Below are 68,651 nucleotides of genomic sequence, written 5' to 3'. Positions count from 1 at the left end.
CGCTCTCTTGCACTTGCGCTCCTGCCTTCTTGGTGCTCCGAAGCCCTCAGGAAAATCCCAGGCGACCGGAGCATTCTCCCTTCTCCCTCTTCTCCACCAAAAAAACACCTTCCACCCTGTTGAGATGACGAGGGTTGGAGGAGGACGCCGGGACAGGACTTCGGACAGCATCTTGCCGGAGTCTCGTCTGAGGAATGAGGAGGCGGCGGATAAGATTAGGAAGCTGTTGGTACCGGAGGGTCAGGAAGGTGCCGTGGTGGTGAGGCCGGCGACTCTGACGCCGGCGACGACCGTCCCTGGGCGGACCGTTCTCTTCACCTCTTTCGTGGCGGCGGGGCTAGTGCCGCCGTTCTCCGCCTTCTTTCTGCAAGTTTTGGAGACGTACGGCATACAAATGGCGCACCTAAGCCCCAATTCCGTCGTGGCGTTGGCGGTCTTCGCGCATCTCTGCGAAATGTTCATGGGGGTGATGCCGTCGGCGACGCTGCTTCGCCATTTCTTCGTTCTCCGGCCGGTGGGGAAGAAGAGGGGGCACTCCACGGCGGACGTCGCGGGGTGCTGCAACCTTCGGCTCCGGGAAGGCCTGGGGGATCATTATATTCCCCAGGTTCTGCGCAGCAAGTGGGAGGAGTGGCGGCGGGACTGGTTCTTCGTCGACATCGACCCCCACGAGCGCCTCGAATTGCCAGAGAGGGCGGCGGAACCTCGGCGGTCGACGTGGGAGGCGCCGCCGCCAGAAGATGCGAGACTGAAGCCAGTGCTAGAGCGCATCTTGGAACTGCGCGAGGGCGGGCTGACCTCAGTCATGGTGGTTGTGGACTTTCTGCGTCGTCGGTTGGCGCCCTTGCGAGAGCGGGCCCAACCAAGCTGGTTCTACACCGGGCCGGAGGACATCACCAGGACCCAGATTGGCGCGAGCTGGGATCTGGGGCAGGCGGAGCTGCGAGGGATGACCCGAGTGATCACCGGGACGGAGGACATGAGCCGGGCGGAGCTCCCGTGGCCGGAGATGGCGCTCTGCGCCAATCCCAACCGGGTGGCCATCATGGCGGGGCTGCCGGAGTTCGATGCCCAGGGGCCCGTGGACCGGCCACGAAGCCGGAGTCCCGAGGCCTCCGACCTCCCCGGGCTGGAGGAACTTCTTGGCGAGGAGGTCGCAGGTAGTTCGGCGCGGGCTGGCGACGGGGCCGCCGCAAGCAGCAGCCGCCGTGCCGGAGAGGAGGGCGCCACTGAAGTTGTTGAAGAGTTGGCGCCGGGAGACCGGGGAAAGCGACCCCGGGCCTTGATCCTAGTGCCGGATTCTCCGCCGTCGCCGACGGCAGCGGCGGCATTTCCGGTGCTGGAGCCGCGCCTGGTGCGGATGGGGCCTGCATCGACGCCTGCGACCTGCACGGCGGAGACCGAGACCCGTCCGGCGGCACCCGAGGTTCGCACGACGGCGCCCGTGGCCTGCGTAGTGGCTCAGCCGAGCCCCCAGCGGAAGAGGCGGCGGGAGGAGTCCGGACCGACGGCACCGGACCCGGACATCAGACTCCCAGCGGCCAAATGGCGGTATCGGTGAGTCTTCTTTCTTGCTTTTCCATGGGCATTTTCGGCCCGAACTAAGTTTTGACAACTTTCACTTGTCTTCCGCAGGCCAGCTGCAGGCGCTGTTGTGACGGAGAGAGAGCAGGCGCCGGAGCCAGAGCCGAGCCTGCCCGCTGCGACGGCGGAGGCCGGCATAGGATCGGCGGAGGTGCCAATCGACGTGGCGGCCCCTGGGAGAGAGGCGGAGGTGGCAGCCGAAAGAAGGGTGCCGGCGGAACCTACCCCGGGCGCGGAGAGCCCGGGGCGGATAACGGTGGAGGCGGATGTTCTGCCGGGGCCGGTGGACAGGGCGGCCGATGCGGGAACGCGGCCGCCGTCCGAGACCTTGGCTCCGGCGGAGCCTACCCCGGGCAGGCAGAGCCCGGGGCGGATGGCGGCGCAAGGCCCGGCGGAGAGCTCGGCCCCCCTGGAGGCATCGCGCGGAGAAGCCTGGGCGCCCGCAGTGCCCGGCCGGCCTGCCGATCCCTTCCTGGCCGCCATTAAAGGCGTCCAAGCAGCAGTCGGGCAACTGGGCGCAGTGGTGAAGGCCAAGGAGGGGGAGCTCGAAGCCGAGTGCGCCCGCCTGGCACTGGAGAAGGCGCAGCTGGCGGGCGCCCAGGAGGAGGCCCGTGCGGCAGCCGCGCGGGAGTAGAAACTCCTAGAAGACATCCGCGCGGAAGCCGCGCGGGAACGAGAAACTTTGAAGACCGTGCGGGCAGAGGCCGCGCGGGAACGAGAAGACGCCGCCCGCTTGGCCGAGGCGTCGAGGCAGCAAGCTGCCGAGGCCCTTGCCAGGATGGGGCAGGCGCAGGAGAGGGAGGTGGCAGTCGAAGCCCGGGAGCAGGCTGCGGAGGAGCGGCAAGCCGAGCTGACCCGCCGGGAGGGCGCGGCCGAGAAGACGCACGCCGACCTCCGGCGCTGGGAAGACGACCTCCGGAAGATCAGAGAAGAAATCAAGCGCTGGGAAGAGGAAGTTTCCATCCGGGAAGTAGACAACGAGCTATCGGCGTCTGAACTCGGTGCCCGGGAGGATTCGGTGGTCCAGCAGGAGGATGTGCTGGCCCGGCGGGAGAATGAGCTGAGTCACCGAGAAGGCGAACTGAGTCGCCGAGAGGGCGAAGCTGCTGCTGCGGTGGCCGCCGCGGCTACCAGGGCGGAAGAGAATGCGAAGCACGAGGCGGAACTGGCCGCCCGTGAGCGCGCCTTGTCCGAGATGGTGGCCAAGGTGAAGCAGGCTGCCGTCCCCGCCGCAGCTGGCGGTTCTTCTGGTCCGACCAGGGACCAGGGACTCGAGGCACAGCTGCGGGCCGCCAAGGAGAAGCTCGAGACCGCCTTTGTCTCGCGGGTCAACCTTGAGCATATGCTGGAGGACATCCTCCGGCGGATGCGACGGGCCGTGGAGAAGGGTGGTCTCGGACGGCTTGTCGACGACAAGAAGGGCGACGGCCCCGCACGACAAGTGTTGGGGCTGCAGCAGGTCTGCGAGCGCCTCGAGACCCTGCCCTGGGTAGTTCAGGAACTTGCCGCCCGGGAGGGACGTGGCTTGGCACGTGCCGTGGCCGAGCACGTCCTGGCCTGCTACCGAAGCAGGGACCCGAACTTCCCGTTGGAGCCAGCGCGGGAGGGAGTAGTCGAGGCTGAGGAGGAGGCCGCCCGGGCAGCGGTTAGGAGTACCGCCTCCGTGGTGGCGGCCGGCTTCAGGCGAGAGGTGCCGCCGCCGCCAGCCCCCGGGGACGACTCGGAGGATTCAGCCGACGCCTCTGCCGCCGACTAGGCCTTCTGTGCCCTCTCTTCTTTTGTTGTAGATGTAGGAGTGAATATTAGGAGTGAACCCTTAGAAAACGCCTTGTATATGTCTTGTGAATATAATGGCAGCTTTTCCTTGGGCTCGCAACTCCAATTTCTCTGTGTGTTTGATGTTTCTTCTGGTGCTCTGCCTGGAAGTCCCGGGGAGTACTCAGTCGGGCCGTTCCCGACCTTCCCATCCCCGAGAAATGAAGTTGTTCCGGTCGCTGGCGTTGGCGCAGCCAGCCCTCAAGCTCTCGCGAGTCCGCACTGCCTAGGTTAAGAAACGAAGACACAGACTCCCTTGCCCGGGAGATAGATCGATCCTGCTCGGAACACGCCGTGCCTAATGAACACTTTTTCACTTTGCGACCACTCAGTTAGTAGAAGGGAGACGCGTGCGGGCGAGAATGTGACCAAAAGTCCTCGCGGTCCGGTGGTGCCCGGGCTCAAAACGGGCCGGACCGAGCACTGACAGCCCGCCCCCAAGGCCGGAGCTCCGGACTACTCGAGCAGCTCGAGCGATAGGATTACCCAGGGCACCTGAGGACTCGGTAGTGCTCGGGGTCCATAAAAGCAGACCAAACACCACGACGACCACGAAGGGCTTCGGTCAGACATTATCGTAAGCACGGTACTCCTTTCTACAAACCGCTATGTCGTTCTGGGAAAAAGTAGACACGCGGCAGGGTTTTTGCGTGCAAGGAGACCACCTCGCCGAACAGATTAAAGCGCGAGAGCCCCCGAGAATGACTCGGGAACATAAATTTACTGAAAGCAAACTTGTCTGAATATAACCACTCACCGGACAGCTGTCGGCCTTTCGGCCAACCGATCCAGGAGGGGTGTGCTTCCGAGCTCGGGGGCCCGGGGACTTGATTCTTTCAACGGAGCGCCCGAGGGCCCAGAGGCATACGAGGCTCCTAGGGTCGGGTGGCCTCGACCACCCAAGCCTAAGTGGTAGGACCACCTGAAGACCCTTGGGGCCGACCAGAGACCGGGACATTGAAGCCCTCGCGGCCGAACTGCTTGTGATTGCCAGCCTGTGACTTGAGAGAGAATATAGAATTTCTTTGTCTGGTGCGCTCTGTTAGTGCGGTACTTGCTATAGACTGCTCTCGTTTTTGACCCGAGACCTCTCGAATACCCAAACCGGCGAACAAGAGCGGACAGAGGCATAACCTAGAGGTCCTATGGTTCGGTGGCGTCCGGGTATGACAGACCAGACCGAGCACCGACAGCCCGCTCCGAGGGCCCGAGCTCCGGACTACTCGAGCAGCTCGAGCGATTGGATTACCCAGAGCACCCCGAAACTTGGTAGTGCCCGGGAGCCTGCCATGACACCGAACACCACAGCCTACCATGCCGGACGTGGGTCAGCGGCGACTGCTCGCATGCATACCGATCGGGATTCTTTTGTCAACGGGAAAAAAGAGAGAGCGAACTTTTTCTCGCACAACCGAGCTCCTCACCAGACATATTAAACATACGGAATCCAGAAAAAGTATTTTGATATAGCGATTGCTTATTGAAAAACTTAATGTGCAATATTTACAAGGTTGGGTGACATCGACTTACCCCACGGGGCGAAGCCTTCAGACTGCTCGGGCGGGGAGAAGCCCCCGGCCTTACTAACCTGAACCGCGAGCACGGCCATCTACGGGTAGAAGCGTCGAAGATGCTCGATGTTCCACGGATTCGGGAGTGGCTGTCCTTCCTCCGTCGCCAACCTGAAAGAACCTGCCCGGGGGACCGCGATCACGGTGAAGGGACCTTCCCACACAGGGGACAACTTATTCATTCCTTCGCGCGACTGGATGCGTCGGAGAACTAGGTTCCCCACCTCGAGAGACCGGGCCCGGACATGGTGCAGATGATAACGCCGCAGACTCTGCTGGTACCGAGCCGCCCGGACAGCAGCACGCCGCCGGCGCTCCTCCAGGTAGTCTACGTCGTCGCGCCTTTGATGCTCCTGCTCACCCTCAGAGTATGCATGCACTCGAGGGGAGCCCAGAGTGAGCTCGGAGGGGAGGACTGCTTCGGCGCCGTAGACGAGGAAGAAAGGAGTCTCCCCAGTAGCGCGGCTTGGCGTAGTCCGATTGGCCCATAGCACGGCTGGCAGCTCGTCCACCCATCCCTTCCCGTGCTTAGCGAGCACGTTATAGGTCCGGGTTTTGAGGCCTTTTAGTATCTCCGCGTTGGCGCGCTCGACCTGCCCGTTACTCCGAGGATGAGCGACGGAAGCGAAGCAGAGCTTGATGCCGAGATCTTCGCAATAGTCCCCGAACAAGGCACTTGTGAACTGGGTGCCGTTGTCGGTGATGATCCGATTGGGGACACCAAAGCGGCTAGTGATGCCGCGGATAAACTGGAGCGCCGTGTTTTTGGTCACCTTGATGACTGGGACCGCCTCCGGCCACTTGGTGAATTTGTCGATAGCGACATATAGGTATGCATAGCCCCCGACTGCTCGGGGGAATGGACCCAGAATGTCTAAACCCCAGACCGCGAAAGGCCATGACAGGGGAATGGTATGGAGAGCCTGAGCTGGCTGGTGAATCTGCTTTGCATGGAACTGGCATGCCCTGCAGCGCCGAACCAGCTCGGAAGCATCCTGGAGAGCTGTAGGCCAGTAGAAACCTTGCCGGAAGGCTTTCCCGACCAGCGTGCGGAACGATGAATGGCCACCGCACTCGCCCTCGTGGACCTTAGCGAGAAGATCGCCGCCTTCTGCCCGAGAGATGCATTTCAGGAGGATACCTCCTGCGCTACGTCGGTAGAGATCCCCATCTACAATGGCATAGCGTTTGGACTGCCGAGCAACCCTTTCGGCAGACGCCTCATCCTCGGGTAGGAACTTTTCTTTCAAGTACCCTCGGATGTCAGACATCCACGAGGCATCTTGAGAACATTCGGCGAGCACAGCGCACTCGTCGGACGGCGGCGCCCTGACGGGGCTTCCCACTGAGGGCACCGCCGGGGTTTCCTGAATTGAGTTCGAGGTTTCCCCTTCATCCTGTTCGGCAGGCAGGACGGAAGGCCGTGCGAGTCTTTCTTCAAAGGCTCCGGCAGGGACGCGCGCACGTGATGAGGCCAGGCGAGAGAGCTCGTCGGCCGGAGCATTGTCGCGGCGAGAGATATGCCGCAATTCGAGGCCGTCGAAGCGTCTCTCGAGCTTTCTGATTGCAGCCACGTACGCCGCCATTTGAGGATCCGTGCACTGGTACTCCTTGGACACCTGGTTGACGACCAGTTGGGAGTCCCCTTTGACCAGGAGGCGACGAATCCCGAGCCCCACCGCAGCTCGGAGGCCGGCGATGAGACCTTCATACTCCGCCATGTTGTTGGATGCGCGGAATTGCAATTGTACGACGTACCGGAGCTCTTCACCCGTTGGGGAGGTGAGAACCACTCCGGCCCCTGCGCCTTTTAGCGAGAGGGAGCCGTCGAAGTGCATGACCCAGTACCCGGGCGCGTCGTGCCCGGGATAGGCAGAAACCTCTTCTGGGACGACGCAGGGGACGGGCGTCCACTCTGCCAAGAAGTCGGAGAGTGCCTGGCTTTTAATTGCCTGGCGACTGACGAAGTGTAGGTCGAACTCCGCCAGCTCTACTGCCCATTTGACAACGCGCCCGGTGCCTTCCCGGTTCCGGAGAATGGGTCCCAGTGGATAAGTGGTAATCACCGAGACTTTGTGCGCCTGGAAGTAGTGGCGCAGCTTCCGGGAGGCGATGAGCACGGCATAGAGTAGCTTCTGAGCTTGGGGATATCTTGTCTTGGCCTCCCGGAGGACCTCGCTGACGAAGTACACCGGTCGCTGTACCCGGCGGGCCCGGATGGTGGCCCCACCCGGGGGGCTGCCACAGCCCCCAGGGTCGGCGGTATGGTCGGGGTTGGCCGAGCATTCGAGCTCGATTCCTTGGCTGGGAAGAGCAGTGTGCTCGGGCTCGACCCCTCGCTCCGGGGGAGCCACGAGGACAGGTGAGTGGTCGGGGGCCTCTGGGAGCTGGGACCCAGCACCCGGCCCTGAACACTCGTCTCGCTCCACTACCAATACTACGCTCACAACCTGAGGAGTGGCTGAAACGTAAAGCAGCAGGGGCTCACCTTGAGGAGGGGCCACCAACACGGGTGGCGAAGTAAGGTACTTCTTTAAGTCGCGGAAGGCCTGCTCGGCCTCCGGCGTCCAGTCAAAATGACCGGATTTTTTCAGAAGCTTGAAGAGGGGGAGCCCTCGTTCCCCGAGCTTGGAGATGAAGCGCCCGAGGGCGGCCATGCAGCCGGCGAGGCGCTGGACTTCCTTGAGTCGAACCGGGGGTCGCATCTGCTCGATGGCCCGGATCTTCTCCGGATTGACCTCGATTCCTCGGCCAGAGACCAAGAAACCAAGGAGCTTGCCCGCCGGGACCCCGAAGACACATTTCTCCGGGTTGAGCTTGAGGCGGGTAGAGCGGAGACTGTTGAAAGTCTCGGCAAGGTCCTCGAGCAGGGTGGCGCGGTCTCGGGTTTTGACCACGAGATCGTCGATGTAGGCTTCGACGTTGCGGCCAACCTGCGAGTTAAGAGTGATACGAATGGCGCGCTGGAAGGATGATCCAGCGTTGCGCAGGCCGAAAGGCATTGACATGTAGCAATAAGTCCCCACCGGGGTAGTAAAAGCAGTTTTTTCCTCGTCCCCTACGGCCATGCGAATCTGGTGATACCCAGAGTTTGCATCTAGGAAGCACAAAAGATCACATCCCGCAGTTGAATCTACGATTTGATCAATGCGAGGTAAGGGGAAGGGATCTTTAGGACAAGCCTTGTTAAGGTCGGTGTAGTCCACGCACATGCGAAGCTTGCCGTTGGCCTTCGGGACGATGACTGGATTTGCTAGCCAGTCGGGGTGGAGGACTTCTCGGATGAATCCGGCGTCGAGGAGCTTGCGGACCTGCTCGCGGATAAACTCCTGGCGCTCTGGCGCCTGCCGCCGGACCTTCTGCTTCACCGGGCGGGCGTCCGGACGCACGGCCAAGTGATGCTCGATCACCTCCCTAGGGATCCCGGGCATGTCGGACGGTTGCCAGGCAAACACGTCCACGTTAGCCCGGAGGAAGGCGACGAGCACGCTTTCCTATTTGCTGCCCAGGTCGCTGCCGATTCGGACAACCTGGGTAGCGCCTTCGCCCACCTCGACCTCCTTCGTTGGAACAGAGGTGTCGGCGGCGAGTCGGGGTCTGGATGAAGAGGGTCCCGGGCCCCCTGAAGAGCCATCAACCTCGGCCTGTGCTGAGACCAGAGCCATGTATGATTGTTCGGCGCAGGAGACGGCGCCGCGGGAGTCGGCGACCACGGAGATAGAGCCTGCGGGGCCGGGCATCTTAACCGTAAGGTATGCATAATGCACGGCCATCATGAACTTGGCAAGCGCCGGACGCCCGAGGATGGCGTTGTAGGGGAGAGGGAGCTCCGCAACATCGAAGAGGACGCACTCCGTGCGGAAGTTGTCCCGGCTCCCAAATGTGACAGGCAACTCAACCTGCCCGAGGGGCAGGGAGTGCCCGGGAGTTACTCCACAGAAAGGGAGTGACGGCTTTAGGCGTCGGGAAGATACTTGCAGCTTCTCAAAAGCCTCCTTGGAAAGGAGGTTGAGGCCGGCACCACCGTCGATCAGCACTCTGCCGACCTTAACATTGCAGATAGTGGGAGACACAACCAGAGGTAGCCGTCCCACGGCTGCAGTGCTGACGGGGTGATCTGCCATGCTGAACGTGATCGGAGCATCCGACCACCTCAGGGGTCTTGTGGCCTTCTCGCTCGGGGTTGCCGAGCACACTTCGCGCCGCATGACCTTGATGCCACGGCGCGAGCAGGGTGTGTAAGCGCCCCCGTCGATGAAGGCAACCGCATGCTCGGGCTCCTGGAAGCCGAGCTCGGTGTTGTTGGGGACGACCTCGGCATTGCCTCCTCCGTGGGACTCGTCGCGCTCCCTCTGGCGCTGCTCCACGAGTCCTTTGACCGTACGACACTCCGTGAGGTCGTGCCATCTGGTCAGGTGTATGGGACACCATTTACCTGGCTCGGGCCCCGCGGGAGCGGGGACCCTCGCTGGAATAGGAGCTCGGCCAGGGGCCGGGGCTCTTGCTGGAGCTGACGCCCTAGCCGGTGCCGGGGCCCTCGCGGGCACAGAGGCCCGAGGAGGAGCCCGAGCAGGGGCCCTGACGGGGCGCCGATCGGCACCCGGCTGACGCTCTTGCCGGCGATCGGGCTCTTGCGGCTCCCTGTGAGCGGGGACTTGGGCTGGCTCAACGGGAGCGGCCTCGCGCTTCCTTCTCTTTTTCTTTTCCCGCTTATCAGAGCGGGAAGAACTTGGCTGGTCGGAAACGGGGCGAGGAGCATGCCATGCCCTGGCCTCCGCAGCCTTGGCGCACTTATCGGCCAGTGCGAAAAGCTCCGTAGGGGTCTCGATCTCGTGCGTACCTAGCTTCTCGAGCATCCGCTCATCACGGACGCCCTGCCGAAAAGCAACAATAACAGCATGGGGGGCCACTCGCGGAATAGTGTTGCGAACCTGGCTGAAACGCTGTATAAATCGCCATAGCGTCTCCCCTTCCTGCTGTTGGACGGCGTGGAGGTCGCACTCCAGACCGGGACGTGCGAACGTGCCCTGAAAGTTGGCCACGAATTGGTGGCACAGGTCATCCCAGGAGCTGATAGATCCTGGGGGTAAGTTCATAAGCCAAGAGCGGGCGGAACCCCTCAAGGCAACATGAAAATAGTTTACCATCACCTTTTCGCTGCCTCCGGCCGCTTGGACGGCCGTCGTGTAGATCTGGAGGAACTCGACGGGGTCGATGGACCCGTCATACTTCTCCGGCAGCTCGGGGCGGAACTTGGAAGGCCACCTCACCCGGCGGAGCTCGGTGGTGAAGGCACGGCAACCGGTGCCGTACCCCGCAGCACGAGCGGGGGTTCTTGGTGGCGAGAAGCGGCGAGCCGGGGATCCCCGGTGGTCATGGGCCGGGAGAGAGGAAGCCTGGTCCTCTGCCCCAACCCCCTGCCGGGTCTCCCGCTGATGTTCGAGAGTGACTCGAGCATCTTCGTGGCCCCTCCGCTCGTCAAGGTGCAAACGAAGGTCCCGGGCTCCGGACATGGCCAGGGGGACGGCACTCCGCCTGGAGACCCCTCGGCCCGTGCGGGTGTTGCCCGCTGAGGAGCCGGCTCTGGCGGCACCGTGCTGAGAAGTGGCGCGAGGACTCCCGGCCTGCACCTGGCGACGAGCAGTGCCGACCAAAGCGACGACGTCTTGCATCCACCGGCCTTCCGGAGTGTTTGGCGTGGCCTGAATGGGCGGGTGTCTGAGGAGAGCTTGTGCTGCAAGCAACGCGCTCCCTGGGCTGGCCTCACTGAAAGCGAGCCTGCACCGAGGCGGCACCCGACGTGGTCCAGAGGCAGACCTGGCGGCCGGGGTCCCGACCACCTGCTGGGGGTCGGAAAGTACGTTGGCAGCGGCGGCGGCGCTGATGGGCCCAGCGCCTTGATCCCCTTGGGCGGGAAAAGCCGCACGCGTGGATGGCGGCTGCCGCGGGTACGCAGCAGCGACGGGGCTTTCTTCGTGGGGCAGCGTTCCGTTACTGGAAGTGGAGCCGGAACGCTGGAGACGGTGCCCACCTAACATCTTTTCCTGTGGAGAAAAAAGTGAAACAAACAATCCAGGGATATTCCCCCCTACCTGGCGCGCCAGCTGTCGGAGAGTGAACTCCTGTCGCAGGGATCCCGAGAGACCCCTTTTTAGAGATTCGGCCGGGGGGATGATCCTGAAAAAACTTGTTTGGGAAATAAGCGGGAACGGAAATAAATGCGATGGCTGGCGGGAGACGATCACCCTAATGCAAGAAAAAGTGGGTACGCCGGGTTTTAGACAGGTTCGGGCCGCACGGAGGCGTAACACCCTACTCCTGTATGAACACTATATTTATCCTTGAAGGGAATTCTTCAAGGAGGTATCTGGTTCTAAGGGGAGAGCTGTTTACAAAGAGCTTGAGGCTCTTATGTTCTAGCTTAACTTGAGCTGGTTCGAGTGTCTGTCGATCTATCTTTGGCCTGGTTCGTCGGAGATTGTTGGTCGTCTGGTGGTCGAAGGCCTTTTTTTCTCCTTTTTTTAGTGTTCTCCATCCTTTCCTTTTATAGGCGCGCCGACCTCAACATATCCTGAATGGGAAAGAGGGGACACGAATGCCAAGGTGCCACGGAGAAAGGCGTAATCATTTCATTTTGGCGAAGTGACAGGGGCGGTGGAGAAATGCGGCGCGCATTCGACCACCAGCCGCTGCGGAAGCCTCGGGGCACCCTAAAAGGGGCCCACCGGTCAGCCTCAGAGGTGCCCAGTGCGCCCACCCTGTCTTGTTCTTCTGCCAGGGCAGGGTGGCAGGCGGAGTGCTTCGATTCTGGCAATGTTATCCCGAGGCACCTGGATAAAACGGGACGGGACCCGTGCATTTAATGGACCCACGGCCCCCTGCTAGTGCATGGCAGGGTCTGACACTGGGGCGTGGGCAGCTGAGAATGTCAGGATGTCAGGATGTCAGACCGCGCGTGCATATTAAATGCGGCATTGGGCCTTTGACTGGATGACACCCTGACGACGGGACCCTTCGGGTCGTTGAATGATCTTGGGCGAACCTTCGGGGCACCGAGTCCTCGGGGGCTGCCACGTGCAGCCCCGAGCACTCTCTCCCGAGCACTTCGGTGGGACCTTCGGGGCACCGAGTCCTCGGGGGCTGCCACGTGCAGCCCCGAGCACTCTCTCCTGAGCACTTTGGTGGGACCTTCGGGGCACCGAGTCCTCGGGGGCTGCCACGTGCAGCCCCGAGCACTCCTTCCCGAGCACTTTGGTGGGACCTTCGGGGCACCGAGTCCTCGGGGGCTGCCACGTGCAGCCCCGAGCACTCTCTCCCGAGTACTTTGGTGGGGCCTTCGGGGCACCGGGTCCTCGGGGGCTGCCACGTGCAGCCCCGAGCACTCTCTCCCGAGCACTTTGGTGGGGCCTTCGGGGCACCGGGTCCTCGGGGGCTGCCACGTGCAGCCCCGAGCACTCTCTCCCGAGCACTTTGGTGGGGCCTTCGGGGCACCGAGTCCTCGGGGGCTGCCACGTGCAGCCCCGAGCACTCTCTCCCGAGCACTTCGGTGGGACCTTCGGGGCACCGAGTCCTCGGGGGTGCTGCCACGTGCAGCCCCGAGCACTCTCTCCCGAGCACTTTGGTCTTAGTATTTGGACCCTGCAGATCATCGGGGAACTAGGGTGCTCGGGAACCAGAGGCGGCGGCCCCGAGCACCTTCTCCCGGGACTTAGCTTTTTCTTACCTCGCAGGGTGGTGACATGTGGTGGATAGCCGGCCTGGCCTCGGGACTTAGGGACCCCTGGTTCTGAATACACCGACATGGTTGGTGCCCCCGACTCCTCGGAAACGGAAGTCTGCACTCAACGCTCAAAGCAATCACTAACTCAAAATAAATATATTCTGGTGCATTCTATTTTCTAAAGCCCGCGTGGCATTACGTAGCTGCAGTTCTAGTATGTTAGACAAACGGACTTGGATTCTGGAGCTGAACTCCGACTCGGATTCAGGTGTCTTTGCTGGTCCATTGAGCCCACCTTAACTTTGCCTTGATCGCTTCAAAGTCACGTAGGCAGCCACCGTCTTTCTTTCACCTGTCGTCTTCCTCCACAACAAAGCTTCCTCGCAGCCCTAAATCCCTCGCTTCTATCCCGTCGCAGTTTGCCCCTTCTCCCCTCCGCTTCTGCCCTGCCGCCGTAGCTTCTAGGTTAGCGCGCGCAGCCCTTGCCCCTCCATCCCCACCATGGTGGAGACGAAGACGAAGACGCCGCCTCAATTGGAGCTGTTCAACTTGACGACGAAGAAGAAGGAACCCTTCCAACCACGGATGAAGGGCAAGGTCGGCATGTACGTTTGCGGCGTCACGCCCTACGACTTGAGCCACATCGGCAACGCGTGTGCCTACATCACCTTCGACGTCCTCTACAGAGGTAGCAATCCCGATCCCCTCGGATCTGAAGCCCCTTTGGCTTCGTAGATGCACAGTTGGTGGATCGGCTGTTACAATGTGACGCGTTTAATAGGGTAGAACTCTGCTGATTTAGGTGCTATAAGAGTGAGGGATAAGGATTTAGTTCAGCAATTGAATGCACTTTGATTGCTCTCGCTGCTCGCACGTGGAATTGTTCGATTTGGTCTAGCAATTGGGAAATATTCTAGTGGTGGCGGCTCTAGTGTAATGGTGTGTTTATGGGTTGTTGTTCATGCTCGGGTTGGGTGTTCAGTACCTGTTACATGGAGATATGCGATGTTTGAACTGCATTAGGTTATAGTTGCCTCTGAAATCTAGATATATGTTTGATTCTTAATACTACAGATGAAACCTTTGACATCTGATCATGCTGTTATTTGTCATTGGCATAGGTTATTTTCATATATATATATATATATATATATATATATATATATATATATATATTGCAACACACAATCCTCCGTGACTTAGAACTAGGGATGCAAGTTTGTATTTTTTAGTCATTTGGTCGACCCAAAACTAAAAAAAAAATGAAAGATTCACTCCCATCTAATTAAGAAAAAATGAACTAAATAGTGATTCAGAATTACCCATTAGGTACCACTTACATCCCTTCCTAGGACACGTTGAAATAAGCTTACCTTAGCATGGTGGTACTACAGTAATGCTGTGTTGTTTCGATGGTTTGTTTAAATTAAATGTTTCAATACATTTTCCAAAAGAATATTTATTAAAGTTGAGTTAAAGCATAATATTACACTTTCTCTATTGCTACATTTGTTTCTGACATTTTGCTAATATATTTATATAATTCGTCTCACATTCACGTAGGTAACTTAAATTATTGGGTACGAAGTTGAATATGTCCGTAACTTTACGGACATCAATGATAAGGTAATAATTTGTCCACCATCGTTCTAGATGTACACTTTTGTTGAGAAAATGGAAGGAGATTAGGAGAACCTTTTGAGGTCTCCACCCTGTTCGTCTTGCCAGTGCGTTGCATATTTTGGTGTCTGTGTTTTCTTTCTTTCCCAAAGCTGTATTCCTTTCTGAAAACAGATAAGCATATTTCCTTATCTTTTAGTGCTGTAATGATTCCAGAACTTGCTTTGGCTGTGCAGATTATTAAGCGCGCAAATGAATCTGGCCAAACAGTTACAAGTTCGAGTAGCCGATTTATCAACGAATTCTTTCTTGACATGGCTGAGCTCCAGTGGTTACCTCCTACTTGCGAGCCACGTGTAACAGATCACATTGAGCATATTATAGAGTTGATAACAAAGGTATGTTCAAGTATTGCAGCAAGTAATACCAAGGCAGCGTAACTGATAAAAGAATGCTTGTACTTATTCTTTTCATGATACTGTGCAGCTGTTGCAACAAAAGCAACACTGATGATTACATTGTTTGTCACCATACAGATTAAAGCCATACTCGTACACATTATCTTTGGTTTCAGCATTATGAGAAAATCATGCATAACTTACTGTATATAATACTGGTCATATAAAATTGTTCTATGATCACTTTTATGTCTTGTATCAAAACAAATTCTTTACTCAGCAACTGCAGTTCTTTCCCACTTTGTGTATCAGATAATTGAGAATGGGAAAGCCTTTGCTATGGAATGAGATGTTTACTTTTCAGTCGATAGTTTTCCCGAATATCTCAGTTTATCTGGAAGAATGTTAGATCACAATCTTGCTGGTGCATGGGTTGCTTTTGATACGAGAAAGGGTAATCCTGCAGATTTTGCTGGTGCATGGGTTCCAATATTAACTTTTAATTAAGTAATTTTCTTCTCAATATCAGTCTTATTTCTCACGTAATAAATGATATTAAAAGAGGATAAAATGATTATTTTATTGTTTATTTTAATACTTATACTACTATTTTAAAATAGAAGGAATATATGATATGTTGCACATAGTCTAAGTAGCGTATAGCCGTATAGTTTGTGTCTTAGTGACACTTTAGTCGCACAAAGTCATTGCATGTAGCAGTGTTGCACAAACTCATATGTAAAGATGTCTAAATAGACCATGTCTATTAGATCGGTCCGAGGCACGATACTGTAGGCACGGCTCGAGTCGAGACGGGCTGGGTCGACACGGCACGAGACCACAGGCTATGCCTGCGCCGAGCGCGTGGCACGGCACGGCCTGGCTGTGTCAGGCCAGCACGGGCACGGCCCAGCCCAGGTTGGCACGGGCTCGGCACGCATAGGCTCGGCTATTTTCTATTATATATATATATCTTTAATTTTATAGCTATTTTTTTATCTTTTTATATATATTTTTATCTATTATATATATTTTGTAATTTTGTAGCTATTTTTTATATTTTCGGGCTGGTTGTGCCAACGGACTGTCCATGGCACCGTGCCCACCGGACCGAAATCGTGCTCAGATCGGCCCGATACGGCACGACGACCGACGGATCGTGCCGTGGACCTAGAGGAAAACACGCAGACTGGCACGGCACGACCCGTTATAGTAGCTAGGCCGTTCGAATCGTGTCATAATTGGATTGTACCGAACTGGACTCATGCTAGGCCGGCCCAAATAACCTATTTAACCATCTCTGCTCACATGCCATTCGCACTTGGAGCTATCGGCCCAAATGATCAAGCTAGTAGTTAGCCCAAGGCAATTGGCAACACACATGGATCGGAGATGTTGCTGGATGGTATCTGATTTATTTCTCCATGCTCCGATCCCGATTAATACCTCTGTCTCTGTATCCGATCTCATATCCGGGAAGAAGACTACCAGACCGCGACTCCGAAATTCGAGAAAACCCCCAGACATCGGTTTTTCTTCGATTTCCATCTGAGTCCCTTCGATCTGTATGCCCCGTTTGCACTCGTACATCTAAGGTGTGTTTAGCTGTTGGTATAATTTTTTTATTGTATTGTATATTCTAGACGAGTAAAAAGAGTAGTACTATGATTTTGAATTTTTTTATTATCTTATATAGATAGATACAATGATCCTACGCTTGTAGATGTAATGATCATATACAGATATTTAGATACATATATAGACGAATGCAATAATTTTACACTTGAGACTAACGAGTGGGTCTGTTACAAACCTATATTAAATATAATATATCTATCGGGTCAGGCTTTATAGGGAAGATATTACATCTATAAATATAAAGATAATTACATCTATCGATTCAAACGTACTCATCGAGTTAGACTTTAACAATATAATTACATTTACGGCTATAGAAATAAATAATATATACAGATAACCAAACGACTTTCTTAATAAAAATATATGTACAAATAGAATCAAAATACTCTTAATAACCAAACATGTCCATAATAATTCTTCACCGGCATAGCCTTGCTGGCCTCCACCATCATCTCTGACGATTTTGTAGCTATACCTCCCACTGTTTCTTAACTTTCCTTCCTTGTCACCCCACCGTCGACATTGTCAATTGCCTTCTTCCAAACCTAAGGACACGATGAACCTCGAGTCCTAACCGAATCCCCAACCTTAACTCAAGTCCTCGTTCTCTTGCGAGCTTGGCGGAGTAGAGAAGACGATGGAAAATAATTCTATGTTGGACGAGAAAAAAACACATGGTTGTTGTCCTAGTCCGAGAATAGCAACGAGCTAATCAGCTAGAATTAGAACAAGAACACATATGTACGGAGGAGCCTCTCTCAACTTTATTGATCTCTTTAGTGCAAATACAAGATGGCATTTCTACACCCGTATATATGGATGAGGTGGAAAAGGAACCCTACCCAATTCGTACATTGATGTAGACTACTCTTCGTGATTGCTTTCTTTTCTATCACTACTCCGTATAGGACTATATATAGGCAAACAATGGTTACAGTATTGAAAATAAAAAAAATAAATAGTCTTAATTTTAAAACCGATTCCTACCTCTAACAGACACTAATACTATAAATTTCTACGATTCACAATCTGATGATAAAGAGTTTTTTTCACAAAATTCAAATTATGACAACCACAACTAAAATAAACGTGCTTAAATAAAAACAGATGAACTGAACACGATTAGCCCGGATGTCATCATTAATCGACCTGAACTCTCTCTCAAGCTTCTTCTTTTTTTATTAGCTCTCAAGCTTCCTATAAATCCTCCAACCTGTACCTCCTCTCCTTCCTCCCGATTCATCCCACCACCCTCGCGCCCCCAGAAATAAAGCAGCTCCTCCCGGGGGCGTCGTACCAGTCCCCATCGCCAAAACCCTAGCCCCGATCCGATCGAGGAGCGCTGCTTCCTATGGCCGGCACCCCTAGCCAGGCGAGCCTCCTCCTCCAGAAGCAGCTTAAGGGTACGGATCCGAACGGCCTTACGCTCTCCTCTCGCTTCCTCCCCGATTCACCGCGATCGGCTCCTGATCCCGTCTAATTTGTTTGTGGATTGTCGCAGATCTCGCGAAGAACCCCGTAGATGGGTTCTCCGCCGGGCTGGTGGATGATAGCAACGTCTTCGAGTGGCAGGTCACCATCATCGGCCCGCCCGACACCCTATAGTGAGTTCTATTTTCGCCCATACTCTAATTACTGCATGAGTACCCTTACGGTTATGGATTGCATGATTGATGGGTGCGCGTGGTCGCCTTCTGTTCCAATTGTTTAGCTTGCATGGTCTATGCTGTGGAACTTCCATTTTGTAATGTCGATCCACAGCTCGTACCGGTGAATTATGGTGTAAACTGTGGGGATTCCGTGTTTTGATGCCAATTCGTAATTCCGTATCACTGGATTTGCAGTTACCGATGTATGCCGGTATTGATATGTGTATGTACTTAGACGGACGCCTTTCAGGACGCAGGAACTCTGCCTTGCGTAGTTTTTGGTGCTACAATTGATAAATAGTGAGCTCGTGTAAGCTATATCTGTAGGGTTAGGCTTGCCAAGCAACTGATAGCATCCAGATGTCTGCCTTCTCGTACTCCCCCCACCTTTAGCTAATAAGTTGGCTGTAAAGTGCAGGCATGTATTCTATGTCATTTTTGTTTGTTGTTGACTGGGACAAAAGGGGGCTATGTTGGCCACCAAAGCTCCTTAAACATAGGGGGGCGTTTGCTGGAATGGCCGGAAGTAGAAAATTGGCTAAGTACATGCAACAAAGTATCTGGGAGGGAAGCTTCAGCATGTATATGTGTATTCGCCTTCAGAATGCAGCTATTTTTGACACACCAAGTGTAAATATTTCATTTATTTCCCCTGACAAATGCATAGATGTAATTTACTTGGATGAAACAGATTAATTTGGTCGAAAAAAAGATAGAACAGATTTGAAGGTAGTGCACCAATGAGTGATGATATATTGATTTGTTCAGAGTTTGTATGCACATGTGGATAAAATGTATTTTTGGATCAATAATGCATATTACTGATGCATATTTGAGGTAACTGTAAAGGATTACTGATTGGGTGTATGCTTATGACTCTACTAGATCATGCCATGAATTATTGAATAGGGACAAATGATATGTATTACAAAATTTGCAACCTCCCTTTGTAGCGCATTGGATCTTGGAGGCAATGCACGTGCCTTTTCTGATCTTGTCATCAGATACAATGCCTTCTTAGAAAAGGCTGAGGAAGTATATATATATGTTTTTGGAAAGAATGTTAAAGTGCCTAAAATTTTGGAACCTGCTATTTGGGAAAAAAAATTGTGCATCCAGGGCATTGGTCCCAAAAAGAACTGAGCAGCCAACATAGCCTCTTTCTCCCAGTCAACAACAAACACCAATGAAACAGCTAGTGCCTGGCCAATTGGCCCAAAAGAACTGAGCAGGGCATATAACAATGCGTAGTCTTGTACAATTGTTTGGTGCACCAGTATCTGGAGTTATGTCAGATAAAACCAGTGAATTTTGTGAAACCAGTAACCGAAGGACGATCAAACCTAGTTAGTCTTGTTTTCTGACTTCGGATGCAAGATCTGAATAATTTTTTTTCTGTCGGTGTACATTACAGCTCAGAATTTCTATTTTGCTTCAGAGTTGTATCTTGTGATATGCTGTCTGTGCCCACTTTGTTAAAGTTGGGGTCCATGAAATGATTTAACCATTTGCCGTACTGGATAAGACTGCTGTAGCATCTTTGTTTAAGTGATATTATTTTGTAGCTAGTTGTGTTTGTTTGTTATAGTGAACTTGAGAAAGTTCATATGAATCTGCTGAGTGAAATTGATATATAAACTTACTATCTTTTTTTAATATTTTTCCTGCATTTTTGTGAAATTAAAAGTATGTACCTTTTCTTTTGCAGTGATGGAGGCTACTTTAATGCAATAATGACCTTCCCCCAGAATTACCCTAACAGCCCGCCATCAGTAAGATTTACTTCTGAGATGTGGCATCCGAATGGTGAGCTCTTCGTTAGCTGACTGATATTCATATGTCTATGATTTTATCATGTCAATTTTCTCACAATGCTTATAATGTCGGGTTCTCAGTTTATCCTGATGGACGTGTGTGCATTTCTATTCTTCATCCACCTGGTGAAGATCCCAATGGTTATGAGCTTGCAAGCGAGCGGTGGACACCAGTGCACACAGTAGGGCTTCTTATTCAGGGCACATAAATGTTTTGTTCGCTTTTTGTTCTTCTACGGAGCATTTTTTTCCATGGGGGGTCCTTTTATAAACTATTAAACTCTTAATAATCTATTAACCTTGCATAATGACACACCTGTACTGATCTGAAATCTAGATTGTAGACAAAATATTATAGGAGTAATTTTTATGTTGATCTGAATTTTGTTAATGTATATCGGTTACCTTCTATTTACATCAAGATTTTCACCAGAAACTTGCAAATCGAGTCCAAAGCGATCTTTTTTGTTTCAATAATAGCGCTAGTGACATTGTTGTGAATAATGGTTTCTGGCTGATTGCCGGTGGGTGGTAGGAACCTAGTTCCAGTTTTTTTTTCCTCATTGCAATCAACTGAACATGTTAGATCTAATAACAAACCAACTCGTAACAACTGATTGCTGACTAGAAATCAATCAACCTCAGATTGTTAACAGCTGAGCTCATACATGTCCAGTTTTATCTTAATTTCATTGGTTACAATATGTATGATTGTTTTATGGTTTAAAAACGTGATTCTGCCTAAAACAGTAAAACTCTTCCAAAATATCCTCGAAATCACTTGGAACTTACCTGTATCTTACCAAGGCCTGGTTTAAAGATTTTGTGTTGTGGTCAAGTAGATTGAATATGGGTGGAGACGACGAGTCTTTTTCCTCAAGTAACTTTAACACCAGTTCGCTTCTTGCCTTTGCTAATTTATTGTGCTTTCATAACATGCAGGTTGAGAGTATAGTTTTGAGCATCATTTCGATGCTCTCTAGTCCAAATGATGAGTCTCCAGCAAATATTGAAGCGGCTGTAAGTGCACTCGACGTTGTTTTCCTTCTTTATGTGCAATATGCCTATGAATAAAACATCAAAAGTAATTTCTTTCGCCATGCTTCCAGTGCAGCGTTCCAAGTGGTCACTTAACTGATATTCAATTGCGACAGTCAGTTTTGCTGATTGATGAATAAAATTATTGTAATGTGTCATTAAAAAATTAACTGTTTGCAACTTTGCCCATCGAACATTTATTGGGATCCTTTTCTCCTTGAGCTAAGGATTGGCACATAGCACTTCTGCTGTTGTTGTAATTAGCAAACTAATTCTTGTGGTAGCCTTGAGACACTGTGTGCTTCTGAAGGTCTTAATCGTACGCTTGGTCTAATTTGTGCTATATCTTAGAACTTTCTAGTATTAGTTGAACCTCTGTAAAATGTACAATTTGTTCCTATCAGATGAACTTCCTCTGGTTTCTGAAGTCATACATTTGAATGTGTCTCGCAGAAGGATTGGAGAGACAGGAGGGATGATTTCAAGAAAAAGGTTAGGCGCATTGTTCGCAAATCTCAGGAAATGCTCTGAAAGAGGAACATATGGGGAGTTTAACGAGTGCTGCAACTGGTGTGATGCACTTCACCATCAGCCACCCAATGCCCACCTGATGCCAGCATTTTCACTTCTCCCCTGTATATTTTCCATTCAGTGTCATTCGTATCACCTGGTGTTGGCCTTGTCTCTAGAGAAACTTGGGAACGTTGCCTATCCTGAAAATTCGATTGTATTGTGTGGCATGGAGTGTCAATGTCGAAGAATATTTTGAACATGCTGCCACCTATTCATAATTTTCGTGATGGACATCATAAGAAAGAAGTGATGGTCGCCTAATGCATTTTAGACTCTGTTTGGTTGAGCTTTACTTTCCAGGTCTACGTCATATTTTAAAATTGTAGGTTAAAGTAAAGTTATTTAAGTATCAGTTTTTTTTTCTGAAATAGAAACAAGATGAATTAAAATATCTTTAATATACCTATAGCTTTAGCTTTATGAATTTTTGAAACTAGAAATACCCGGTTTCAATAATTTTTAAAGCTAGAGTTTTGCTAAGCAAGGTAGGTCTAGCAACGGGGTGGGTCAGGGTTGATGTAGCAAGAAAGCACCTGACCCGAAACATGAATTGCAAAATCCGACCCGAGCTCGAAATTGCTAACGGATAAAAATTCACCCTCGACCTTGGGTGGCACTTAGGCTGCTGTTATTTGTGGTTGGATGTTATCAGGCACCCACGGGCTAAAACCCCTCTAACCCAAACACTTATCGGGTTCCAACCCACGACCCCTGCGGAGCAAATTTTTCACCCGTTCTTACCTCTGGGTCTAAAACCCATGAGGACACGACCCACCTCGACTCGTTATTAGCGTTAAAGCAAAGGCCTTAATTAGTTTGACATTTCTCTTTGGGTGCGCAGAATCTATTTGCGTGCTGGAGCAGCTCCGAATGTTATTTCATTAAATTTGTCTGATTTGTTTGGTTTAAGCAGCGTAGACCTGGATGTGTTTTATCTATTATCCCCGTCTAATATGGTTTATTGGTAGTATCTCTTCTCTGGGGGGGGGTGGGCACTTTTGATGTACTCCCTGTAAATGATACCCTCGTGCGAAACCGATTGGCAGCTGGCTGACGTACTTTTGTCAATGGAGAACGAACTATCCGTGTGGAACTACATCCTGCGTGTACTGTGTTTACAAAGTCAATGGACGCCAAAGGTGCTCGTGTCGAACAGATGCTCGAGATCAAAGCACGAGAGAAAATGAAGACTCGAAGAGCTTCTCATGTGAAATTGAGATCATTTCGTTTACCCCAAGTAAATTTCGTCGAGCTACAAGTAATTGGTCCTTGTAATCAAGGAACCACAGCCTGGAAGAATCACAGCAGTTGAATGCACAACGCAAAACAGCAACAAATCCTAACATGTCAGAAATCACCAGCAGAAGTAGAGTCGAAAGATAACGGCAAAAAGGTTGGGAACTAATGTAATATAAAATATAATTGGTATTTGGGACTTTCGAAGCAAAAGAGGTTTCGTGGTGTAGTTGGTTATCACGTCAGTCTAACACACTGAAGGTCTCCGGTTCGAGTCCGGGCGAAGCCATTTATTTTACCTCATTTTTGCACCTTTTCTTTTCTCTCGTCTAGATTCCGGAGTAGTTGTTCTCGCTTGCGGGAACCTTTTTCGTCCAGTCTTTTGCATCTTATAACCTTTTCCGTATAAAAAATTTGATCACTGATTTGAACATAGGTTGCCATTTTCAAAGAGAAAAATGGCGTCAGGTAAGCAGATAGAAGTTTCACAAGTACAAGGGCATGCCAAGGCAGTTAGGAAGCCATAGGGTGTGCCTAAGCGAACTTATGCAAGGGAAAATGTCCTATGCAAATGAACTCATTGTGCAATTTACTTATATACTTGCATCCACGACGACGATGATTTTGTGTGTACACTTGAGAGTTTATACTCATCTAATAACCTTTCCTACGTTGTATATTTGCTCAATGAAGCAAATCTAGTTCAAAAATGCAAACAGCTCTATTTACCACGCTAACACTTTCTATGCTCCATGTACACTAGGGAGATAACTAGGAAACACAAAATGCGAGATTGTAGCGTCGTATCAGTTGAGCCCCACTGCAATCTTGACGGCCGCTGCTACCCCCACATAGGGATGAAACCAGTACGGAAAATCCCGTCCCATCATGCGACCATATCCTGTATTTTCCCGACCATTTTTCGTTTTCTCGGTCGTTCCCCGGGAACAGGACGGAGGTATACGACCATTTTGGTTTTTAGGCTTGTTGTTAGGTTTCCAGGAAAGGCTAACTCCACTCCGCTCAGCCCATTAGGCCATAAGGCAGCCTAACTCATCGACCACTCCTACTCCAACCTTAGCCCGTGAGCCATGACTGACCGTCCCCAATCAGCCAATCCATTATTCGTGAATTCGACCTTGCTGATTGCATGCTCGGCTGGTGGCTGATCCTGCGCCGGCGCCATCGTCCGTCCGCCGCTCGCCGACCCTGCCCCTGCTTCAGCCGGCAGATGCCAGATCAAGCCACGTCGCTCTTCCCGCCACCGGCTGCCGCCCTGCACTGCGCTCTTCCCGTGGGCCGTGGCCGCTTCTTCACGCACGCGGGCTTCCACACGCCGTGAGCCTGACAATCCGTGACGCTGAGTCGTTGTGTCGAGCCGCCGACACGCCCACCAGAGAAGGCCATTCCGGCAACGGCTGTAGGCCACCAGAGAGGTATTTGGTCTTGGGACCTTGCTCCTAGCGCCGGCGCCGCCTTCTGTCAACGCCAACGCTTATCTTTTGAGTGAGCGTGTCTATATGGGGACTGTCATGTTTATATATGAATTTATGGAACCATTATTTTTATTTCAATGTTTATTAAGTTATGAACTCATGGTTATGAGGTTAGATATTCCTGATTTTAATCATCAGTTCCCGTTACACATTTTTAAAAGTCAGACTGGATTTTGAAAAGCTAGATAGGAGAACCATAAGTCCAAGCCTAACCCAATAACGGTTTTTTTAGTTAGACTCGGGCTTTTTTCGGGTTTCAAATATATTTTTGAAGTTCGAGTTTAGCCCCAAAAAATATGTGGGTCAGAAAGTTAAGCCTGAGTCTAGCCCCATGCACTGATCAAGCTGGACCAGGATGAGCTACCTATGAGTAGACCTAAGTTCCTGTTTGATACTAAGTATATTTCCATTTAGATTTGTTCGTTTTTAAATAACTGACAGTCCTATGTTTATTTTTGTTCTAGCCTTTTCATTTTTGTTTCTGTCTAATTGAAAATACGTAAAAGTAAAAATAATTAAGGGTTTTTTCTAAACGTTCTCATATTTTTTTTCATCCCTACCCCTACACGTAAGAGTTTTCTAGGAGATTGACAGGACATGTTGATACCGCGTGACGGTACATTAGTGGCTTGCGGAGGACATGTCACAACTAAGGGTTTTGGGCCGTGAGGCCTGGGTAAGGCCATGGCCATGATAGTGTCCTAAGAGGAGAGATTACTATGGTACCGTTTGTTTTCCCTCTGAATTCTAATTTTAGATAGTGAATTGTGAATTGTAGAAACTCATCTTAAATGGATTGTGAATTGTGTTATAATACATGTATATATTTGCAGAATTCATTTTCAGAATCTAATCGTTTATTTATAAAAATTACAATCCAAAATCCAAAGGGGGCAAACAAACATGACCTAGCCTCCAATTGGCGGCCAAGGAACTGAGGATCCAAACACGCCATGATTCTCAGTCATTTTTAGTATTTCACATCACTTTCATTTGAAATTTTCCAAAAAACCTTAGCCAAGTAGAAAACAAAATAGTATTGAGCTATAGCAATCGCTCTGGAGCCCGACCACAAATGTCATTAACACACTCAAATGACATTTTAGTAAACTTCCACTTTGCTAATGACGTGAAAACAAAACTCTAATTCCACGTCACTTAAATGTGGCCCCAGCTTGCCTCAATCCGGACCCACACCAAAAAACCGAGCCTGGAACCCGAAAGAAGGAAAAAGAAAAGACGGGTACCCATCTTTATTTGGGCGCTACATTTTCTGCTCATCGACCATTTTTAATAGATATTTTAAAAATTTATTTTTTAAAATATTATTATATTATCTCATAATATCATTATAGTATCTTTCTTTTTTTATCTTCAACGGCTATCTTAATTTTTACCTTATATTACTTCTTTTGCACCGTTTACAGCTCACTGCCACCGGCCACATCACTGTTGCTGCACTGCAGCGCGAGATACGACTCCACCAGAGTGCTTTGCAACCGTTCGGATACCGTATTAGCTACTATAGCACTAGATAACGGACTCTGGAGTCAGTCTAACGGAAGGAAATTGTATAAGGACGGGTCCTCTATGGAGACCCTCGTCGCTGCTCGACACACGTTTGCCCATGCGAGCGCCGACGCATGCACACGCCGTCCGATCGCGACGTGAACGACGTAGATGGAGGTCTCACGCTGGTTACCTAAGAGCGGGCTTATACAATTTCCCTCCCAGCCTAACCGTCCCTGGATCCGCACCTCACCACCCTCCACCCAATCAACCTCTCCCACGTGTCTCAATCTCCACTGCTGATCCAGCGAACGCCATAGATCCCGCCATGTCACCGATCCGCGCCCGCCTCCTATCCGCCAATCACGCGCCACCTCGCCCCTCTATATATTCCACCGCGCTCCCAACCAATTCCCAATCGAATCACTACGCAGCCACCTCGCAGGTTTCCTTCAACCTCTCCTCTTCGTCCCGATCCGTGCGTGATGGCGCCGAAGGCGGAGAAGAAGCCGGCGGAGAAGAAGCCAGCGGAGGAGAAGGCGGAAAAGGCCCCCAAGGCGGAGAAGAAGCCCAAGGCCGAGAAGCGGCTGCCGGCGTCCAAGGAGGGCGGCGGGGACAAGAAGGGCAGGAAGAAGGCCAAGAAGAGCGTGGAGACGTACAAGATCTACATCTTCAAGGTGCTCAAGCAGGTGCACCCGGACATCGGCATCTCTTCCAAGGCCATGTCCATCATGAACTCCTTCATCAACGACATTTTCGAGAAGCTCGCACAGGAGGCGGCGCGCCTGGCGAGGTACAACAAGAAGCCCACCATCACGTCGCGCGAGATCCAGACCTCGGTCCGCCTCGTCCTCCCCGGAGAGCTAGCCAAGCACGCCGTCTCCGAGGGAACCAAGGCCGTTACCAAGTTCACCTCCTCCTAGATTGCTAGATGCCCCATCTGACATTCTGCGTGTGTTCTTGTCTCGTTCCCCTTGGGGTCGAGGCTTAATTGGTAATGCTGGTTCATGAACAATGAAATTAATGATAGTGCTACGTTTTGGTACCCGAATTTCTAGTCGCTGTAACAAGATTGCAATATGATAATACTCTGCAATTCTCGTTCTCAATCTGAATCTTTATTCGGGAAACCAAAAGAAAGGGAGAATTTGTGATTGTAATTGTATAGTTGTATCAGTTTTGGGTGTTGTCTTCTTCGTTTGCGTCGTCTTGTGGATTGGCGAATTCCTCCGGCAGGCTGCCGGGGAGGTCGGAGCCGTAGACGTGCCCCATCTTGGTCCGCTTCGTCTCGAGGTACTTCTGGTTCTCCTTGGTGATGGGGGAGATCACTGGCACCCTCCCCACCACGGCGAGCCCGTAGCCCTTGAGCCCGACAAACTTGGCCGGGTTGTTGGTCATCAGCCGCATCGTGCGCACGCCGATGTCCCGGAGTATCTGAAACCCACATTTCGATCGAAAAGGCTTCAATTTTGAGCGCATCAACCTCCCTTGGAATCTGATGAAATGAGCCTATAATTCTTGTGGATTGAGAGGGGGCTTCTCTACCTGGGCGCCGATGCCGTACTCGCGGGAGTCCACGGAGAGGCCGAGCTCGACGTTGGCCTCGACGGTGTCGTGGCCCTCGTCCTGCAGGTTATAGGCGCGGAGCTTCTGGCCCAGGCCGATGCCGCGGCCCTCGTGGCCGCGGAGGTACACGAGCACGCCGCAGCCGGCCTTGTCGATCAGCTGCATCGCCAGGTCCAGCTGGTTGCCGCAGTCGCAGCGGGCCGAGCCGAGGATGTCGCCCGTCAGGCACTCGGAGTGCACCCGCACGAGGATGTCTTCGCCGTCTCCGATGTCTCCCTGCGCACATAAGCCGCTGCAAAGATGAACGCATTTGAAGGGACGAACCATCTCTGCTGTATCATCCTATCCCAACTCCGACTTCATACACAAATAAACTAGCAGTCTTCTGCTCAATCTCAAAAGTCCTGGAAGATGAAACACGGCAGAAGTGCATCGCATTACCTTCACAACAGCAATGTGCTCAGTTCCATCGAGCTTGGATTGATAGCAGTAAGCTCGGAAAAGGCCCCATTTTGTGGGCAAGCGGGACACAGCAATCAGTTCCACCAGCTTCTCCCTTTTCCTTTTATACCTGAACCGCACCAAAAAGATTTGAGATGAGATCTTCATAAAGGATATCTGCAACATGGAACTATCCTAGCCCAGAAACATTCCACTCGAGTAACAAAGGAAGCTATAGGTTCTCAAAGGCTTCACCTTAAGGTATACTAACCGGATAAGATCAGCGATCGAAACGATTGGTATATCATGCTCCAGGGCCATCTGCTGCAGAACTGTTATGCCTGCCATTGAGCCGTCCTTCGGGTCCATGACAGTCGACAGGACGGATACAGGGCGCAAACCAGCCAATGTGACAAGATCGATCGACGCCTCTGTATGGCCAGCTCTTTTCAGTACACCTCCGTTTCGGTACTTGAGGGGGAATATATGGCCTGGCCTTCTGAGATCACTGGGCTTGGAATCAGGGGAGGCTAGAGTAAGGATTGTTTTTGCTCTATCTGCAGCGGAGACACCGGTAGATACACCTACTCTAGCATCCTGTATAGAATGAAAACAATGCTTCAAGTTTGGCACAGCTGAGAACCAGAATTTCTTCCGGATTCTGGAGCGTCTAGTATTTGCAAGGCTATTAAAAGATATCATTTTTACCACTGTTACTGTGGAAGCAGAAGCTGAAATATCCTCAATTTCTGTAACTGGGGACATCATAGGAAGCATCAATCTTGCTAGGTCCTCTTCCTTCATGCCGACTGATATGATCCCAGAACCATTCCTGATCATGAACGCAATGGACTCTGGATTAACTAGAGTGGCTGCCATCACAAGGTCCCCTTCGTTATCACTGTTTTCATCATCTACAGCAATAACAAACTGGAGAAGAATGAATAGTTAACTTTGTAGCTAAACACAACTGTACATGGGGAATAATAGCAATACAGTTATGCATTCAAGGCCCTGTCCTCAATTTTGAAGCAAAAGGGTTGCATTCAAGGCCCTGCTCTCACCGTTTTCAATACTATCATATGATTTCACTTGTTGAGTATTAGCATTTTAAAGCAAAGAAGTAGTTGAACCATAAAAATGTGTATAGAAATTGCTACATCATTTAAGGATAACAGCAGAACTTGATACTGTACAAATTTATTCGTAGTGTAACCTGGGGTTTATTCCCTGCCAGACTAGGTAGGTGGAATTCATCTAGTTAATCTACATCATTCAGGGTAATGCAAAATCATGCTTGTCTGGGAGCTACTGATATTTTTTAAGAATCATTTACTGTACATATGGAAGATAGTATTGAAGTACAGATATCCAATTTAGCCTTGATCATGCATGTTCCATGCCTAAGAACTACATGGCTTCATCTACTACTGTCTTCAGCAATTAAGACCAGACTGAAATTCAAATTATAGCGACACAAAATATTGAGATGAAAAGTACTCAAAGGCGTGAGATATTCTAATATAGTTATCTAACTAACCCTTCCTTCACGCAAAGCATTTATAGCCTGGTCGATTGAGGAGAAACCATCTGTGGGTTTATCTGGATCACCCTCTGCATCACTGACAAAGAAATCTCCAGTTTCCTGAGTGATTTCAGCGCCAACAGTCCGAAAGGAAGCACCAGATCCATTGAGTCCTTGGAAAACAGGCCCATTATTGTTGTTCAAAGGATCATTTAAATGCCCTGGTCCGCCAAATCCATCACCAATCGCATAGCATCTTAATTTTAAGCATCCCTTTCTGATGACTGCAAATCCTATACTGTTTCCACCAGGGCCTTGCTGACACCTGAAAGAAGGTAAGGATAACTGGCAAATTAAACAAAAAGAAAAGATACAACATTATGAACTCTATGGTCATGGAAAATTTTCAAAGACCTTTTGCATAGACAAAGGAAGAGGGAGAATCATACCTTGGGTTAACAATAGTGTGAGATGGCAAGTGGGAGCTCAGAAGAACACAGTCCATTTGGTGATCACCCAACCAATCCTCAAATCTCAGCTACAAAATATGTTTATATACCTTATCTCCTGCAGTGTCACAACACCTCTCAGCCTATCACATGGACTTATCTGCTCATGTGGATAACAGAAGGAAAATCCAACAAGGTGGAAGCAAACTGGCCACATATTTCTGAGCTGCAAGATAGCAGCAGCCATATTGACACATCGCACACTTCAGGTAATGCCAAGGTATCACCCTTTGAATGCCTTTTTTTGTGATTGTACTTGAGTCAAATGCAATAGAAGTCGGACCTGATAATGACAGGCAAACGATTTTTTGCAAATCTCATCTTTTGGATTATTGTGATCGTGATCGCAACACAGTGAACATTGTATTAACTATCGATGTAACAACTGTTAATCTCTCCTTTTACATTAGGTGAGTGGGGGTATTTATATGCTTACCTCAACCACTCCTGTAGTCATTACATCCTTACCCTTTATCCACACAAATATTCTGGCTAACACTAAAGAATATTCTGGAATATCTCAAGGGTATTACGGTCATTGTCTATCTTCGTTACCCTAAGCAACCAAATCTCAACATGTGTCTTAGGGGACCCACACCGGATACTTCGCCAGGGTTACTAGCGATCTCCCTTCAACAATTTCATTATCGGGTTCCAGCTAACTTGCGGGTTCGTCTTTAGGTTAGCCTTCGCTTTATCACCGAAGGTTCTCGTGCCGCCCTCCTTCGACCTCAGGGCTTCGTTGAACCTTTTGTCCTTCGGGCTTCGTCGCACCCCTTCGTCCTCAAGGTTTCGCTGCACTCTTCGAGCTTCGGGCTTCGTCGCACCCCTTCGGCCTTAAGGCTTCATTGCACTCTTCGAGCTTCGCTGCACCCTTTCGGCTTCCGGCTTTGCTTCCGAGCTTCGTTCCTTGGGTTTTACTACGCCTTCTCAAGCCTAACTCCTATAGAGCATAAAGAGAATTATCCCTACCTTGACATTAGCCTCTTTGTTCCAGTTTTTAGGATTTGACCATTGTGGCCGAAGTCAACGAACGGAGCCCACGCGGTACCATTCCCCTAACATGGATGATTTCACAAGATCCTTTTTTAGGAATGTGGTTTCGCAAGATAATGGCACTTCAGGTCAATGCCCATTGAAAGTAGTTAGAAGATCTGCCACTTCCCCCTTTCTTTCTGAAGACACATGCTCACCACATTGTAAAGAGAAATTGTAACAATTTCGTGAGTGTTGTAAACCATCTGAAGAGATAACGACTATCCATATATACTTTGAAGCATCATGTGAGTTTTCTGAAGCTGAAAGCGTCTGCACTTTGGGCTGAAAAATAGCTAAATGATCCGTACTCCAGACCAGACATCAAGGCAGTTTCGAACCTGTAAATCAATCATCTTCAGCTCGTCACTCCTTTTCCCTTTATCTGATCAGCAAATGCACTCTGCTGGCTTGCACCAGCAGAGCAAACAACCGGCGGTGGAGGAGGCCGTCGCGCCTGTCATCAACACGGGCAACCGGCATGGTCGCGCTCCCAGGCAGCACGGCGGCCTAGCGGCACACCGTGCCCAAATGAAAGCAACAGGGCGAGGCCAAGGGCAGGAATGCGAATGCTCCCGAAGGGAGCAACGGTAGGGAGGGTAACTTGCAATAACAGTAGCATGAGTATATATGTTTCTCTCCATTAAATTGAAAAGAAACAATTGTAACGTATAACTATGCATGTAACACATCTTACAGGCAAACATACAACGCAGAACACTTGAAATGAACATAGAATCCTCTAAACTGCTTGTAGTATAGTAAGTTGCTGGTTGATTCAGCAAAAGCCTTCACTGCTGCATCGGCTGCTAGATCGCTTAACAATCCACACCGAGCCGTTAGCATTTCACATGCTGGTGACAAATGACATTTGACACCTGAGCAGAGCTGAGCCAATTTTTCCCAGGCTCGTTTCTTCCTGTTCACCTTTCCCAGCTTGGACTTGCGTTGCTTGAAGACATGCAGGTACAGCTTCAGCCACAAAAACGGATAGCACACCAGCACACCCTGTGTCGTTGCCAGGCACATATCAGAATCCAGAAGTAGCTGAAATTTTGTTAACAAACAAAATGCAGTAGCAGTGCACGATGTTTCGGTTTCACCGACTTAACGTACCATGAGAAAGGAATGGTAGCTCATGGAGAACTTCTGAAAGAAACCTGAGTAGAGGTTCCTCTCCTTCACAAATGGAAGAGCTTGATACATAGTCCACACTGCAAGAAGAGTAAGAAACCAGCTCAACGTAAATGTACCCAGACGAACAACGTTGTGTGGAAGTGCTTTTGAGCTTACTTTCTCCTGGCCCGACCCCGATTGGATACAACGGATAAAAGCAGTGTACCTACAGGGAGTTCCCATGAGAGTCTTTCTTCCAAAGAAACAATGATACATGGCGCACATATGTAAAGTTTATTATGAGAATTGGAAATGCAGCCAGCTGAAAAGCTTAAGCTGAGAATGTAAATCATAATTGGATTGATAATGCCTCTTGTAGTACTTGACTGCTATGCATCTTGTACGATTAATAAGTAGCAGTTTGAGAAAAGGTTTTTTTTTTGAAGCAAAAGGTAGTTTGAGAAAAGGTAAAGTGAGCATTGTGATGCTCTACTGTATCATGTGATATGATAACATTAATGTACTATTATGTCATGTATTTGGTTTCCTAATTTTTTTTCATGTATTTGGAATATACTTTGCAGGGCATTTGACCAATTTTCTTCCTGAAGAAGGGATTTGCCGACATGATGATGCACTTATGCAACTCTTCAGCGGTTTGAGCTTGTAATCTGCTATTGTTCTTACTCACTGACCTTACCTTAGGTTACTGGATTACTGAAAATTTTGTAAACACCTAGGAACGAGCATGCGATTCATACAGAACCTGACCATATTCTGCAACAGATATTCCATTTTATTATTACAAAGATCTTCTGCAGTTCTTTCAAAAACGACAAAGATATTCTTCAATCAGTTGAGTTTACCCTGGATGTCTTTACAAGGCAACCACATGTAAATAGGACAACATATAAAATTAGAAAGGAAACGAATTGCCCATAGGTGTGGGCACTTGAGACGCTTGTGGGATGGAACCTGAGACAAGTCAGCCATGATGGACAAACTTTTAAGGCAGTCAAAGCATAGTGAGAATAGCAGATGACCTGTACTGATAAAACATGCAGCGATTAAATTTGATGAAAAAGAGTTCATGTAAAAGATGGAACTTAATATGCATAACTTGTGGAGAATTTGAAAATAAAGTGAGTATCTATAAACAGATAAACAGATTCAAGTACCAATACATACCTATGCAGTACTTTACATTCACATGCTATCAGATACATAATAGGTTATAAATTCACAAATGGTTGACAGTCAAAGAGTTTCTCCTCGGTACATGTACAAATATTTTTAATCATTACATAATTTCGTTCAAGTTCAGTATTTGCTATCAGTTTTTCCAGTATCATTTACCTCCTAAACGTTAATGCAAGTTTAATATTCTATTTCTTCATTATGGAAGCACCAGTCATTGGTATCCTCCTTTCACCTGAACATGCCAATACATTGAGAACTACTGTTGTCAGATAAGCTAATTCATTACAACACACCAATCATACTGATAGTACTGAAACTATATGAAATTAACTCCATAAACATGGATAAATATAAACTAGCCTACCAGTAAAACCGCAACAAATATATGGGTCAAACAGAGATTAACTCTTATCGTATATTGTAATATACTTTCCAAGCTAAATCTTTATGGCATGACATTGCATCGTAATGTAATCCATACGATATTGTGTGATAGACTTGACAAAGAAAGACAACAAGACCGGCCATTCTTTCACACCTCAGATATGCTCCAGGCCATAAACGTTATGAAAACAGATGGACTGCTCTCAACCTGCAGTTGCCAAATGTGACTGCAAAGATAAGCCTGGGTTAAGCTCCAGGGAGGCGAAACGTAAGGAATTCAAAGAAATCCTCGCAAAATTTACAACCTTTCTAGTTTTGCGCAAGACGAAACCGCTCTGATCGGTTCTAACCCCATCCAAGCATCTCACCCCGGGAATTTGCCGGACAATAGCGAGGACGAAGTGAGTCCTCCCTCCCCACTGCAAGAAAGCAGCAAGCGGTGCGGTGGGCACCAGTCCTGAACCAAACGGCATCAGTCTCTCGTCATTTCACAACATCAAGCATCATGATGAGAAAAAAAAAAGAGTGTCTAGGTATCTGTCAACAGATTTTAAGGGGCAAAATATGTCTAATTTTCAGCCTTTGAATCTCATCCAACGCTCCAGATCCCCTCACCTCTTTAACTACTCCTCCCGAGCGCCCGACCTTATCCACCCTGCCGCCTCGTTGGCGCCGGTGCGGCCTACCCACCTCCATCACCCCTCCCTCCTCCGTCGCTGTCCCTCTCCCTTCCTCACGTCGTCCTCCATCCCTACAGGCCCGTGCCATGCTCTTCTTCTCTGAGTTCCCCCGCCGCCGCCACCACCCCTCCTGACTCCGACGGCACCATCACTGCCGGAGCCGCCACCCACAACCGCCGCCGACACTAACCTCTTCAATTACGGCGCTCCCGCCACCACCACAGGCCAACCGGCTGTCTCCCACCACCACAACACCACCTCGTCGTCCCGCCCACCACCTACCACCATGACCGGGCCGACAGCCTCCCCGAGCCTCCCTCTAAGCCAGCAGCCCCCAAAATCCTGAACCCCAACCCAAAACCCTAACCCTAACCTCACCGTCGCCGGAGAAGAAGACATCGCCGAAGGAGCTCACCGGAGAAGATGACTGCACGAATCTTGGTGCAGATCCTACGGTAAGAAATTCGACAAATTTCTCTCCCTTTTTATGCCACAGATAAATAGCATTGTTAAAAAAAAAATCTAAGAAAATTTCATCCCGCCAATGGCGGCATGGACCGTTGCAAGAATCGCATAGGTCTGCAGAAGCCTTGGAACAACAAGAAAAGACTAGTTTGATTGGCGTGCCTACGTCGCGCCCGTTTTTATTTTGCTGTGTAGAGCACGACAAAAGAAGACTAAAAAATTAAGTTCACAAATTTTGTACATTTCAATATTTATTTATTTATGAAATTATTAATGTTAAACGCATTAATTAATTATAGAGAAAATAATAGTACTTTTATGCATGCACATAGTTTTAACATGTAGGTGAAAGTAATACTAACTAAAAAAAATTGTTTCATATTTTTTTTGAGTTTTAGATATTTTTCTTTGCATTTTAGATTTTTTCAGCCAATTTATTAATGTAACTAATATTCATTTCAATATTTTTCTAGAATTTCTCGATTTTTTTACATATATATGTATATGTATATATATAAGGCTCACTGCTACAGTAGCTGGCCTTGAGAGGCCGTCGGTGTTAGGATATAGTATTGATAAAGTAATTCAGAACTCCAGATGAGACTAGAACGAACGGGAAACGAAAGGAGGGGAGGCAAGAGGAGGGCACAGATGAGGTCGCCGGCGACCGCGTACGCGGAGCGGAGGGAGTGAGGAGGGGCAAGACAGGGAAGGAGGCGGAGGAGGGCGAGGAACCTGAAGACACCAAAAGGGGTTGGTTAGTAGCGGAAGCAACGGCCGGCCGGCCGGCCATTGTTGGTTGCAGGTGGCCGTTGTTACCATCCAAGGGATTGGAGGGAATTGTAGGAGAGGAGATAGAGCCGCGAAGGGCGAGCCATGGATGCCGGCGCCGGGCGCCGGCGGAGCAACGCTTTGCGGATGCGGTACAGCGTTGCTTGAAGCCGGCGTGAGGAGGAAGAGCAAGAAGCTGGTGTGTCAGGGCTCTCAGCCTATCATATGGACATCAACTAAGACAAACACTTCGGTCAATCGACTAGGGGTCGTTGATGGCACATTTACAATTATCCTAGAAGAATTTGTGGGCAGTCAGCTAGTTACTTTTGATCTTGCATGTACCAAAACTGAATAACGAAAGCTGTGTGGAGATAAAAACTTGACTTGAAGGTAATCATTAATGTCATGGCAAGTGGAGAAGTGGTGGACAAAATGGGCTAGCAATGAAGCGGAGGACTGAAGTTTTTTTCCCATGAAAATGTGCACTAGTTTCTAAACGAATTTTCTTCGATACACATCAAAGAGTGAAATATCATACCATTACCCATAGTGTCACAATGTCATTTAGAGATATCTTGTTTAGTATGGATCTCAAAGCTGTACCACAACCCTACACAGGGCTTTAGAGATCGAGGTCCATTCTAAATCAATGCAACCTAGCCTGTTTGTCACTTTGTCCCATATCTGGGTGTCGATCTCCCTCGCACAAATTGACAAATCTACTGCCAGACTGTCTCATATTTTATACAGCACACGGGCACTGAAGACCGCACCCAAGTGAATCACGAGTGTCTCTATGGATATTTGGCTAAGATTTTGCAAATTCTCAAGCAACAAAATTGACAACAGCGATAAAACTACTTGCAAGTAATATAAATATCCCAAAATACGTGTATTACAAACTGTACAAAGACTCAAAGATGAAGACATGGGTGGTGAATCCGATATGCGAGTTATACACTCCATGGTTTATAGATAAAAGACAAGCATATTAGGTGGATGAGTTAGTTTTCTGTTTGGTTGGGTAGATGATAGTGAATGAGGTAACAACAATTAATTAAATTATATCTTTTAAAATTTAAATAATAATAGTTAGTCATATATTAATCAACACACACTAACACTTATCAATGCTAATCTTATTATAGTAATTAACAACAAAATATGCTAATAATCAGTAATCATACTCTAATCGACACATCAATAGTACACTAATAAACACACTAACACTTAACAACTATAATCTCATAGTAACAAATAATGATTAGTAATACAACATGCTAATTATCACTAATTATTTTACTAATGATTATGATTAACTAAGGTGGATGGCTTCATCCAGTCAAAATGAATGGATTACCCTGTCCAACATATTTAAGGAATGTTCCAAAAAGTCAGATGATACCATCCACCCGTCCTCTAACCAAACGCTTTAAAAATGTAGATGATCATCTCCCATCCAACCTTATTCCACTAACCAAACATACCCTAACATAAAGCTTCTAAAGTTATACAATGACACAACATTTATTGGTGTAACATCCTGTGTTTTAGCATTTAGAATATAGCAAAATTCACCTCTGTTTAAAAAAATTTCTAATTATTAAACCGATATAAAATCAAGAAAATATATACTTGTATGTGCGTATTCAAATATATTATTTTGGCTAAGTACTCCAAAAAGCACAAAATTAACTTCTGAATTAACCCTTGCAATAATTGAGCATATGCATTTTTGGTTTGTTTATTTTTATGGTTCTTTACATGGAGATTTGAATTTAAACCTCTCTCAAATTCAAATATATTCTTAGATTCTTTTTAGCTCAAATCTATTTTAAATTCAAATCTTTTGATTCAAATCATATTCCAAATCTCAAAGCTTTACTCTTCTTGCATAATTCAAATTCTAATTCCTCATTTGAATTTATACCAAAAACATTTTCCTTTTTCCTTTTCTTTTTTCCCCATGCTCAATCTCCCCCCTCCCTCTTTGCGTAGCCCAACAAACGGCCAGCCGACCTGGCTCCATTTTTCCCTTGTCGAGGGTAATCCCTGACAATGATTTCGAGGTATGCTGGATAGTGGATGCGTAATCAGCGTTCCGGGTGTGACTATGGAATGTGTGTGTGTGTTCGCTGCTCAAGGACACCAGAGTTATCCAGGTTCAAGCCCCTCGCGAGGTAATAGCCCTACATCTTGTGTATTCTTCTTCATCCTCCTCTTTTCACAGAAGATATCCCCCTTTATATTCCAGAAGGGAGAAGTCTTACAAGTGGGCCCAACTAGTAGACGATATAAGCAATCATTACAGGCCTACATTCGTTGTGCCTGCCTCAGGCCCCTGCGGCGGCCGTCCTGTCCATCAGTCGCACCCCGTTTGTCACGCCCGACGCGCTCGGCCTGCCCTGTCCTATTGTAGGCTTCCCACACTTGCCTGCTGCCCCCCCTGTCATGTCTGCGCACCCGTCCCGCAACAATTAATGTCAGCGAGATGGGATAAGGAAACTCTACGTCGACCCTGCCGCCTTAGCCGGAGTGGACTACCTGGGGAAGGAAAACGGTGTGAGTGGCGGCATTAAATGAGATTTGACTGGCCTAGACGAGTACTTGCGCTGCGACAGTAAGGACTGGTCGCAGGGAACCCTGCAGAGTTCTTGGTCATGGTCACGCTGGTGTCGATAGGTCGCGCGGGGGTCATGGGTCAAAGATCAAAATTGGGGGACCCTTATATTCTTTACATCGACACCCCTCCGCTTCCCACGCTCGGCCCACAAACATGCCTCCCGACCCATTCCCCACACGCTTCCGCAGCCCCACCACGCGCACGAGCGCGAGCGCCACGCTGTCCACACATTGGCAATCCGACCGCACGTTCACCTCCGATCTCTCTCATTCGCATCATGTTTAATTGTTTTGGTGAATTACGAGCATGCTTTTTCAATTAAACATAAATTATGAAAATCGATGTTATTTGGTGCATTATTAAGCAACTCACAATGTTGCTATACAACATAGGGTTGGAATCAATTTTAGAAATTAGTCCTTGCAATATGAAGAATATAAATGAATTTTTCCCAAATTTTTAGAGATGGTTTTGAATGCATAAAAATTACCACAAGTTAGAAAAGGATGCATGTTTGGAGAATTTTAGTTTGAAATTGGCTCAGGCATTATGGGTCAAACTAGTTAAAATGGGTTGCACATGAATTGTAGTTTCATACAAAATTTGTACCATGATTTTTGGACCACGGGAAGATTTTCTTTTGAATAGAAGAAGTGGAGATGATATTTTTCTTTAGTCAGTCACTGTTCATATGCCCACTCCCCTGTTTCCCGCTCCCTGCTGCTCTCTCGGCCGCCGTTGTTGACTATTGTGGCCGGCCGTCGAGTCACTGAAGCCGAGCCTTCGAGGAGAAGAAATTAGCCTCGTCCTTATCTCCCCCTCGGCCCCCTTCTCTGCTCACTCTCTCTTCCCTCTTGTGCTCGGTCGCCAACAACAGAGCAGAGCTGTTCGTGCAGCACAGCAGCGCCACTGACAAAATCTGTGCCGTTGAGCCCACCTCCGCCCCGGCCAAGCTTCCCTAAGCATTGAAGGAGGACGCTAGGCCCTCATCCGAGCTCTCCCCGGCTGATTCGCCCTCTTTCCCGCTGGATTGAAGCCTCCCGCGCCGGCCTTCTTCCTCCACTTCGGCTGAGCTCCGCCCCTCTTCGACGAGCCGCCGTGTTTCCACCCCTCCGGTAAAATCCAACCCACGGTGAGCTCCCTTGTGCCCCCATGGGTCGTGTGCGTGCACCATTTTTGGCTTGGCCGACTGCCGGCGCGCCTCTCCACGGCCACCGAGCGCCGCCGCCCGTAGCCACCCACCGCCGACCACGTTTTGGCCAGGCCCACCGGCCATGTGTGCCTTGAATGGGATCCCCGTGTCGCGCTCGAGCTGTTGGTGTCCTCATCCAGCCCGTTCAGGCCGCCGCTCGTCGCCGGCGAAATCCGGCTCGGCAGGGTACCCGCGTGGCCTTCGGTCAGTTTTGACTGAGGTCAAAACATCTGGGCCCGCTGTTAGCCTCAGTGGCTAGCCGGCCGGGTGTGCAAAAGGGATTCCGGGCTATTTTTAATTCGGATATTCCAGAAAATACGAAATTGAATTTTGGTTCAACGCATAATTCGGCTGAAATTTGTAAAATACATAGAAAATTGTATATAGCTCCAAAAATCATGAAACCAATTTTGTTAGGTTTATATGATCATTGTCTATATGTTAAAAATACTGGGAGCTATGAAATGTGTATTTAAATTGCATGGGTCAATAAAATAGGTTTGAGCTTCATTAATCCATAATTAAATATTGGTAACTCCAAAATTGATGAAATCAATTTTGTAAATCTTATTAATTGATTCCATGTTCATTAAAAATAATCACCCTCATGTTAGATATGATTAAATTCCTAATTAGGGTTAAGCTTTGTGTTAAGCTTAATCAATCTAGGAAAATGAGTAGATGCTTAACATTAATCCAAATTAAGAAATTTTTGAGGCTTTAAAACTCATGTCATGATGCATTGCATCTCCACCTTGTCATTCACCGTGGAGCATCCATCGTGGCATGTCATTCGCGCTCATCATTGCATGCGTTCTTCAGTAGTGCACGAAGGTCCGGAGCGTGACGCGAGTGTGATCGAGGGCGACACCGAGGCACACCACTTCTGCGAGTTCTGTTCAGGTAGTATCAGGCAAACCTCGGAGCAGCAAGGTAAGCATCTAAGCATACTGCACCCATTGTTCAAATTAAATGGTGTGATGATTTTGGTTGGTGGTTTGTTGATGAGGTATTATGGTTACTATACATACATGCTCAAGTTGTGATTTACAGGGTAGAAAGGTTGTTGTTTTTGGAGTTAAGTATAGATGCTCACACATATGTTTCTAGGTTGATTACCGCGTATGTTTTACTTAACCTTGTGGTCTACTCTTGCTAACAGCTCAATGCATAATCCTTGGAGTCGAGCTAATTATATGTGCTCTATATGGATTAAGTCTTGCGAGTACCTTCGTACTCATGCCTGCGCTTTCAGGTTTTGATGGTGAGGGTGATGCGGTGTTTGGCTACTTCGTGTCCACTGATGCAGGTGGTGGGAAAGAGTAGTGCATCCTACTCTGGTGAGGCGTAGCTATTGGGGTGGAGCCTAAGGGCATATGGTTCCACTCTCCTTTTATTGTTATTAAGGTTTTAATCTTCCGCTGCGTAGTTTCTCTTTATGTAAACTGTTGCAAATAGTTGCATGCTTAAGAATTTGTAATATAACTTTAATTACTCGCTCTTTCTTAAGCTATGATGTGATATGCATGTTGAAAATGTATGTGTTTCGATCTTGGGCACAAAACACGTGTCGGGACTACCGGGATTGTATTCTGGTTAATCACCGAGGTTGTGATTATGAATAATGATCATTCTGATGATTAATTAGAATACTGTTTGGACGGTTCCTCACACTCTCTCCCCTCTCTCTGCCCTCACAACACGCCGCCCGAGCGTCTGACACCCGCGACTTACATGCCTGTGCACGTGTGTGGCCGGCGTAGATCTGCCATGCTGCAGGAATTAAGGTGGGTGCCGCCTTATCGCCACCATCAAGGACAGGCGACACCGCCCACCGCCTCTCTGTGCGCCACCCTATAAATTTAGCGCTCGGCCCTCCATTCCTATGTTTTCCCATCTCACCGCCACCACAACACTGCCGCTACACCATTGCTAGGCGCTGTTGTGTTGTCATTGCCATTTCCTTCTCCGCGAGCTACCGAGGAGAACCAGAAGCTTGCTGTCGTCCCTGTGTCGCCCTCTCTCACTTGGAAGCCCGACGGGAGCGCGTCTGAGCCCAAGCCAAGTAGTCGCTGCTGCTGAAGCTCCGCACCACCGACTGCTGCCTCTTCTTCAACTCTGGCCGCCTCCTCACCCTTTCCAGCCTCAATGAGCTTCCCCTCGCCCTCCTCTTTCGATTGCGCGCGTTGTTTTTCCTTTGCCCCGATGCCGGCGCACCCCTTCGCGATGACCGAGTGATGTCATACCTCACCTGCACGCCGCCGGTCGGGCCACGGTCCTGCCATCAGCCCTTGAACCCCCTGGCAGAGCTCCCCACATCGCGTCGCACCTGTTGGCACCTTTAGCGAGACAAACCCCCCCTCTCTTCCTCTTCTCTGCTGCCCCAGCCGTGCTCCGTTGCCTAGCTTCACTCCGACCAACATTTGACACCGCTCCAGCCACCGTTGGTCGATGATAAGCCCCTAAACAAAATCCCCGCTGCATGTAGAGGTCCCATGGCTGTTTCTCTTCATGAATCAACGGCGGTAGCCCAACCTAAGTCCAAATCCAGGCCCAAGCCCGAGCCCATCTCGACCGGTATGGTACTGTGCAGTGGGCCCCACATATTACTATTTAGTATGCCCCATAGTACTATTTAGTGGGGCCCACCTATGGGCTCTACCCATAAATAGTACCATTTCATATTTTCTCGATTTAATTTTAGATTAAATCTTCTAAGAGCCATAACTTCTCTGTTTCAACTCCTATTTCATCGATTCTTTTACCGATATCCCTCTAAAAACATAATCTATCTCCTGGCCAAATCTCATAATTTTTGGAGTTCGTTTAAGTTTCTCCTCCGGTATTTATTTTGTGTCGCGGCATTTAACCTTGAATAGATTTTGTCTTTAGTAAATAAAATTGAGTTAGTTAATTCAATAACCATGTATAGGTTATAATCGTAGTTTAGTTGCATAAGTTAATCTAGCTTAAGTGAAAGTTTAATCCATATATTAATTAAAGAGTTAATCTTCTAACTAAATGTTTAGAAGTAGATTGTTATTTCATGCTTAAGCTATAGATTAATCTTAGTATAATTAATATAATAAGATTAAGTAGTGTAACTCGTAAATAAATAAATACATGTCATCAGAAAATGATAGAATAATTTAACGTTGGTAATTAATTAATTTAATACTCTTTTAATAATTAATTAATTAGATATAAAAAATAGTTTAACCTAGTTAACTAATTGCATGCATGTTTTTACCATAGCAATAAAATATAGCTTAATTAGAGTGGAAATTAAGTAACACTAAGTAATTAAGTTTAATTACTTGATAACCTTAGAATAGTGCTATAGATTAGAATAATAAATCTCGACATTTAAGCATATATAATCGTCTAGAGTTGAACTTACGTATATATGTATGCATGCTCACATACATATAGACGTAAGTATCACATATATATTTATATCGGTACACATGCACTCACCTACACTTAGAAACCCTAACTGACACTTTCTGGCAGTTAAGCTAATAAATGTTTACCTAGTTGTTAATAACTTGTGTATGCTTCCTCTTAAATTAATGAAACAACTAAGTTAACAAATGATGAAGAACCAGGGAGATTCAAACGACAAGACCAATCATGATTTGACCTTCGTGAAGGCAAGTCCTATTTCCTTGACCATATTGAGCTCATGTTTTTCAATAATCCAATTGATCAACTTAAAACATGATTTATTATCGCATGTGCTATGTATTGCGCTATTTAAACTATTTGCAGTAGTTAAATCCCATCAAACAATTATCATACCTTAAATGTCATCATCCAGAATGCATATCATCCTAGGATTACCTGTTGTTATCTATATTAACGTCAAATGACGTCTAGATATCTAGCATGCCTAGGATTAAATATATCTCTTCGGAGATGTCGCTTTTGGAATATGTCTCTTTGGATATGTCACTTCACTATTTTATCAATTTAACTCATACACCATGAATCCTTGATGGTTGTAAAATCCTTGATATTGTGTGGGATATGACAGGTGGTATGTAAAAATGGGTGAAAACTATTTCTAGCAGGGGACAAGCAGAGTAGTCCTCTGGTGGGGATGCTCTTGGGAGATTGAGTTACCTGGTGGTATTCATTACCAATGAGGATGCCTGCCTCAACCGTATAAGGACTGATCATTGCGTCGACATGCTTAACCACCCAATGCAACCATGCGTCTTGAATAGGAAGGACTTTTTTTTCACCGGACCGAGTTGAGCATCGTACTAGAAGGCTAAGAGCAGCGCATGAACCAAGTGACTATCTAGCACTATGTTTGAATGCTTCGAGTTACATCAAAAGCTGACTGACATTTAGAACATGGTCTCTCGTATTTGATGGATCACATAGAAAAGCCTGATAGGAAGAGTGATTGAAGTGTCTCGGTATGATTCACTCCTTTGCTTACAATGGTTGGACGCTGCGTATATCGCGTGGGTACAGTGTACAAACTTTGCAGAGTGTAAATCTACTCGAATAGTCGTGCCCACGGTCATGGACATGCGAAAATAGTAACCGTTTTGACTAGACTCAGGGGTGCGTGTATCTTGATGAGTGAGTGTGTGGACTAGATGTCCGTGTGATGAGTTTATTGGCTCAATCCGTCAGGAGCTATGTGGTACTAGAGGTACACCAGATATAATGTTAGGGACTGCAGAGCGAGGTATAGCCCATCTTAGAAAAAAAAAACCCAGATATATCTTGTTACTTGTAACTTTGTTTAAATTGTTTTCAAAGCTATCAATAGAGAATACAACTAAATATCTGCATAAAATTGTTTTACGCTTAAAACTAAACTGTAAAGCCTTTTCCTTGCATTATCCTTTATATATCTATCAACCCCTTGAAGTAGTATATGACTTGTTGAGTAACTTTCGTACTTAATCTTGCTGCTTTCAGATTATTGAGATGGAGATCAACCTCAACCCAGATAAAGTTAAAGAGAAGAAGTCTAAGGTAACGTCTGTACTCGAGTTGCTTGTGGCATTGAGTTACACCGTTTGTTTCGCTCCGCTCCGCTGTAGGCTCTTCTGCCTGGCTAGTCCACCGTGTATCCTAGTCTATGAGACCATCTTTTGCCCTTTTCAAGTAATTATTTTATTCAAAGTATGTATTTAATACTGTTCTGTTGAATTCTGTGCGTACCAACTATTTGATCTAAGAACTGATACAGGAGGTACATGGGAATCTGAGGTTGGGGTTCTGACAGTTGGTGTATAAGGAGCATTTCATGCAGACCATTTGCAAAGGAAAGACAAGTGCTCACACAATTTGCTACCATACAAATGAACCACAAAAAGCAAAATGTTGTGTTACATTCCACAACGCTGCAACACAACCTGGAGATATCTGGTTTAGTATGGATCTGAAAGCAAAATGGCATACCGATACTGTGTACCACAGCCCTACGTGTCTTGGAGATTCTGCTCCATTCTAAATCAATGCATCCTACCTCTTGAATCCCAAATATCGGTGCCCATCTCTCCTCAACAAATATGATATGCATGGCATTTTCCACGCAGTTCATGAACATCGGAAACCGCAGGACAGTTAAAAGGAAGCAAACGGGAGGTGAGCCATTTCAATATTTATGCAAACATATATGTACGAAATGTTGTCAAGGCAGCAACATGGGAGAAGCAATTTCTATTAAATTGATGAAAATTGGAACTATTCCCATTCAGATTTCTCACATGGTGTGTTTCTCCACTCTCATATATAGGTAACTCACTAGGACTTTTCAATGACATCAGCACGTCTAATTTGAGTTCACATGATATTTCTCTACACACATTTAAAATCAGTACAAAGGTGGTGAATTTGGTGTACGGGTCATACATTTGGTGAATCATAGGAAAGGCAAGCTTGTAACACAGCTTTTGAAGATGATAGTGTGTCAAACACACATAGTGCTTGTATTATATCCTAGAAAAACTTATGGGCATCAGTCAACAAATAGTTTTCTTATTGATAGTTGATCTTGCATTAATATAACAGAAACAATCATTCAAGCTGGGTAATCAATGCCGATTAAGATAGAACTAGCACTGATAAAGTATCAGTATCGGTTCATACCTTCTCGCGCTCAATCATCGATTGAGAAGGGTTGAACCGGTACTGATACTCAATATTTGTGCTGATTCTTAGAACAAACTGAGTATTAGTGTCGATTCGTGTTACAAGCCCACACTAATAAGTGCATAGTCTATAAAATGCGCCTTCTTCTCGCCAAGCTTGAACAAAATAGAGGGGAGCTCTGTTTTGCTCAGTTCCCATCATTTGTTCCCAACCTTGCGCTTGGAGACTTTAATTTGGAGGAATCTACGTGACCAAAGTGTTTTAAGGTTAGTAAGATGATCTACATTTTATTTTTTACTTAGATTTACTTGCTAGATTGCTCTAGGTTTGAAAGAATGTGATTGCTCCATGTGATGAATTTTGGGAGGATCTAGAGCTCCAATTGAGCTCTAATTGAGTAAGAATTACAATTTTCTCATTGTAGGGCACATAGAGATGATCTATGACTTTTCATTTGTGACTAGATTTGTTCGCTCGATTGCTCTAGATTTGTAAGTATGTGATTATGCCATGGTGACCTAGATCTCCAATTTTCTAGTAGTGATTTAAGAAAAAAAAAACATCACCTCTAAATAGATTAAAACCAATCTCCAATTTTCTAGTAGTGAATCAGTAAAAAAGATTAAAATCGTCTCTAAGTAGATAAGCATATTGAATATAAATATTGTGTTGTAGGGATGACACATCTACTCGCTAGTCGCAAGTGGACGTGACAGTATTTAGAAGGTGGGTACTCTGACCCGAACCAAGTGACGGAAGGTGATGGGCAATCTAACATGAAGCAATCAAGCTGAAAAACTCACTCCTATGTTTAAAAAGAGATCAATTTTTTGGAACCTACCTTATTAGAATCACTTGATAGTTCGACATGGAATCGACGCCTTGTATGCAGAGAAGAACGTGTTTGATAGCTTTATTGGCACCTTACCAGATATACCTGGTAAAACAAAAGATACACTCAATGCACGGTTGTACCTAGAAGATATGAAGCTAAGGAAAATTCTGCATCCTAAAATCCTAAACAATAGGGCAAATGAACTTTCCACAACTTGCTACACCCTGAGCAAGAAAGAGAAGATCAACTTGTACAGTTGCTTGCATGGAATCAAAATTCCGACCGGTTATTCCTCTAACGTAAAGAGATTAATGAACATGAAAACTTTGAAGTTAGTTAGCACGAAGTTCCATGATTGTCATATGATGATGATATTACTGTTGGAATTAATGGTATTCTATTGGATAAGATCTGAGACTCAATCATTAAGTTGTGTTCATTTTTCAACGCAATTTCATAGAAGATCATCGATCTGAGCAAACTAACAAAGTTGCAGGAAGACATGGTCCATACTATATGCTAGCTTAAGAGTATTTTCCCTTCATCATTTTTTAACATAATGCCTCATCTCATTGTTCATATCGTGCATGAGATAAAATACCTTAGCCACATGGTTCTTCAAGAAAAAGAAAGATTGTCGGTGTTGAGGGTGTCTTTGAAGAGGAAGACTCCAATTAATTCAATGACTTGCCTCCTTTCGGAGAGAATGTCAACCTGCCTCTCATTAACGACACTGAGGAACCTACATACATACGTCGTGATCATAATGGAACTATAATCGTTAAATGAAAGCAGCTTTGATGTAATAATTAATTTAGGATTCGTTGTAATTTGTATCAAGGACATGTATTAAGTAAGAATATGCTTTACTTTGTATTAAGTAAAAAGTTTACAGCTATCATTTATGCTTTAATTAGTACAAATAAAGCTATTGTATGATAGTTATAGATCTAATTCGTATATACTAAGAATATACCTTAATTTCTATTAATTAAAAAGATTTAATTTTTATTAAACATATACATTGCCTTATGGAACGAAGATGTACTACACAAATTATAAACCTAATATAAAATAACTTACCTAATATACAATAAATTACATACCTAGATGTACAACAAAATGATTTATCAAAAAAGGAAAAAATATCAGTGCCGGTTATAGGAAATAATCGGCAATAATAGCCCTAGCATCAGTGTTAGCTTAGTTGTAAAACCGACACTAATTACTTATATCAGTGCCGGTTGTAAACCACAGCAGACAATGATACTATACACGCCATATGGTACGGCGTGCAGATTGGACGCTTCAAGGTGACGACACACATCGGATGGTCCGACTTCTAAAATTTTCTACACAACGGATACTTCATGGTTTACAGTGGTTGTGGACTACACACACCGGATGGTCCAGCGTTTGAAGTGTGTGCATGCCAGATCATCCGACATTCACTACCTCCACGACGCTGTATTAGTGTTGGCTTGTTTTTACAACCGGCACTAATGCTAGTATCAAGGCCGGTTGTAGAACACAACTGACACTGATACTCTATCTCTATATATATCAGGACTTAGCCGCAGTTTCTTCATCCCTTGTGTGCGTTCTGATTCCACTGCCTCCCCGACGCTGCCGTCTTCGAAGCCCCGTTGTTTCCCCAATGCTGCTGTCCCTGGAGCCTTCCTCATCGCCGTCTCGGGAGCCCCACCGCCCCCATCACCGTCCCCGAAGCCCCGTTTTCCTCGTCATTGTCCCCATCGTCATTCGTCGCCCCATCCCCGTCCCTATCCCCGGAGCCTCGTCGTCCTCATCCCTGCCACCGTCCCCGGAGCCCCGCCGTCCTCGTCCCCATCGCTGTCCTTGGAGCTCCGCCATCCCCGTTCCTGTTGCCTCACCATCCTCGTCCCTATCACTGTTTCAGAGCTCTGACGTCCCCATCCTCGTCACCATCCCTGGAGTCAACAACCATCCCTCTAACGACCTCGAGCTGCCCCACGTAGTAGAGGACCTCGACACCACCGACCAACACCACAGACAACCATCGTCAATTCGAGGCAAGAAAGCAGTGCAAGCATTAACATTCCTTCCATTTGTGCGCATGTGCCTATGAGCTGGTGTGACCCGCCGTGTTTTGGCCCGTGTGTTCGCTAGGTTTCACTTTGGTGTGGTTGTGCCACCGTGTGAGTTAGTGTGGCCCTGTCGTTACATGTGCATGCTTCAATTGCCTCCGGTTTCGCTTGCCCTTGCCACTGCACGTGCGTGTTGAGCTATATTTTTCCCAGGCTATCACCGTTGTTGGGGTGCAGATAATGTGTTTCAGCACGTGTTCATCTCTACCGTCATTGGAGTGCTTCAATGCTCCAATGTGCGTCGTCGGCATGCATACTGCTATTGTGTTTTGATCGTTTGGGCCTCCTCTTTCTGACCGCTGTGTCGGTTGATCTATGTTTGTCCATTGTGCCAGTTGACCATACTTTGCAACCTGAGTCATCTACAACTTTAACACATTACAATGTTATATTCTTTGCAGGCTGCTTCCCAATTGAACTGGTCTGTTATCCTGTGCATAACAGTTCCATATTCCCATCTACGCCAGTAAGCACTGATTGGACTATAATTTATTATCAAATTTCCCGTGGATATGTATTTATGTTTGAAAAATAGATATAATTTTCTTTAGAACACTATCGCGGATATTACAATTGTAATTTTATACAGCTGCAATGACTTTAACATTTATCCATTCAATCTCCAAATGAACACTAACTTATATTTCATACGAAGGGCTTGCTTTATAACAAACTGAATTAGAATATCCTCAACATATCAAAATAAGACATAGATGTAAATTTATTCGATCAGTGACATGGCAATAAATGGGCATATTAATTTTATCTTACAAATTCTATGTTCATCGTGGCTTTCCTCTTAAGATTGTAGTACTCAGTGGTTTCTTCCTCGGTATAGCCATCTGATGCATGAGTAGCTGGCCTTCGCTTCAACGTGAGTGTACTAACACCAAAACCATGAAGTTATCCAATATGCTGTCATGCCGTACCTGCAATTTTACGGAGTCCCACTGCCACCTGGCTCATATCAGTTAACAGTTGTCCTCCATATTGACAAAAAAACGCATCCCTCTTTCTGATCAGATCTTGTCTTATTATCTGCCATTTCTGCTTGATCCATACTACCCTGAGAAAAATAATAAGGCCAAAGACCATAGTGCTGAAAATTCCTGGTAAATGATGAATATACAACTTGTAAGGCAAGAACGAGTCGAAAAAGCTTGCAAAAAAAATTTCAACAAAGTTTTAGAAAGTATTTGATTATTCTTCTAAAGGAATCATATTAAAAAAAAACCGATAGAGCGCAAGTGAGATATAGTTTACTAACAATATTCAAAATATACTTAAATTAGGGAATTAATATCACCAAATAAGCTATATATTGCCATGTCAAGTACAATTAAGCTATATGTGAGTACTACAATGCGTACAGGAACATCCTTTTATGTATTCGCAGCGACTATACTCTATTCACAAATACATATTTATGTATTTTAGATCTAGTTTCTTTGATTTGCAGCAAATACCAAGAGACTAAAACATGCTACAAATTTATTTTATAGGAAAGCTTGAACACATATGCTTGAATCGTGTTAATCTGATGGAACCTAGTATTAGTATATAGAGTTAGTATTTTAGATCTAGTTTCTTTTATTACACTTAATTTGGATATTTCAGCTGGTATGCTAGCTTGTGTTTGATTAAGGTACACCAACCATTGAACTAGATGTGTTTGATTTAGGCCAACTTGCTAGTCTATTTGATGCATTTAAGTATATCTACTAGTTGCTATTTCTTGATGTATCTGCTAGCTGTCATATATGCTAATGTCGATATTGCAAGAAATTTGAATAGACATAATTTTTATGTAGGAATAACACGTACAAAATCAAGTCACCGCCTACGGACGTGCCCACCGATACAAGGCCCCTCCTCTGACCAGGATCCAGTTCGCATGATGCTTAGGAGCAAAGCCCGAGTGCATACCTCAATTTGAATCAAGCTGACGTTGATGCTCCGGAGGGTCCAACCAATGATGATGGCCTCTCGGCTCTGACCACTGATGCTGCGCCGGTGGGTTAGTCATATGAAGAATTGAGGCATGGTCGAGGTCCCAACAAGATGCATGAGGGATGTTTTGTCATCATGGAAGTCGATTCAGCCGAGAAGCCCATAAAACCTTTAGATGTACTCAGATCGTTCAAGACATCATGTGGGTGTCTCGTAAGGGAGCACGTCGCAATCACTTATAGAACTTGAAGAGGCAAACGAGGTGACAAGTGGGCGGTTCTCGATAACATTAAGGATTTTATGTGGAACAAGTTGTCGAAAAAGTTTAAGTACCCTGAAGGATGCAACATGGCCATAGCAAAGCATCAAGTCATAGTTATAATGGGCAGAATTTTTAAGAATTTTAATGGTAAATTGTACAGAGATTATCACTTGAAGGGTCGAATACCAGATTGGGATGATTATCTGACGGTGAAAGATTTTTAGAATGATTTTATGAAGTACAAGGATTCGGAGGAAGCAAAAAAGATTAGTGAAGTAAACAATACCAACTCCAAGAAGAACTTATACCCCCATAGAACTGACTCATGCGGGTACGGTAGAAAACTTGACGTGTGGGAGAAGATGGAAAAAGATGTATCTAAAAGCGATGTCACACCTGTGACGACTGAGTGGATCCCATGAGCGAAGAACTACTTGTATGGGAGAGGGGTTACTCTTGCGACTGATGGAAGCTTATGCTTCAAAAGTGAACGAGGACTAGAAGTCACGCATAAGATTAGAGATACCCATGTCTGGTGTTCCTAGGGCTTTTTCCAGGCAGATAGAGAAACGACGAGCTAACCTTGGCACTGGGATACAAGAAGCACACTGGTCGCATACGAGGCAAGGGTTTGAGGCCTTGGAAGGTCGAATTTGAAGAAAACGTCAACACTTACAAGAAACGAAGAAAAGAAAATATTGATGAAATGACGACCATTCTAAAAGAAGAACTGCAAGAGGAGACATGGATGATAGACACAAAAATAGCAACAACTATGTAGCAAGCCAGGGAGCAAGCTTGGCAGGGGCATTTAGTCAGTGTAGATAATGATTTGTTCATGAGCCCTGGTGGTCCCCGGAGCAGTTGCGCGTCCACAGGGCTTCTAGGAGAAACCTTAATCCGTCACACCATGGACGACATCAAAAAAGGCACACCATGCAAGCTTGTCGTGCCCACCGTTTGTGTTCCCATCACAGTGGCTAGGGGTCTGGCTGAGCAATGGGTGGAAGAGACTCTCTTCAACGGTCTTCCGATACCATAGGGATACGCCAGGGTATACATGTACTGTGTAATACATGCGTACCGTAAAAGTAAGCTAGATTACCCTGAAGATGTGGGGGAAACGAGGCTCAAAAAAATGTAGGCAATTACGTCATGTGGCGTAAGCACGACATATTGTTTGGAGATGCGAGGGAAACGAGGCTCTCAAAAAATGTAGGCAATTACGTCAGGTGCCATAGTCTGGCCTCACTTTCGTTTCCACTCGTGGGTGGATGAGACCCTTAACAGGTATGTTATTTCCTTTAAACATAATTTATTTTCTTCTTTTCGTGTTTATAGATATTAAAAAATTCGTTCATAATTATAGGTTCAAAGTGGCACTTTGGGGACTTCGTACCTGCTACTTCTCCTTCGTCGGGGACCTATGGGCATAGTTCGGATGAATGGTTCGCTCAGTTGCCTGAGGCCCCGCAGCCTACGCAACACACATAGGATGGTGCATCCACCTGCCGGCTGCGCCTCACCCAAGAACCCACCGAACCCTTGTCCTATTCCGCAAACTAGATCCGTCGCCATGGTAGAGGAGGGCCCAGAAAGAGGGCCAAAGGAGGACCTGGACATTGATGTATCTATCTTATGTAATTTGTATCGCTACGCTTGAGTACTCGCTTTAGTACTTGTCGGACTATGTTTATGTTAATTGCACCGCTATGATTGATGACTTTGTTTAAACCTCCTTGATACTTTTATGTTATTTGGACCCTACTCTTCATTTGTTGGTCCACACAACAATCGGTGTCACGCAATCGAAATTCACGTCTCTACACTTTTTTTCTTCGTAGAAATAATTAATTTATGTAAAAACAGAAATTCAATACCCTGTCAGCGAGCCACACACCGACAGTAATCGTGTCGGCATATAGACCGCCGACAAAATTCTTGTCGACACCGTTAAGCGATCCTGTCGGCATCCGCATTACTGATTTGTCTTGTCGGCAAGTTACTATACTGACTGAGTTTACAGTCGACATTAGAAATGACGACAAAGGGCCTATCGACAGTCGGGAGTTTGTCGGTAAACAAAATAATGAGAGGCTACTACTTCGGCAATTTTTAAAAATCAAATATTATTTTTACAAGTTTTTATTATTTTAATATTAAAAAAATCCTAGAAACGGCAGTACAGCAGGCTCCGTGCATGCTTTGCTGCAAGGTGCACAGTGCTTCTTAGCACCAAAATAAATTTCTCCTCACACACTTAATTTTCCGGGACACAGCGCAATATCTCTGCACCTCCAGTCTTCGAGTCTCCTGGGGGCACTTGATCTCCTCGGCTCGGCGTCCGGCTCTCCATGGCGCCAGTGAGGGGCGCCAGGAAGAGGAAGCGGGCAGAGAAGGCCGCGCCGGCGCCGTCTCCAGGGCTGCTGCCGCCGCTGCCGGACGGCAGCGATTGGTGGTACGTCTTCTTTCGCAGGATTGCAGGTCGTCTCTCCCTCCCTCTTGCCTCGCTGCGCTCTTTAAAGTTTAGTCATGTGCGTCCCCTTGCTTCTTTCGTTGCGCCAAGCTTACCATGGTATGGTAGAAAAGTTTCTAGTCCTCGGTAATGTGTGCGAGCCCCCAGGGATTGAGATAGTTCGTGGGTGGATCTGAAGGGAGTTAGAATTGCAGTTTGTGAGCGTGGATGTGTAGTTCAATCGGTTGATTGCGCGAGATGGGCTTTGAGGGTGCCGGTGAACAGGGGCCATGAAATAATGGAATAGCGCGTTGTGGATTGATAGTTTGAGACCGTGAATGCAACCTCCATTGCTTTTGGCCTCGGTAGCATCTGTTCAGTAGAGCATATTTTGGGAATTCAGCGTCCGGTTTCCATTTCTTGTTGTTAGGTCATGTATGTTCTGGAATCCAGATCTGTAAACCCACCGCAATGGCTATTCGAGAAGACGATGAATTCAGGTGAAGATGGATTTTGCCCACTTTTGTTGATTCAACCCAGAACCAGTTGCATCTTGCGACAAAGTGGATTCTCGATGCGACAATCGATGTTTTACACAACAATGTCTTGAAGTTTTTCCTTTCGGAAATGGAGTGTTCTGTTCCTTAAGCTAAAAGGGGAAAGGAAAGACAAATGAGAAAGAGAGAGCAATGCCGTCTGGAATCTGTGACTCTTCAATTTTGATGGACTGCTGACTGAACAATCGAACAGTGGATTTGCTGTTCGAAACTGTATTGCAATTTCTGTGCTATTCGTGGAAATATTGGGGATTTTTTTGTTATGATTCACGAATAGGTTCCCCCAATTAGATGGCCAACTTCTATACAGGGAATAATGGCGGTATAATTTTTAGTTGTTTCATTATTTAAATTGTTGCTGAAATTTGGATAATAATTTTTTGAGTGGTAATTTAGGAGTCGATTAGTGTGGTTCATAGAAGCATTACTTCCGCCAGCGTAGTACTTGGGCAATGTGCCGGTTTTCAATATCAAACACAGGAACCTCGGAGCTTGGTGGATTGCGAGTGTAGATCTTCGACATATGAGATTAACTTACAAACTGTAATGTGTTTTGATAGTTTCATGATCCTCTTGCACTTTTAGTTGGAATATCTCCTCACGGTGTTTGGTGTGAGTAGTCAAGTTCAGAGGTCAATTGTGGCAACCTCAACAAGTTTGTCTGGAAAAATGTTCTTTATTTCTGAAGAAGATTTTTTGGATACCATAATTCTACAGATGTGAGATCTTTCCTGACTACTAAACTTAGACTAATCAGTGGCAGCTGAGAATGTCTACTGCACCCTGCACAGCTAAACTTATTCATTGTTCGAGTGTATTTACAAGATATGCAGGCGTTAGTTGAGTCACTCAGATGTTAAATGGCCACATTGAACTCTACAAATATGAGCCTGAAACTCAAAATTCAAATGTTTTGTTGAAGGATATGCAAAGGGTTAAAACATCAAATTATATACTCAGGTTCTTAATGCAAAGAGATGCATAGCTCCTGCATGTTCTCGGGGGAAAATAAAATAATTTATATCCTCAGAGTCATGTACTTATTTAGCTATATATTTTATAATCAAGCAATTTATCTTCCTTGACTGTTGATTTGTTGGAGAATGCCGGACACATATCTATTATATTGAATGGTTACTCTGAGATTGCTTAATGGTTACATAACCATTATCATTTGTCCATGCATTTCGCTCTAATTGTAAAGCATGTTGTGCCTGGCATTTTCTGATAAATAAGATTTTCCTCAATTTTTCAAATTATTCGCCTTCCGTAGATAGAGCTTTCTTGTTCCTGATGCGTAACAGATGTATGCCATATTTGAATAGTAACAATACTACGACAGCCTCTAATTGTTGCCTCCACAGGACAATCCTCTTTTCCAAGAGAACACCAGGACATGGAGTCTGTCCTCAAGATGTCAAGAAAGACTTTTGACTACATCTGCTCGCTTGTTAAGAAGGATCTGACAACAAAGACATACGGTTTCAGAAACTTCAGGTTCGGTGACAAGACAATCCTAGGCGTGGAGGATCAGGTCGTGGTGGCTCTGATGAGGCTGACATCTGGGGAGTCACTGCAGAACATAGGAATGTGGTTTGGCATGAATCACTCAGCCATCTCAAACATCACTTGGCGGTTCATCGAGTCAATGGAGGAGCACGCCATCTGTCATCTAAAGTGGCCGAGCCCTGAGGAGATGGGAACCATCAAAGTAAAATTTGAGAAGATTTATGGCCTCCCCAACTGCTGTGGTGCCATTGATACCACACACATCCTCATGTGTTCCTCAGCTCAGCCCAACAGCAAAGTCTGGCTGGACAACGAGAACAAAAACAGCATGGTTTTGCAGGCCGTTGTCGATGCCGACATGCGGTTCAGAGACATTGTCAGTGGCTGGCCTGGGAGCATGGACGGTTCATGCATCCTGCGCACCTCAGGCTTCTACAGGCTGTGCGAGAAAGGCATCAGGCTGGATGAGCAAATGGAGCTTCCTGGAGGTTCAGTGGTCAGGGAGTACATAGTTGGAGATGCAAGCTACCCTCTACTTCCCTGGCTGATGACCCCATACCAAGGACATGGTCTCCAGGCGGCCAAAGCGGAATTCAACAAGCGACACACGGCGGCGGCGACGGTTGTGCAGAACGCATTGGCGACGCTCAAGGGGAGGTGGCGGGTTATTCAGGGAGAGCTGTGGAGGCCTGACAAGCACCGGCTGCCGAGGATCATCTTCGTCTGCTGCTTGATCACCAACATCATCATCGACATGGAAGGCGCTCCAATCAAAGAGATGCTGGTTTCTGGCAACCATGACCTTGGCTACAAGAAGCAATTCAGCAATGTCGCTGATGACAATGCAGTTAAGCAGAGGGACCTCCTGTCTCAGCATGTCGCTCCCGGCGAGTAGACAGCGTGAGCTTTGAAGTTTTCTCCGGTGCTTTTTGCACCCATTAATTAATATAGAACAATGGATACAAAACTGTAAGGTGAATTTTGGCAGATTCTGAAATGTTGGTTTCTGTGAGACATTTAATACCATTTTGAAGCCAGTGTAGCCCTAATTAGTGAAGATAGGACATGCCTCGTCAGCTCCATAAGCATTCTATTTTTCCGTTGTCAAACAGCAAAAAGGTAAAACAAAACGACCAAGAACTGAACAAATCAAATTGCAACGAATCATATTACACATCTTTGAAGACATGCAAACTGAACAAACAGAATGTTGGAAGCAACATGTCATTCTACATATCCATTACATACATTTTCTTTCTCCGTTGCTAATGAAAAAATGCATTATCTCTGAGACATAATAATAGAATGATACTCCATCTTCACCCCCAAAACCAAAGCACATCATCACATGAGAAGAGACTTGGCCAAGTGCTCTCTTGCTGTCGTTAGGGCTGCAACTAAAGTCTGCATGCAGAAAGCAATAGCTAGTAAGTTGAAGCAACCAGTTTACTTCAGTTTAAAAATACCGTGGCAGCAGCCTGCAGCGTACCTGCTCAGCTGATGTAGCACCCTCCAATCCATGACCTGACACCTTTTCAGCTATCACACGCCCATCTGCTTCTAGTATAATCCTGTATAATCGTTCAAGAAAATTAAGTATACTCGAGCAAATAATTACAAGCTGCTTACAATTTGCGCTATTAATCATATCAAGGTTGACACAGAACTATCGCATCACTTCGATATTTCAGACTTTGATAAGGCTTTACCCTCCATCAACAATTTCATCAAGACACAATAGGATCAGATCCAGATTTTCGAGTACTGTTCTTTTGTCGACAATGTTTCTGAAACCACCAAGATTTGAAACACATTCGCATGCAATCAGCATTAATATAAGAACATGCAACAGAATAAACAGTTGTCGAAAAGATAAACTTTAATAGAGTGAGCATAACCTGAGAAGTTGGTCAACAGCATCAGAGAATCCCTGAAGAACTGATGCTAAAATAAGCTCATTCTCCTCTTCTCCTCCAGTAACAAAAAAATGCAGGTCTTGGATGAACTTATACACGACAATTTGACCATCAAACATTACAATCTCAGCTGATAAAGAGAAACAAATAAAAATATGAAGTACTTGAACAGACAAACAGAAAATTTCAGACAGTCACATTTACATGTTTAAGGAGAAACTAAGGCCAGTCAGATGTAAAATTATCCCAAGCTCATTTTTGGATTGGTGGTGTGCTGGGAGGAAGTACAAACAGTGCTTCAAACGAGGTTAAAGCATCATGTTCTTGGTTAGTTTTGAAATGACATAAGCCCCAAACAGAGGATACTAGGGGGAAAATGAAAATACATAGATGAGTAGATGGTTCGTGTACGAAAGAAGCAATCAATAATATTTTGAACATAATTTAACATCTAAAAAGAAATTGCACGACGCCTCTCAGGGTTTACGACACATCCCCATGAACGCAGAAAAGCCATATTTGACTGAACTAATTAACTGACTACGGCAATCGCCAATCGCATAAATTAAGCATTGTAGACCAGCATCGGCATGTACAGAGCCCATTCTTTACATAAATCAGATCCAGGAGTTAACGTTACGAGACAACAACAATTACGTACTTCGGACTACCACAAGCTAACACAGTAACACTCATCATCAGATACAAATCACATCATCCCTTGTAGCAGAAAATCAGATGCAAATTTACCTTCTGTGCCAGCATTCGCTTTCTGGGTCTTCGCGAAGACCGACTTCTCGAAGGCCAGCTTCGCGGAGAGCGTGGGCCAATCATCGCTGTAGTACTTCACGGCGACGCGCTTCCCCTCCGAGTCGAGCAGGAGGATGTTCTTCACCGATGGGCAGGTATCCTGCACCAACAAACGTTGATCCCTACCATCAATGAACAGCAAATCGAGGCCACCACACTCCGCAGATTCCATTGTGCTTGCAGCAAAGAGAAAAAAGAACCCCTAATCCAATCTGGTAACACGAGAGAGCGGAGAACGATGTGGCACGCAGCAAAGACTGGATCTCTGCGAAGGTATCGTCAGGCGACACCGCCCCGGCACCGGTGCCGAGCGTGATGGATCGGTGCAGATCAAGAAACCGGCAGTGCCGCGAGCGCGCGCGGTAGAGCGAGAGAGAACGGAGGAGGGCGGAGGATGGGGTTGCCTACCATTGCGAGAGGCGAATGGGCTCGCCGGGCGGGGGTGGGGAAGGAGGACGGTGGTCCGGATCGAAGGCGGTAGCCGCTGGGAGACGGGGGCGTCGCCGTGCGGGGTGCGGAGTTGCGGACGAGTGGGGTGGACGAAACGGAAGGCCGTGCCGTGGCAGTAGTAGCCTAGTAGGCCGAGAGGCTTGCGATCCGGCCCACACTGTCCCGTAAGCCCCGGGCTGGGCCGACATGCAAGTTGGGCCTCGTTTCGACGATTTCATGGCCACCTGGGAGTTTTTTTATTTTTATATTTTTTGGATTAAAAATTTAAATAAATAGATTCCCCGTGGAAAAAATTGCAAAACTAGACACCTGCAACCCCCTGATAGTGTTGCAGACTTCTGAGAGGGCAGGAGGCCTAACCGCCCCGTCAGAGAGCGCCTAGGGGGTGCCCACCCGTGTCCGACACCTTACCGCCCCCTGAGGGGGCGGGTTGGGGTCCTTGCCGCCCTCTCAGGGGCGGTAAGGGTCCTTCCCGCCCGCGCCGCTCGGCCTCCACCCTCTCCGGCCTCTTCTATAGAAGGGGCTAAAATTAGCCTAAAATCTCATTTTATTCAGAAAACAGAAAAAAATTGTGAAGAGGGAGGAGAAGAGAGGAGAGGGGAGGGGAGGAAGAGAGCTCGGCGAAACCCTGCTGCATTTGAGTCGTGGATTTGAAGATCATTTTTGGGTAAGTCTTTTTTTCTTTTTATTGTTGTTAATTAGTGCAGTAGTAGTATATGACATAGGTTTTAGATATATATGATCTAGGGTTTAGAAAATTCTATGTTTAGTAGGAAATTGTCAAATTTATTTAGAACATTGTATGATAGCAGTGAAATATAGAATATTATTTTTACTATATTAGATTTGCAAATGTAGATTTTATAGAATAATAATTGTAGGGTTGTAATGTGCGACATAGGAGGTAGCACTATATGATAATATGCGAACTTAGGATGTAGCATTTAGAAAATAGTAGCGTTTAATTTGCACATGGTACAATAGGTAGTAAATATAGATTGTATAGAGTGATACTTATAGGTTAGTTTGGTTAGGACTATTATTGAAAACCTATTGTTATGTATGAATCGGTGTCGGTAATTTATTTTATTCGATAATTAGAAATATAGTTTGTCGGTCTTAACATTGGTTATGTTTGCGGGTGTTTTTAGGGATGGAAGATAAATTAATTTTTCAGATATATTATGGTGAGGGTGAAATAAGGTACGGGCCTAACGGTGTAGATCTGTCTGGATTTTGTCATGTCATGAAGGGTCTTAGTAAAGCTAATGAGATGACCATTGTGGATATGTGCAAATGGCTCATACGATTTTTCCAATTGGATCCGCAGCAACATGAGCTGAAGCTGAAAGCTGTCCTCAGCCGTGCTAGTCATGGATACTTTGGTGAGCTTGTTCCCATCGAAGCCACATTAACTTGGAGGCAGTATATAGATATATGTTGTGAACGTGGCATGCCTCTGATTTTGTTAGCTGAGGCATACCTGAAAGATCAAACTGAGGTGAACTCTGCGGAAGCAGTAGCAGGACCAAGTGAGGCAATGGAAGATGAATCAGAGCAAGTTAATGTCGGGTCCAGGAAAGATGTTGGTGATATTCCAGAGCTGCAACCGATAGGTGTAGCCGATGAAGGGGAGCACATCCCTAGCATCATTGAAGAGATGGAGTTGGAGGATGAAGAGTTGGAGGAAGGTCTTGCCGATGGAGATTCATCTGACGAGGAGGGTAATGCTCCAGTTCCTGCAGAGTGGAGGGATCATGAATTTTTGAAGCTGGTGGTTAACGAGGCTGATCGGACACCGTGGCAGTACCATGAGAACGAGGTATCCTAGGGTGCTATGTACCCTACAAAGGAGGCAGTTATTGATGCAGTGAAATTTTGATCGTTGTCTCTTCGGAGGCAGATCAAGGTTGTTAAATCCAGTAAAAGGGAGTACGATGTGAAGTGTTTGGTGCCGCAATGTCCTTGGCGGGTGCACGCATTCAGAGGGAAATGGGTAGACTATTGGCGGTGCTTAATACATAATTGTCACATTGAGGAAATAAAGTTCGTCCACCAAAACTTGTCATCTGCCTTTATTGCAAATATTATGTATGGGGAGATTATGGACAACCTAAGGTATGAGCCACGATCAATAATCCATGCTATTGAGCAAAGGTTCCAATACACAATAAACTATGTGAAGGCATGGAGGGCGAAAAAAAAGGCTATTAAGATGAGGTTCGGAACATATGAAGATTCATATCACAATCTACCTTGTCAATTAGCCACAATTTATGGAAGGAACCCAGGTAGCTACTATGATACCAAGCATTACCCCTCTACTGATGTGGAGTACAGCGGAAAAAAAGTGTTGCAACGTGCTTTCTTTGCATTCGCCGCAACCATCAAAGTATTTCGGTATTGTCGAACTGACTCTAAAACAAACAGTGGAGGCTGCACCTAACGGTGATGAACCGATAGCTCTCGGACCTCTTCCAACAGATACTCCGCAAATAGTAAGGAGATCGGGTTCAGCTATTAGGAGCTTCTCACAGTGGATACGTAATGAGCCAAATGAAAAATGAACTCTGTTGTACGACAGTGGTGGTGTAAGGTATGGAGTAATGACTACAAATCTTGCAGAGGTTTATAACTGGGTCATGCGAAGAATGAGGTCCCTACCACTTGTTGAAATTGTAGAAGGTATTTTGCATGTGACTTGTAAGTATTTTATTGATCGGGAATTGTAGAAGGTATTTTGCCAAGACAACGACCGAGTTGGGGCTCAGGTGCACCAACTGGACGCCGTAGGTGTCGAGAACTTGAAGAAAGAATGTCGAGAACGGCGGCACCAGCCCCGCCGCCACGAAGGATGCGAACAAGACGATGCGCCCAGGGATGGTCGCCGCCGGCGGGAAGTTTGCCGGCGTCACCACCGAGGCCCCCTGCTGGCCCTCGGGGACCAGCAGCTTCCTGACCCTCTCCGCCGCCTCCTCGTTCCTCAAGCGAGACTCCGGCAGTACGCTGTCCGGAGTCCTGTCGCGGCGGCTTCCCCCGGCTCTCAGCATCTCGTCGGAGGGGGAGGTTGCCTGGGTGGAGGAGAGGGAGAGAGAGAAGTGCTCTGATCGCCTAAGGGATTCTAAGGGCTCAGGAGCGCGAAGGAAACAAGAGTAGGATCGCAAGATGGCGTAAAGAGGGGGGCGGATCACTCCCCTCCCCCTTTTATACCTCAGAGAATTCAAACGTCTCCTGAAACGGCTAACTCGGCGGGACGGTTTCCTCGATCAGCGTAACTGCCAAGCGAATCTCCCACTGGTCGTGCGGTGTCAGCGGCTGCCAGACGCATTTTCCTCGATCTGCGCGGCAGCCGAGCGTGCCGCCCGTTCCGTTGTCATGCCCGTCGGGAGTTGTGTGGACGCGCGTCCATTCGTCTCCCCGTTGGGCCGTACCAAAGGCCCGAGTCGAAGGGGCCACCCTCTGAAAGCTTGCCACATGGTGTCCGCACCGGCCTCAACCTCGTTCGCGACGAAGGGCCCATCCGCAGTCTCCGTGCCATCGCCTGCCAATAGGCCCGGGGGCTACTATCGGTGTATCAAGAACCGGGGGTCCCTGAGTCCCGAGGCCAGGCCAGCCATCCGCCACATGGCGCCATCCCGCGAGGTCCCTCCTGCGGGGTGAGGAAAGTTCAAGTCCCGGGAGAAGGTGCTCGGGGCCACAGTCACTGGTCCCCGAGCACCCCAGTTCCCCGATGATCCGCGGAGTCTAAGTACCGGGAAGAAAGTGCTCGGGCCGGTGCCCGGTCACCCCCGAGCACCCTAGTCCCCCGATGATCAGAAGAGCTAAAGTTCCGGGAGAGAGTGCTCGGGGCTGCGGGCAGTAGCCCCCGAGCACTCGGTTCCACGAGGTTCCACACAAAGAGTGCTCGGGAGAAAGTGCTCGGTTCCCTGAAGGTTCGTATAAGAGTGCTCGGGGAGGTGAACAGTACCCCCGAGCACCCGGTACCCCGAGGACAAGGATAGGCGTTCTCGGGAGAGAGTGCTCGGGGACGTGAACAGTACCCCCCCCCCCGAGCACTCGGTGCCCCGACGACCCAGAAAGGCCCCTGAGGGGCCCACCGATGAGGTGTCCGCCAGTCAGAGGTCCGAAACCGCATTTAATGAGCGTGCGTGGCCTGACACATCCAACTGCTCCCGCCACAGCGTCAGTTCCTGCCATGTTTTGGCAGAGAGGCGTGGGGCCATTAATTGCATGGGTCCCGTCCCACGCCATCCGGCTTGCCTCGGGATAACATCGCAAGGATCAAGGCGTTCCGTCTGCTGCCCTGCTGTGGCAGAGGAACAAGACAGGGCGGGCACGCCAGGTTGCTCTGCGGCTGCCTGGTGGGCCCTCCCCACGGCGCCCGTTGCCCGGGCGTTTATGGTGATAGGTGACCGGGCATGCGACGCCTTTTCCACCCCCCCCGGTCACCTCACCCATAAGAAATGATGACGCCTTTCCCGGTCATGGCGTCTTGGAACTTGTGCCCCCCTCCTTCCCGTTCGGGGCATGTCGCAGCCGGCGAGTGCTTAAAAGAGCCGGTGGCACAGAGGAGAAGGGGATCGAGATCGAACCGAAATGAGAAAACAGTAGAGGATACACAGAACAACACAACATACAAGGCACAACGTCAACAAGGAAGAACGAGAGACACTGTGTGCTGGGTTGAGTACAGTTCCAACCGAAGAACAAGGAGCCTCAAGCTCTAGTTAGGCCAACATTCTTGTAACCAGCAACATCCTTGAGGGACTCCCTCGGAACAGTTATTACATCCATACAGGAGTAGGGTATTACGCCCCCGTGCGGCCCGAACCTGTCTAAATTCCGGTGCATTTACTTCTTTTTGCACTAGGTCATCACCCCCACCACCGGCCATTGCATTTACATTCACTTCCATTATTTCTCCGACGAACTTATTCAGGATCATCCCCCCGGTCGAATCTCTAAAAGGGGTCTCTCGGGATCCCTGCGACAGGAGTTAATCCTCCGACAGATGTACTGCAATACTTTTAGGTTGGCAGCAGCGGGACTCCTACCGCTTTACCGTTTCGTTGAGTCCCGATCGACGGAGAACCCCGAGGCAGCGGCGCGTCGTTTCTACTTTGACCGGTCGCTGATAGCAGCCCTGGTCGACCGATGGAGGCCGGAGACACATACGTTCCATCTCCCATGCGGCGAGATGACCCCGACCTTGCAGGACGTAGCCTACCTCTTAGGCCTACCTTGCGCGGGAGCTGCGGTTGGGGTCATCGATATGGATGCTGACTGGATCAACGTCATGTATCAGCGCTTTGGCCCGGTTGAGCGGAAGGCAGACGCACCCCCCTACGTGCCTGAGTTCTTGTCCGATGCACGAGGGCCAACGAAGAAGTGGATCCTACAATTTCAAGTTCGGTATAATACAACCTATTATTTACTATTCTAGTATCTAGTATTGATCGTTATTGACACCAGTCATATTTGCAGCCGGCGTACATGCACCCCCATGCCAACGCATACTCGGTCTCCAGGCATTTGGAGGCCTTTCTGCTTTGGTTGTTTGGGTGGGTTATGTTCACCAGCGGCCAAGGCCACCTGGTTGCGAGGACGCTTGTGCCGTACGCCAGGTTGATAGCGGATGCTGATGGCGAGGAGGTACCGTAGTTCATTTGGGCATCTGTTGTCCTTGCTATGACATATCGGGCGCTCTGCGACGCGTGCTCGAAGAAAGAGCCACTAACCACTTTTGTCGGGTGTCCACTTCTTCTGTAGTTGTGGTCCTAGGCAGGCCAGTGATGGACCGCTCCCCGTACCCCGAGGAATGGTATGGCGAGCTGGACGAGGATGCGCCTACTATGGCCTCGATGTGGTGCCGTCGTCGGGTACGTATTTTATATTAACATTTTTGTTTGCACACTTGTTCCCTCTAATGATTTGTAACGATGTTTGTCACGCAGCCACACTGGGTGCATGAGCAGCCTCGCAGCGCTGACGAGTATTTTCGGGCCTAGTTCGACAGGCTACGTCCGGACGATGTGGTATGGAAGCCTTACAACATCTTGGATGTGCAAGGGCGTGCAGGTTTGGATTTGTCACCGTTGTGTACCCGCGACGAGGATTACTGGCTCACGAAGGCACCGCTTGTCTTCGACATCCACGTCGAAGAATACTCACCGCACCGCGTCATGCGGTAGTTTGGTAGTCACCAGGCATTCCCTCTCGTCCACATTCGTACCGTCCCCGTGCACATCCACAGGTACATATGCCAAATTAAAATTTTCATAACCTTCATCTTACTGTGACTTACATTTATCATGGTTCAATTGCAGGTACACACGCAAAGGCCAGCCGGCTGGTAACCTCTGGGCAGATCGCTTGGCCCCTTACGTGGCAGCATTGGCCCAAGCGCTACAGGATGTCGTGGAGGAGGCCCGTCCCTACAACGAGCGGAGCTTCAATGACTACCTACGGTGGTACATTCCACGTACGTGCACATGGGTCACCTACACCCCTGAGGGTGTCCGGCCCCACATCGCGTCGACTACGGAGGCATACCCGGTGCATTGGGACGAGGACGCTGCATTAGCGGTAAGTTTTCCTTTCAAGTCAGTAGTCCATACTCAACGAAGAAAACCGTATATTTTAATTGTTTTTTCTTGTTCGGATCCGCAAGCCAATATCATTTATGATGTAATTAAGGATGCAGCTGGTGCCATAGACAGCTTTTTTCAAACAATAAATGACAACACAAGTACCAATTAATATGGAATCTCTGACCATTATTTGTGACACAGCATTCCCATTCTTCAAGATGAAATCCAATGCTCCTACCACCATCTGAGCCCCTGCACTCACTCCTTTCTTCAAGAGCGAATCCAATGCTCATGCCTCCCCCAACCATAAATAGTCGAACCTCCTTACGTTCATGCACCACTCATTTCTCATATCTCTCAAGTGCAATGTCTTCCTCAGCTCCACCAAACCCACCAAAAAAATATTAGGGGACTACCGTACCTCAAGGTATCGAACCACCAATGTGCTTCTGTGGTGACCTTTGCAAGCTCCGCAAATCGCAGGACATCTCATACACCTATGGGCTGCGCTTCTTCATGTGTGCCAACTACGAGTATGACAAGCCTCAACATGCAACATATGAGTATCGACCGGTATAACAACAGATATCAGCCACATCTCTGCCGATTTTGCACCCTATTTTACTAACCGCTCATCTTGTTCTATTTGTTCAGTCCCCTCCACCGCTCTGTGATTTTATTCAATGGCTCGACAATGAGCAAAATGAGGAACAGAAGCAGTGGGTCGACATGAACATGAGGGGAGAAGGGAAGCGTACGCACGTCGGGAGTACGAGCAATAGCAAGAGGAACTTCGCCTCAAGCGGGAGGAAGAAGAGCGTATGAGGAAGGCGGCGCACGACCATACTGTGGCTCAGGCTCAGGAGGCTGAGAGGGCAAGGAAGCGGGAGAGAGCCCGCTGTGCTAAGGTGGCAGGTCCCGATGCCCTCCGAAAGGGAAAATATCCTAGATACACTCAGTAGTGAGTACCTAATGTAACTCGACATACTTTCACTCCCTAAGGGATGTTATGATTAGGATCAGCGCACTAATAAATAGGTCTTAGTGTGAATCGTACATGCCACCTTCATTTCCTCGTCGTGTCGTCGTGGTTACAGTCTTATGTAATATTTTCACCTTATGTTTAATACTATGTTTATCGTCGTTCGCACCCCATACCCACGTAATATGCTGCGAGTGCTAATTACTGATTTTTTATTCTCCGACTATTACATAACCTACTCCAAATTTTAATTCCAAATTTTCTTAAAGCTCTTTTTTATTATTTGATGAAATACACAAAATTTGATAATTTTTGAAAAAAAAAAGACCATTACCGCCCCTCAGAGAGCGGCAAGGGGGCTAACCGCCCTCTCAAGGGGCGGGTAGGCCCAAAAAAGACGGTTAGGCCACTTGCCGCCCTCTAAGGGAGCGGTAATAGCCTTTTTTTGAGGTAGGCCCAGAAAGGGCGGTTAGGCCTCCTGCCCTCCCAGGGGCGGTTAGCTGACCTAACCGCTCTCTCAGAGGCTGCAGCCCTGTAGGCTTCTAGTTTTACCATTTTTTCTACGGAGAATCAATTTATTTAAATTTTTAATTCAAAAAATATAAAAATAAAAATAAAAACTCGCCACCTGGCGCCTGAGCGACCGCCAGACTAGTCGCGTCGCCGGGTTGGCAGAACGTCGGCGGCCAGTCGACCGGCCGCGCTTGATGGATCTCGTTCGCACGGCGAGCACGCCCGGCATGGCTCGCCAAACGTCTGAACTGCCGTGATCGGGAGAGAGCTAGTGCCACTCGCGCGCAGCTTCAGGCCACTCGGATTCAGAACTGGAATGGACGCTCAACGCGTGCAGCGTGCTTGACGACTTGTTTGGATTGCTGGACACCCGACGACTTGTTTGGATTGCTGGACACCCACCAGATCCAAATGCTCCTGACTTTCGCGTCTGTCGAGCCCGTTGCCAAACGACCGATTTCCCACACGTACATGAGCTCGTTCAGGCTGCAGCTGGACCTACTAAAACCTTGGTACATGCTGCGTTGAAACGTGGCCAGGAGGCCAGTACGTACGCCAGGGGTTGGTATGACTGGACCCTGGCCGGAACCAACATGAATCCGTTCCAAGCAGCTGAATGTGACCTGGTTCATTTCCGGATCTAGATGCGTTTTCGTGGAGTTTGATCTGTATGAGTGTGCATGCCAAGAGCCCGCTTGCTTGGTTCGAAGAGTTGTGCAGCACTAATGCCACCACTCAGGCCCGAATAGAAGAAATTACACGGTAAATGATGGACCACATTAGGAGATGAAAAGAACTTAGCACATCAATGTCCCCTGCAATTGGTCAAATATCATCTATAGCCGTCCAGACCGGGGGCTTTAACCACACCAACCCCGTTAGCTCAAGACAGGAAACGCTGACTGCGCCATTGAAATCGAACTAGTAACTTGTTTGTGACGCCTGCTGAATCTGAGTTCTGACTTCTGAGACCTGAATTCAGGGTCCAGTAGTCCAGTTCAACCACCAACCCAAGTGTGAACCGCTGATCCGGACGCCGAGCTAGGACGACCACGCCTCGCTCGCTCCTCCGGACGTCGCGCGCCGATGCAAATCCTGGGAGATCGAACGGCGGCCGACGCCTGCACGTCATCTCGCAACAACCCGCTGTTAGACCTTGCTTCCTCTTTTGAAAGCTTTAACGAAGGCAGCTCGGTGCTTTGGCGCTACGTACGTGTGCGTTTCTTACTCACACACAGCGTAGAAAAGCGTACCGACATCTAGAAACCTTTTTACACTCGAGTCAATTCCTGCATGAACAGCGCTAGCTCCTCCTACTGATGCTGAAGTAGCTGGTCGCATGACGCACTATATAGAGTCGCGCACGCCCGCATGCCTCCTGGACAGCGTTGCACCATCGAGTACTGATTCGCCAGATCGTTGTAGGCTCGTAGCAGCGAGCTACTAGCAATGAGCAAGAGGCGCAGGCATCAGCTTGGCGAGGGAATGGAGAGCACCGTGGACACGGCCCGCCTCCTCGTGCTCCTCTCGCAGCAGCAGCAGCAGCGGGGCGGCGTGGGCGTGGGCGACGTGCAGCGCGGATGCCGCGTGTTCGAGTGCAAGACGTGCGGCAGGAGGTTCCCGACGTTCCAGGCGCTGGGCGGGCACCGCGCCAGCCACAGGCGCCCCAGCCCCTACGGCGCGGGGCTACGCCCAGGGCGCCGGACGCTGGAGGCGCACGGGGGCGAGTGCGCGGCCGGGCCGAGGGTGCACGGGTGCTCCGTCTGCGGGGTCGAGTTCGCCGTTGGGCAGGCGCTGGGCGGGCACATGCGGCGACACCGGACCGCGACAGCCGACGCCGAAGCCCTCGGCACCGGGGACGGGACGTCGGGGAAGGACGACGACGTTAGCACCGACTGCGCCGGTGGCATCTGCTTGGACTTGAACCTGGCGCCGGCGGCGAACTGCGCCAAGTGCCGGACGAACGCTGTGCTCGGCGACACGGTGCAGGCCGTACGGGAAACTTTGATACTGGATTGCTCTCTTTGAGAAGCTAGCTGCCTCGTACACTAGTACAAGTTTTGTTGGATTCCATTTTTGTCTGTATTTTCGTGAATATTGGTATCATTACCTAATATGTTTTCCTGCTCTTTATAAACAAAGTTTCACTTGATACAGACAAGTGGCGGAGGCAGGATTTTAGAGATGGGTGGTTGGGAGTTATCGTCGATAACACCAAAGTATGTTCCGTATAAAGAATAATGGTCTATAATAGCAAAAATAAAAGTACAGATAGTTCCATATCCAAGTAATGAGCTAGACAAATTTTACATCAAATATACATGCATTCTCCTCATTACTAGTGTATATATGTTGTTTCACTCATTCGAAACTTGTGTCATTTACAATGTATAACTATGAAT

General features: G+C 47.8%; 8 protein-coding genes and 1 non-coding gene across 11 annotated transcripts; 6 read left to right on the top strand and 3 right to left on the bottom strand.

Annotated features, from left to right (window-relative positions):
• The first annotated feature begins 13,191 nt into the window (after window positions 1-13,191).
• On the top strand, window positions 13,192-15,056 carry LOC133884106 (cysteine--tRNA ligase CPS1, chloroplastic/mitochondrial-like). The gene is made up of 4 exons (XM_062323481.1): window positions 13,192-13,384; window positions 14,261-14,316; window positions 14,547-14,708; window positions 15,021-15,056. The coding sequence occupies exons 1-4, from the start codon at window positions 13,192-13,194 to the stop codon at window positions 15,054-15,056; spliced, it is 447 nt and encodes a 148-aa protein (XP_062179465.1).
• A 2,502-nt stretch (window positions 15,057-17,558) lies between these two features.
• LOC133885368 (ubiquitin-conjugating enzyme E2 7-like) lies at window positions 17,559-21,669 on the top strand. The gene is made up of 6 exons (XM_062325073.1): window positions 17,559-17,752; window positions 17,851-17,953; window positions 19,707-19,804; window positions 19,894-19,994; window positions 20,755-20,832; window positions 21,304-21,669. Exons 1-6 carry the CDS (start codon window positions 17,701-17,703, stop codon window positions 21,379-21,381), a joined length of 510 nt encoding a protein of 169 aa, XP_062181057.1. The 5' UTR covers window positions 17,559-17,700; the 3' UTR covers window positions 21,382-21,669.
• A 1,205-nt stretch (window positions 21,670-22,874) lies between these two features.
• Window positions 22,875-22,948, top strand: TRNAV-AAC (transfer RNA valine (anticodon AAC)). The gene has a single exon. It is a non-coding gene; the product is annotated as a tRNA-Val (tRNA).
• Window positions 22,949-26,087: 3,139 nt separating this feature from the next.
• LOC133884501 (histone H2B.11-like) lies at window positions 26,088-26,711 on the top strand. The gene has a single exon (XM_062323940.1). It carries the CDS (start codon window positions 26,150-26,152, stop codon window positions 26,585-26,587), a length of 438 nt encoding a protein of 145 aa, XP_062179924.1. The 5' UTR covers window positions 26,088-26,149; the 3' UTR covers window positions 26,588-26,711.
• Window positions 26,712-26,728: 17 nt separating this feature from the next.
• Window positions 26,729-29,808, bottom strand: LOC133884500 (probable monofunctional riboflavin biosynthesis protein RIBA 3, chloroplastic). Of its 2 annotated transcripts, XM_062323938.1 has the most exons (7): window positions 29,646-29,808; window positions 29,212-29,521; window positions 28,380-28,601; window positions 27,943-28,268; window positions 27,672-27,801; window positions 27,210-27,506; window positions 26,729-27,098 (listed from the first exon to the last, which is right to left on the bottom strand). In XM_062323938.1, exons 1-7 carry the CDS (start codon window positions 29,699-29,701, stop codon window positions 26,838-26,840), a joined length of 1,602 nt encoding a protein of 533 aa, XP_062179922.1. In that variant the 5' UTR covers window positions 29,702-29,808; the 3' UTR covers window positions 26,729-26,837. The 2 variants fall into 2 exon arrangements, with proteins under 2 accessions (XP_062179922.1, XP_062179923.1); XM_062323939.1 differs by lacking the exon at window positions 29,646-29,808 and having other exon boundaries at window positions 28,380-28,585; window positions 29,212-29,355.
• A 1,625-nt stretch (window positions 29,809-31,433) lies between these two features.
• Window positions 31,434-35,663, bottom strand: LOC133884105 (uncharacterized). Its single transcript, XM_062323480.1, has 8 exons — window positions 35,405-35,663; window positions 35,117-35,320; window positions 33,809-33,917; window positions 33,595-33,648; window positions 32,827-32,899; window positions 32,034-32,078; window positions 31,857-31,954; window positions 31,434-31,748 (listed from the first exon to the last, which is right to left on the bottom strand). The coding sequence occupies exons 1-8, from the start codon at window positions 35,461-35,463 to the stop codon at window positions 31,434-31,436; spliced, it is 957 nt and encodes a 318-aa protein (XP_062179464.1). The 5' UTR covers window positions 35,464-35,663.
• A 17,060-nt stretch (window positions 35,664-52,723) lies between these two features.
• Window positions 52,724-56,025, top strand: LOC133884498 (protein ALP1-like). Of its 2 annotated transcripts, none has more exons than XM_062323935.1 (2): window positions 52,724-52,951; window positions 54,844-56,025. In XM_062323935.1, exons 1-2 carry the CDS (start codon window positions 52,822-52,824, stop codon window positions 55,881-55,883), a joined length of 1,170 nt encoding a protein of 389 aa, XP_062179919.1. In that variant the 5' UTR covers window positions 52,724-52,821; the 3' UTR covers window positions 55,884-56,025. The 2 variants fall into 2 exon arrangements, with proteins under 2 accessions (XP_062179919.1, XP_062179920.1); XM_062323936.1 differs by having other exon boundaries at window positions 52,790-52,925.
• Window positions 56,026-56,129: 104 nt separating this feature from the next.
• Window positions 56,130-58,245, bottom strand: LOC133884499 (coatomer subunit zeta-1-like). The gene is made up of 6 exons (XM_062323937.1): window positions 58,123-58,245; window positions 57,655-57,814; window positions 56,887-57,034; window positions 56,698-56,775; window positions 56,478-56,559; window positions 56,130-56,392 (listed from the first exon to the last, which is right to left on the bottom strand). The coding sequence occupies exons 1-6, from the start codon at window positions 58,123-58,125 to the stop codon at window positions 56,333-56,335; spliced, it is 531 nt and encodes a 176-aa protein (XP_062179921.1). The 5' UTR covers window positions 58,126-58,245; the 3' UTR covers window positions 56,130-56,332.
• A 9,407-nt stretch (window positions 58,246-67,652) lies between these two features.
• On the top strand, window positions 67,653-68,473 carry LOC133885790 (zinc finger protein ZAT12-like). The gene has a single exon (XM_062325537.1). The coding sequence runs from the start codon at window positions 67,699-67,701 to the stop codon at window positions 68,275-68,277; it is 579 nt and encodes a 192-aa protein (XP_062181521.1). The 5' UTR covers window positions 67,653-67,698; the 3' UTR covers window positions 68,278-68,473.
• The last annotated feature ends 178 nt before the right edge of the window (window positions 68,474-68,651 follow it).

Source organism: Phragmites australis, chromosome 11 (genome assembly GCF_958298935.1).
Source record: "Phragmites australis chromosome 11, lpPhrAust1.1, whole genome shotgun sequence".
Lineage (NCBI taxonomy): Eukaryota > Viridiplantae > Streptophyta > Magnoliopsida > Poales > Poaceae > Phragmites > Phragmites australis.
This window is presented reverse-complemented; position numbering and strand designations above follow the sequence as displayed.

What these genes read in the sequence shown, in the direction of transcription:
- LOC133884501 (XM_062323940.1), top strand. Translation starts at nt 26,150, where the DNA reads ATGGCGCCGAAGGCGGAGAAGAAGCCGGCGGAGAAGAAGCCAGCGGAG.
- LOC133884499 (XM_062323937.1), bottom strand. An exon ending in GATGAAATTGTTGATGGAGG is followed by an intron (nt 56,560 to 56,697) that starts GTAAAGCCTTAT and finishes ACGATTATACAG; the next exon opens with GATTATACTAGAAGCAGATG. An exon ending in GTGCTACATCAGCTGAGCAG is followed by an intron (nt 56,393 to 56,477) that starts GTACGCTGCAGG and finishes TTCTGCATGCAG; the next exon opens with ACTTTAGTTGCAGCCCTAAC.
- LOC133884106 (XM_062323481.1), top strand. Translation starts at nt 13,192, where the DNA reads ATGGTGGAGACGAAGACGAAGACGCCGCCTCAATTGGAGCTGTTCAAC. An exon ending in CGTCCTCTACAGAGGTAGCA is followed by an intron (nt 13,385 to 14,260) that starts ATCCCGATCCCC and finishes CGTAGGTAACTT; the next exon opens with AAATTATTGGGTACGAAGTT. An exon ending in TTATAGAGTTGATAACAAAG is followed by an intron (nt 14,709 to 15,020) that starts GTATGTTCAAGT and finishes TTTGTGTATCAG; the next exon opens with ATAATTGAGAATGGGAAAGC.
- LOC133884105 (XM_062323480.1), bottom strand. Translation starts at nt 35,463, where the DNA reads ATGGCTCGCCCTTCGCGGCTCTATCTCCTCTCCTACAATTCCCTCCAA. An exon ending in TTGTCCGGCAAATTCCCGGG is followed by an intron (nt 33,649 to 33,808) that starts GTGAGATGCTTG and finishes TGGCAACTGCAG; the next exon opens with GTTGAGAGCAGTCCATCTGT. An exon ending in CGGGGTCGGGCCAGGAGAAA is followed by an intron (nt 31,955 to 32,033) that starts GTAAGCTCAAAA and finishes CTCTTCTTGCAG; the next exon opens with TGTGGACTATGTATCAAGCT.
- LOC133885368 (XM_062325073.1), top strand. Translation starts at nt 17,701, where the DNA reads ATGGCCGGCACCCCTAGCCAGGCGAGCCTCCTCCTCCAGAAGCAGCTT. An exon ending in CCTCCAGAAGCAGCTTAAGG is followed by an intron (nt 17,753 to 17,850) that starts GTACGGATCCGA and finishes GGATTGTCGCAG; the next exon opens with ATCTCGCGAAGAACCCCGTA. An exon ending in CAGCAAATATTGAAGCGGCT is followed by an intron (nt 20,833 to 21,303) that starts GTAAGTGCACTC and finishes TGTGTCTCGCAG; the next exon opens with AAGGATTGGAGAGACAGGAG.
- LOC133884500 (XM_062323938.1), bottom strand. Translation starts at nt 29,701, where the DNA reads ATGGACTGTGTTCTTCTGAGCTCCCACTTGCCATCTCACACTATTGTT. An exon ending in TCGATCGCTGATCTTATCCG is followed by an intron (nt 27,802 to 27,942) that starts GTTAGTATACCT and finishes GGTGCGGTTCAG; the next exon opens with GTATAAAAGGAAAAGGGAGA. An exon ending in AGTACGGCATCGGCGCCCAG is followed by an intron (nt 27,099 to 27,209) that starts GTAGAGAAGCCC and finishes TGTGGGTTTCAG; the next exon opens with ATACTCCGGGACATCGGCGT.
- LOC133885790 (XM_062325537.1), top strand. Translation starts at nt 67,699, where the DNA reads ATGAGCAAGAGGCGCAGGCATCAGCTTGGCGAGGGAATGGAGAGCACC.
- LOC133884498 (XM_062323935.1), top strand. Translation starts at nt 52,822, where the DNA reads ATGGCGCCAGTGAGGGGCGCCAGGAAGAGGAAGCGGGCAGAGAAGGCC. An exon ending in CTTCTTTCGCAGGATTGCAG is followed by an intron (nt 52,952 to 54,843) that starts GTCGTCTCTCCC and finishes TTGCCTCCACAG; the next exon opens with GACAATCCTCTTTTCCAAGA.